The 60,948-nt window shown below is 37.1% G+C and overlaps 3 protein-coding genes and 2 long non-coding RNA genes across 5 annotated transcripts; 1 reads left to right on the top strand and 4 right to left on the bottom strand.

Moving 5' to 3' along the window:
- Positions 1-2,282: 2,282 nt before the first annotated feature.
- Positions 2,283-3,141, bottom strand: LOC126630529 (uncharacterized). The gene is made up of 2 exons (XR_007626026.1): positions 2,967-3,141; positions 2,283-2,761 (listed from the first exon to the last, which is right to left on the bottom strand). It is a non-coding gene; the product is annotated as an uncharacterized LOC126630529 (long non-coding RNA).
- Positions 3,142-10,237: 7,096 nt separating this feature from the next.
- LOC126630255 (uncharacterized) lies at positions 10,238-10,950 on the bottom strand. The gene is made up of 3 exons (XM_050300355.1): positions 10,633-10,950; positions 10,412-10,489; positions 10,238-10,351 (listed from the first exon to the last, which is right to left on the bottom strand). Exons 1-3 carry the CDS (start codon positions 10,948-10,950, stop codon positions 10,238-10,240), a joined length of 510 nt encoding a protein of 169 aa, XP_050156312.1.
- Positions 10,951-12,357: 1,407 nt separating this feature from the next.
- LOC126630335 (uncharacterized) lies at positions 12,358-14,075 on the bottom strand. The gene is made up of 2 exons (XR_007625954.1): positions 13,899-14,075; positions 12,358-12,493 (listed from the first exon to the last, which is right to left on the bottom strand). It is a non-coding gene; the product is annotated as an uncharacterized LOC126630335 (long non-coding RNA).
- A 17,116-nt stretch (positions 14,076-31,191) lies between these two features.
- LOC126629756 (glycine-rich protein A3-like) lies at positions 31,192-33,105 on the top strand. Its single transcript, XM_050299869.1, has 2 exons — positions 31,192-31,615; positions 32,605-33,105. Exons 1-2 carry the CDS (start codon positions 31,366-31,368, stop codon positions 32,886-32,888), a joined length of 534 nt encoding a protein of 177 aa, XP_050155826.1. The 5' UTR covers positions 31,192-31,365; the 3' UTR covers positions 32,889-33,105.
- A 5,674-nt stretch (positions 33,106-38,779) lies between these two features.
- On the bottom strand, positions 38,780-41,082 carry LOC126630004 (uncharacterized). The gene is made up of 5 exons (XM_050300182.1): positions 40,551-41,082; positions 40,147-40,440; positions 39,662-40,052; positions 39,442-39,555; positions 38,780-39,329 (listed from the first exon to the last, which is right to left on the bottom strand). The coding sequence occupies exons 1-5, from the start codon at positions 40,908-40,910 to the stop codon at positions 39,214-39,216; spliced, it is 1,275 nt and encodes a 424-aa protein (XP_050156139.1). The 5' UTR covers positions 40,911-41,082; the 3' UTR covers positions 38,780-39,213.
- Between the last annotated feature and the right edge of the window lie 19,866 nt (positions 41,083-60,948).

Raw genomic sequence — 60,948 nt, 5'->3', positions numbered from 1 at the left:
GCCACAAGCTCCATCTTAGCCGTTATCGGTTTCGATATGTCGGCTTGGTCTTCTACAACCATATCTATTTTCATAGATTTTTCATTAGGTGGGGCCATTGTTTGGCCTTCATCAACGTGTATGATTTGTTCTTCCTTGGTTGTAGTAGGGTGAGTGTGCTTTGTAGAGGGGATTTGACACATTTGATCTATCAACTTTCTCAAAGTTTCTCCAAAAGTTGTATAGCTTTCCTCCACTTTTCTAAAACACTTAGTCACCTCTTCACCATATTCGATGCTTGCCACATGGAGTTTGGACACCTTCTCTAATTTGCCCACATCCTCTTTGTAGAGCTTTTCATCCGGATGATCATGAGTTGGCATCTCATATATTGGCTCTATGTACTCATTGGAAGCCTTTTGATACTCAAACCCATTTGTTGGCCTATCATAATATTCATGAATATGATTGTCTTCAAAACAATAATAACCTTCATCATAGCCATAAGTTGGCCAATCTTCAAGATTATTATTTATTTGATGGCCATGAGTTGGCCGACAATCATGTTCCATGGGACTTAAGTACTCTTCAGCCATGTACCCATAAGTTGGCAACTCATAGGTTGGCTCTATATGATAGCCATAGCTTGGGCGCTCTTCAACACCATCATCCTCCTCATACTCCGAAAAAGCATATTGAGAAAAATCATGAACATAAGGATTGTTCATAATCTAACTCTATATAAGGAATCCCACCAAGCGTGCCAAAATATGTTTGCTCCCTAAATCCGCCATGGTGCCTTGCGGGCAAGCCGGGGATTTACTTCACATACGAGATTGGTGGGTGCGGGCGTGCCACTACTAGATGCCGCTAGTAGACGGGATTTGAATGATTGAGGTTGCGCCTTTTGACTTCAAATTAAGAGATTGTATCATTTGAGTGGGAGTTGCTCAAATCAAGGTTCTTTCTTTGCCTTAAAAATAAGGACTTTACTTATATGGAGAGATAGAACAATATGTAAATGACAAAGGAAAGTGAATGACTAATATTGTAGATTACTTGTAAATTAAATGACTGAAGATGAGTTGTACATGAAAACTACAAAGGAAATCGATACTGCAAGTGAGCAGCAGAGCTAATAAACTAGACAAAAGATGGCTTTTGTAAGGGCTGATCCCAAAAGGGATGAAGGCTTGGGCTGACTACAGCTTCGTTTGAAGGCAAATCTGGCTTTGAGCAGAGTTTGGGCTTGTATTTGTTTGTTTGATTGAGTGTCCATAATCCTTGTGCTTATACTCCTTTATATAGAGATCTGGAGGAAACCCCCCTGCTGAAGACACTGCATCTGCCCGAAAGAAACTTGGGCAGTTTGTATTTCACTTGCCAACTTGCATGGAGAAATAATATTAAAAGGGGAACTTGCATTTCTACCACATGCTTTTATCACATGTCTTCCCACTTGTAATAAACTAACATTTAAAAGAAGCAAGTTGGCTTCTTTCACATGTTCTCTACATCCACATCCGTATGTTGCCTTCCAACCCATTTACAAGCATGCAATTTGTTGATTAAACAAAGGCTTGACAAACCTCCACCACCCAAACAAATGGGAGAAACAATATTATAGTGTCAAACCCCTTCACTTGATAGCTAAATATCTTCAAAGTTAGTCTTCTTGCTCATTAATCCTCCAAATGCCACATTTTACCCAAATAGCCCAAATAAGTAAAAATTGGTATATTTTGAGTGCAAACATGGGGGGTTTGAAAACTGAACGGAAACTGCTACGCAGAAAACTAAACGTCCGAACGTGGTGGTTTTTCAATACATATTTATGTGTGGTTATTGTTTTTTTACCAGTTTATCCTCATTTTTTGAAATTTTTTGGGTTTGGTTGTGAAGAAAACAAAGGGACTTTCTTGGCATTTTGAAATGCTTCACCTATTTGACCTTCTCCCTTTATATATATAGATTCATTTCAACAACAACTTACACGTTTTTCGGCTGTTTCGAAGGCACAGTAACCGCTAAAGTCTGCAATTTTCTCATCAATTGCTTTATTCTTATTTCCTGATCTTGTTTATTTGTATATTGTTTGAATTTTAAAAATTCGTACTCGAAATTTGTTAGGTATATTTTATCATATACAATTGTGTTATTATTGTTCTATTTGTTAGGTCCAACCAGTGGCGAAGCCAGGAATTATCGGAGGGAGGGGCGAAATGTAAAAGGATAAAAGGCGATCACTTGAAGAAATAATTGAATTTCAATGAGACATCCTTAAACTAGTTACCTCCTTGAAGTTGTTTAATTGAGTTCGTAGATTCAGATTTAATTATGATCCACTAATTCAGTGGTTTTGTTTAACCAACAAGAGCACCAAAAAAGCAAGTAGATGATGACAAACTACAAGATGTATAATGACAAACTACAAGATGCATAATGACATTGAAAAAAGGGAATTAACCCAAAAAGCTTGAGTTATTTCTTCAAACCAACTCAAATTATTCAACAAAAACAGTACTAATCTTGTGAAACCAAAACTCTCTTTTGCTCATCTTTTGGACATTATCCTCCTGCCACTCACGATACATCGAAAAGTGTTCCAATGGCACCTTCAGATCCACAATACCTTCATTGTCAAACCTAACAAAATACAAGCAACAATCTTGCAAGAAAAATACACACCATTTCCATTATACTAATTGCTGCGAAATTCCAAATTCAGCTAATCCAATTCCTAAGGACTTCATATTGGTGTTTTCAACATTAATATTTGTCCCTTTCAAAAAAGAGTCCTTATGTTATTTTTCATTCAGCAAACAAAATACAATCTTTCCTATTCATATTCAATTATCAATTAAATAAAACTATGGTTTTGAGAAACAGAATCCAAACACAATTAAAACAACCCAGAATTCAATTTTTCTTTACACCCATTAGAAAAAACATAAATCTTCAAAACCCATAAAAAGTTAAAGAATTACCTGTTTGAGTAAAGAGATGGATCAAACATGTTTGTGGGATGTGTGGTCAAAACAGTTGATTAGAGCAGACACGGCTGGGATTTAGGGGGGTTGAATAGTGTGCCTGGGATTTGGGGGCACACACAACTCTGGGCTCACTGGTTTTCAAAAGGGAAAGGGACTGAACGGGGGAGTGAGGGTGGAGGTAAGTGGGGACAAGTCGTTCCCCCTTTAATTAATTTTTTTTTTCAATCACTAAACGAAACAGCGTCATTTTAGTTAAAGAATATTTTAATTTTTTTAATCACTACAGTAAACGGTGTCATTTTGTTTAAGGGTTTTCAGAAAAAAAAAAATTTAGAACATTGCTGCACAGCGCAACTGTTCGCAGCAACAGCAACCCAGAAAACCATAAGTTGCCATAACTTCCGACAGGACCAGAAGGGCGGAACCACCGCTTTTGGGCTTGATTTTCTGCGAGAGGAGGGGCGGCTGCCCTTCATTGCTCCTCTGTAGCTTCGCCACTGGGTCCAACTGTTTGTCTAATTAAAAGATTTAGAACTATCAATTAATTTTTTAGAAAAAGAGATAATGATGATAAATTAGAGAGCGATACACCTTCTGCATCTATTGAAGAGGTTCTAAAGGTATTATTTGATTGATAGGTCAATTTGACTTGTATTGACTCTACCCATTTCTACAACAAGTACTAAACGAGCTTTTTCAGCAATAAATCTTATTAAAACAAGACTTCGCAACAAGATAGAGAGTGGGTTTCTAGCAGACTCGATGGTTGTCTACATTAAAAAAAAAAAAAGCTTGCTAAAAATGTTGATTCAGATGAAATAACAAAGGATTTCAATTATATTAAGGATTGAAGGGCACAACTTCAATAGGTTCTTTTTCTTCTTTTTATTTGCTAAGTTGAATATGATTGAAGATTGATGATATATGTTTTCTTTTTATTGCAAATTTAAATGATTTCTTTGTTAAATCTAGTTGAAACTTGAGTTATGCAGAGTTATAATTTCTTAAACTCGACAATTTCTGACACGAAAATAACATGTTTCGAGTCAACACGATAACTAATCGGGTCATTATAAGGTTATCCATTAATAATGGGTTCTTAACGGGTATACACGCGGGTAGCACTGATAGGATTAAAAGCACACCACAAAGTAGCACACAAATATCCTATTGATTTTCCTTATTAGCACTAAGATTTTTCAATTGTAGCATATGAAAATAAGGGTCTTTCTCTCAGAAGATTATTTTATCTAATTACTTAAAATGTCACAAAAACTGGTTGATGTCCCTACTGACCATCCACCAAAACAATAATTATTAGACCAACTTACACTAATCTAAAGTCTACGAAATTTTATATGTAGATACTAGACACATAGTCCTACACTTCTACAAATTTTTGGGATTTTTGGAGTTGATTTGATATTTAAATTAAATCGAACAAAAACAGGATAGAAACAAATTTTAAGTAGTTCACAAATTAAGAAAAACGAGTTAGGGGAATTGCTATCCACCACCAAATAATCATGCAAACATGTTATGTTTCATTCAAACTCCTTTTATTTCTGGATGAAGATGCTCAAGTTGGCTCAATGTTAGAACTCAACCTCTTACTCTTTCTTATGTAGTTACCTCCAACCACACCCCTAAATTAAAAACTTTTTATTTGCTTTGCATACAATTTTTCTTTTCTTTTCTTTTTTTTTTTTTTTTTGAACCAATTTTGCACATAACTAAATACAAACATGAAATACCCCCACACTTATTCTTTTACCAAACTCCTTCAAAGTACTTCACAAACATTTCTCACAATCTCACATTGCTTACTAGCTAGCTTGGAAAGGGTAAGGAAAAATGTTTAAGGTATAAGGGTAGACATATCTGGTGATAAGAAATAAAAGGCTCAAAATATACGCCTCAAATTGGCAATCTAATGATATCATTTTTCTTTAGGAAACATGCTTATTTGGGCCATGGTGATAAACCTAATGCCTCTATCCTTTTCAAGTTCATGTAATCAAATCACAAACATTTCGAAAGATCATTACGCAAGTTCTAGAGATGTAAGTCACATAAGTTCATCACACATGAAAGAATATGAGTGTATGAAAAATGCACACACTTTCATAGGCTCAAAAACTCACATAGGTTGTATATGGTCACTATATTCACATGCGAGGCTTTAAGTCATACTTTAGTTTCACATCAACAAGGCTATGTGGATTTGGTTTTTCACAGATGATTAAACATGTACAAGCCTAACAAGAGAATAAGGAATTTCACACAACACATGCTTACTAAGTTCTTGATCACCATGGTTCAAATTCAATCCAATTATATCATTGGGTCAGGAAACTAACAAAAATCTAATTCAAAACAATAAAGAAAATAAGACTATTCTTAGATTTTCAAATTTTCTGAATGTTTTTTTTTTTTTGGGTTTTTTTTTAGAGTAAACAAAACTAATTAAGAAAACAAAAACAAGTCAAACAAGTTCTTAGTCGAAGGGACGAAAATTTTCAATTTGGTCATTTTTTAATCCTTACCCCCAAAATTAAACTGGACATTGTCCCCAATGTTAAAAAAAAAAAACACAATAATGCATAAAATAAAAATAAAATAAAATAATAAGAAACAAAATAAAGCATTTAGACTGAAAACTTCCCCAATTTGCAGAAAAATCAAGCGATGAACCCCAAACTCCAATTCTGCAATCAACTCTAATGGTGGACACGATCAAATTTTCCTACAAAGAAAAGGAATAATTCAGTTTAGCATGCAAGAAAATTCAGAAAACAAAAACAAATGGAAAATTGAAAATGACATAAAAAGACAATGAATAGAAATATTGGGTTGTCTCCCAATAAGCGCTTGCTTTTACGTCCGCAGCCGGACGGTACCAAGAGTAATCATCCAAAGGGAGATGGTTCTTGGAGGGGTACAACCTCCACATCATGCTCCGCAAAAGACTCGTAATATGGCTTGAGTCTATGTCCATTCACTTTGAACATGTTTCCGGTCTTTGCACTTTGGATTTCCACTGCACCAAGAGGAAAAATATTAATTATAACAAATGGACCAACCCATCAAGAACGAAGCTTACCTAGAAATAACCGAATGCGAGAATTAAATAGAAGAACTTTTTGTCCAATGACAAAGCTCTTCCTTAAGATCATCTTGTCATGAAATGCCTTTGATTTCTCCTTGTATATTCAACTCATATGCATCATTCCGGATTTCGTCTAACTCATTCAATTGGAGTTTTCTATGCTGTTCGGCAACACTTATGTCCATGGTGTAGGCTTTGATCGCCCAATAAGCTTTGTGTTCTAACTCTACTGGAAGACGGCATGGTTTCCCATAAACTAACCGAAATGAGGACATTCCAATATGAGTCTTATAGGTAGTCCTATACACCCACAATGCATCGTTTAAGCGCATGCTCCAATCCTTCCTACTAGGACTCACAGTTTTCTCCAAAATTTGCTTCACCTCACGGTTTGATACTTCTACTTGACCACTAGTTTGTGGATGATAAGGTGTAGACACCTTATGTGTGACATTGTACTTCCTAAGCAACTCTTCAAATGTTCTATTGCAAAAGTGACTCCCTCCATCACTGATGATTGCTCTAGGTATTCCAAATCTTGCAAAGATGTTAGTCTTAATAAAATCTGAAACAACTCTTGAATCATTAGTTTTGGTGGCTTTTGCTTCCACCCACTTAGAAACATAATCCACAACCAATAAAATGTAAAGAAAACCATTAGAAGATGGAAAAGGTCCCATGAAATTAATGCCCCACACATCAAAGATCTCAACAATCAAAATAGGGGTTTGTGGCATTTGATTTCTTGGGCCCAAGTTACCTGTTTGTTGACAACGATCACATGTTGTACAAAACTCGTACGCATCCTTAAACAAACTATTTCAATAAAAACCACTCTCTAACACCTTAAGAGCTGTCCTCTTTGCTCCAAAATGGCCGCCACATGCATAAGAATGACAACAAGTTAGAATAGATTTAAACTCAGATTCGGGGACACACCTTCTAATCAATTGATCAGGGCAATATTTCCACAAATAAGGATCACCTCACTCGTAGTATTTGGCGATTTTGACAAGGTTATCTTTCTAAGCACGTGTAAAATCATCCGGAATCTTTTTAGTGACCTTGTAATTGATAATATCTGCATACCAAAGGTCAGTAGCCTTTAATGAAAACAATTGCTCATCTGGAAAACTCTCACGTAAAGGGATGAGATCTTCCTCTATGTTTGAATGCACAAGTCTGCTAAGATGATCTGCTACAACATTCTCACTCCCTTTCTTATCCTTGATCTCCAAGTCAAAATCTTGAAGTAGAAGTATCCATCGAATAAGTCGCGGTTTTGCATATTTTTTTGTGAGTAGATACTTCAAAGTTGCATGGTCAGAAAATACAGTAACTTTAGTTCCAATCAGATAAGATCTAAATTTTTCTAAAGCAAATACAACAGCTAAAAGCTCATTCTCTGTTGCTGAATAATTCAACTGTGCATCATTGAGTGTTTGAGATGCATAATAGATGACATGTGGCACTTTGTTAACATGCTGCCCTAGAACTACACCGACGGCATAGTCTGAAGCATCGCATATCAACTCAAAAGGTAAACTCTAATCTGGTGGCATGATCACATGAGCCGTGGATAACAACTCATTAAGCTTGTTGAATGCTATCACACAATATTCATTCAAATCAAATGTTACATCTTTTTGAAGCAAACAGCACAAGGGTATAGAAATCATTGAGAAGTCCTTCATAAATATACGGTAGAAACCTGCATGTCCAAGAAAAAAACGAACCTCCCTGACAGTAGTAGGGAGGGGTAAAGAACTAACAAGTTCAGATTTATCAAATTCAATTCCATTTTCAGATATGATATGCCTAAGAACTAATCCATGTGAAACCATGAAATGACATTTTTCCCAATTTAAGACCAGATTAGTTTCTTGGCAACTTTTTAAAACTAGAGACAAATTATGTAGACATGTATCAAAAGAATCACCATAAACTGAAAAATCATCCATGAACATTTCAATTATTTTCTCAATCATATCAGAAAAGATACTTACCATACACCTTTGAAGTGTGGCGGGGGCGTTGCAAAGTCCAAACGGCATCCTTCAGTATGCAAATATGCCCAACGGACATGTGGAAGTCATCTTTTCTTAATCCTTCAGAGCAACTGCAATCTGATTATATCCAAAATAGCCATCAAGAAAGCAATAATGAGAATGACTAACTAACATTTCTAACATTTGATCAATGAATAGGACTGGAAAGTGATCCTTGCGTGTGGTGCTGTTTATCTTCCGATAGTCTGTACAGACTCTCCAACTATTTTGCACACGTGTAGGCACTAGCTCATTAGCTTCATTCTTAACAACTGTGACTCCAGATCGATTCAGAACTACTTGAACGGGGCTCACCCACTTACTGTTTGAGATAGGATATATGATGCCAACATCAAGAAGTTTGATAACCTCTTTCTTAACGACCTCTATCATGAGTGGGTTCAAACGACGTTAAGCTTCCCTTGTTGGTTTTGCACTTTCCTCCAACAGAATCCTATGCATACATGTAGCTGGATTTGTACCTTTGATATCTGCAATACTCCAAGCTATGACAGTTTGTGATCCTTCAGTACCCGGATCAGTTTCTCCCTCTTTTCTGCTGTGAGTTGTGATGATATGATGGCTAGTAATGTTTCATCATTTCCCAAAAATGCGTACTTCAAATGTTCAGGAATCGGTTTAAGCTCCAATTTGGGTGCCTGAATCACAGAAGGAAGAGTTTTTTCATTAGAAGTAGGAAGAGAAATAAAATAGGAAGAAAACTTACCACGAATTGGTGAAAGAGACTCAAGAGCGGCCACTGTTTGGATTAATTCTTCTTCAATGTGCTCGTAATAATTAAGATTTCCATGTGTAATGCTATGCACTAATGCCTTCTCTAAATTATCTTATCCCACACCTTGATTAAAACAATCATGCACAAAATAGTCAAACACATCAATAGACAAACAAGATTCAAAATCACTAGGGTACCTCATAGCATTGAAGATTCTGAACTTGACGTTTTCTCCATCACTTTCCATGGTTAAGGTACCATCGTAGACATCAATCTTCGTACGTGCCGTTCTAAGGAATGGTCTTCCCAATATAAGAGAAAGTGCAGTAGGCATAGGGTCATGTTCCATCTCAAGAACTAAAAAGTCAGTGGGAAAAATGAGTTCATTCACTTGCACAAGTACATCCTCCAATAGGCATTTGGGATATCTATTTGAACGATCTGCCAACTGGATTACTACCTTTGTTTCCTTCAAGTCTCCAAGGTTCAATGATTCATACACTGAATATGGCATCAAATTGATGGATGCACCCAAATCACACAATGTTCTCCCAAACACTTTCCCTCTGATTAATGCCACAGTTTCCTGATCATTGAATCTTCTCTTGTTCGTACAAAGCTCTTTAAGGAACCTTGCTTACTTAGGCACTTGTTTTATGGCATCTAAAAGAGGTAAGTTCACTTGGACTTTCCGGAAAGTATCCAAGATTTCCTTATCAGATTGCTATTTCTTAGACTTCATAAACCTATGAGGAAAAGAAACAGGTACACATGAGTTAAATGAATTTTGAACTTCTTTACTTACCTTATTAGAATCTTTTGTGTTCAATTCTGTAGCTTTAGGAGACTTTGTAGTTTCTATTGAAGCCTCATCTTGCTCAAGATTTTTGGTTTGTAGCTCTCTTTGCTCATTTGTATCTTTTCTAGTCCTCTTTTGCATCCTTGGCTACTTAAAAACTTCTTTTCCACTCCTTAAAGTCACAACATTCATCTGCTCCGCATTTGGATTCACCACGGTCTGGCTAGGCAACCTTCATAGTTGGTGTTGTTGCCCCATCAAACTTGCTAACTAACTCATTTGGCGCTCAAGGTTTTCAATTGCTTTGTCTGTTTTCTGTTGATGAGATTGAGTAGAGTTAGCTAAAGAAGCAATTAAATCCTCAAGAGACTTACTTGGAGCTTGGTGTTGTTAAGGCTGAAATGGTGTCTGTGGTCTTGCTTGAAAGAAGCCAGGTGGACGGTTATAGTTGTTGGGAACAGATTGTTGTCTGTTGTCTTGATTGTTCCACGTTAAGTGTGGATGATCGCGTCACCCCGCATTATAGTTGTTGGAGTATGGATCATACTTTTACCTTTGTTGCCCCTAAAACCCTCATAACGCATTAGCTTGCTCAAGACCACATTGATCCATCAATGAAGGGCACATGTCTGTGGCATGTCCCATCATTGAACATACACCGTACACCTGTTTTAGAGCCCCCATAACCTGTTGCACAAGATTAGTCAAGTTAGCTAATTGTAATTCAATACTAGAATTAGCACTTACCTCATTAACTTTCTTAAGAGGTAGCTCATTTCTCCCTCCAAATTGTCGTGTGTTGCCAGCAATGTTCTTTAATAATGCCTTAGCATTTGCAACCAAATGTGTGAATCGCTCATAGTAATCTTCAAAGGGTTCTCCATGTTGTTGTCGGATTGCACATATATCTTTCCTTATGCTTGCAGCTTTTGTGGCCGAAAATATTGCTCCAAGAATGCTTGCTTCACCTGGTTCCATGTGTTCATTGATCCCGGAGGTAAATTGTAAAGCCACTCATTTGCCTTAGCTTCTAATGTAAATGGGAATGCCCTCAACTTGACTTGCTCCTCATCAACATTTGTTGGTCTCATTCTCGAGCATACCACGTGAAACTCCATGAGATGCTTGTTGGCATCCTCTGTTGAAAAGCCATGGAACTTAGGCAAGTAGTGAATCATGCCGGACTTTAGCTCAAATCCTCCTTCTGCATTTGGATATGTGATGCACAATAGTTGTTGATCTGTATTTGGCATTGCAAACTCCCTCAAAGTACGGTTATCAGCCATGCCTTCTTGTGGTTCTTCCTCCTCTTCCAAACTCAAATGTGGTGGAGAAGATGGTGGTAAAGACACTGATGCACGTTTCTGCTTGATTTTTCTCTGAAGCTTTCGCAAGTGGTCGTTCAAGCTCAGGATCGTAGGAAGCTAGATCAATGCTCTTGGACCTTCGAGTATGCATATACTACGAAGAGTACCTGGAATAAAAAGAAAAACAAAAACACTAATTAGGCAAGAAAATAAAACAATAGAAAAATAAGTAATTAGAAATAACAATCCCCGGCGACACGGCGCCAAAAATTTGATAGGATTAAAAGCACACCACAAAGTAGCACACAAATGTCCTATTGATTTTCCTTATTAACACTAAGATTTTTCAATTGTAGCATATGAAAATATGGGTCTTTCCCGCAAAAGATTGTTTTATCTAACTACTTAAAATGTCACAAAAACTGGTTGATGTCCCTACTGACAAGCCACCAAAAAATAATTATTAGACTGACTTACACTAATCTAAAGTCTATGAAATTTTACATCCAGACACTAGACACATAGAGCTACACTTCTACAAATTTTTGGGATTTTTGGAGTTGATTTGCTATTTAAATTAAATCAAACAAAAACAGGACAGAAACAAATTTTAAGTAGTTCACAAATTAAGAAAAACAAGTTAGGGGAATTGCTATCCACCACCAAATAATCATGCAAACATGTTATGTTTCATTCAAACTCCTTTTATTTCTGGATGAAGATGTTCAAGTTGGCTCAATGTTAGAACTCAACATATTACTCTTTCTTATGTAGTATGTTAAGAGAATGGCATTTTCAACTTAACTTAGTCCCTAGCATGCAATCTAGAATGGCATGTTCATAGATTTAACAAATATAAATCATTAAGAACAAAAAGAGTTTGAGTCATCACAAGGCATCGTAAGTACTGACGTTGTCTTACTTATCCTACAAATTAGTTCACATGTTAATCGCAATTAACAAGTACTACTCTAGAACATATGTAGGTCATCATTCGACAAGGGCAGGCACACACATATTCATAGCATTAGAATCCTAGATATGCTTACTAAGTATGCATCCGTAGAAAACACATAAAGAATTCATCAATGAGACTAGTAGTGAATTAATTTTCATCAATTCATAAAAATAATTCAAACAAAATGTCATAACAAACTTGCAATCATATTCGGGGCTTCAAAACAGCCCCTAACTACTAAAAATTTAGTTACACATTATTATCAAATAAAACCAAAAGAAAGACATGAGTTTTAGAAGATAAAACCGAGAGAAGAGAATGCCAAGATTTCTGTCACGCCCCAGACCCGGGGTTGGTAGTAAAAACTTGAACCCGAATCCGAAACGTGAACTAAAAACTAAAAATAAAGAAAAGGAAATTGACACAGGTTGGAAAATAAACTCTTCTTATTTAAAATAACTCAATAATTCTTTACAAGGCTAAAATAAATAAATACAAAATTCTATCCTCACACTTAATCTGATCTCATCCCGTCTACCCTCTTAGATTGTTTAGTTCATGAACCTGCATAACAATAGAGGGGTGAGCTTTAATAGCTCAGTAGGGACATAACCTTATTACAGTAAATTGACAATATTAAATTAAGTGTCATAAAATCATGTAATCAAGTGCCAAATCATTATCATCAACAATGCATGAGTGTGATACAATACTCTTCATCTCTACCCGTTAATTCATATAATAAAACACGCGGACCTGCACGTCCCATACCGTGCATTTTACCTCTGCAGTGGTGGTTCAAATGTTTTATTATACAAATTAACCCCCTGTAACTCAATCATCCCAATTTCCCCTTTTGTTAGTCATCTTGCCTAAACTCTTCGTCGCCAGTCCCGAATTACCCTTAAAGAATATGTGCACTGTGAGCTCACCTGAGACCTGGTACCTGCTAAGAGTTTGGCTCAACTACACAAAAGATCATTTCCAACTACCCTCATTTCCAATTCCTTCTCACCTACAAAGTTCCAACCACTTCTGACACATGAGTGATGCACAAGCAACGTTATTACATCTTTCACATGTCACAATATATCTCCATGTCACAATATATATCTCAACGAATAACATTCCAGTAGTACTAACAAGTAAACAACCAACTGAAGCAATAATCCAAACAATGTCCAACCACATTAATCAACCAACACAAATATAGTACTTCACGAGATTTAATAGAATCAACATCTATAAAGGTCTGCCGTATTTCCCCTACCTGGACTCCAAAGCATTGCACAACTCTCTATTACAAGAGTGCACCACTATTGTGATCAATTCCTATTTCACAAGTACAAGCAAATCACTAAAATGCATAACAAATGTAACCCTAGTTGGACTACTTGGTATTACTAATCTAACACCACTTGATTCAAAAGTCATTTTGGTCGATATGAAATAATGCAACTGCAATAGAAGGCGTTTGAATGTAAAAGGATTTAGGAAATAAGCAATATATATATATATAGCTCACTGTATAATACAAGTTCCTCAAAACACTTTGGCTTATATAATTGCATAAAAGCTTTGTCATATTATACATATATACATATATATTTTCCTGGTATGTATCAGTATGAACTATTTTACAAAATAATACTCCAACCGAGTTGGAATTGTAAAAGTCGTTTTATAAGGGTATTACAAATAGACCAACACTTTCAATCAAAACAGGCTTTGCATTATCCAGTACTATATAGTGAACAAACTGATCATACCATACTTGAAATCAAAAGGCTGTAGTTGTAAAAATAGGTATACGTTATATAGAATAGTTTTGCATCAAATAGGTAGCATTATATAAAACCCTTGCATATAAAACTTGTTTTGCAGTTTCTGCCTAAAAGCAACCATGAAAGACAACGATTTACTACATAAAATAGCTAAGCAAAGAACAAAGAGAGCTGCGAATCATTACCCTGCTGCAGGCTGACATCCCAAGCAGGAAGATAAATACGAATAATTCAGCACCCTTCTCTCTGATTCTATTTGATTTCTTAATCCCTTCCTCCTATTTGTCTTCTCTTCTCTCCTCTCTCTCTCTCTCAACATATATATATACAAACACAACCACATGAGCTGCAAAGCATGCATTGCATGCTAGCTTGTGTTCGAAAACAATGGAGTTGATCTCCTATTTATAGGCTACTAAACGGAAACTACAAAGCCCCTTATTGGTTGAAGTTGGCGGCTAACCACAGCTGTTAAGCTAGCTGTAGGCACTGAGGAGAAAGAAGATAGCAACTAATTCAGGTGAGAACACGTGGTCTTAAGTCATAGACCGCAAGAAGAGATGGCAATCTCATTCAAAATATTTGTGTTGGCTTCTAAGTGGCCAGGTGGGTCAGTCAAAACAAACTAATTATATATACATACATATAAATGCATACGTACATGTACATATAAATACATACATATAAATACATACGTATATGTACATATGTATACACATTAAATACGGGATCTTACAATTTCCTTCTTCCTTTCCTTCCTTTCCGCAAAGCTGCCTTGTCCTCTTTCTTTTCTATTTTTTTATTTTTCCTTTCTCTTCTTTTTCCAACGCTACAACCTACAGCCTTTCCCCTTTTTAACTTGCTGCCCCATTTTCTTCTCCTTAACTCACCCACTAACAGCCATTTAGTGATGGCAATAAGTGAGAGGAAATGGTAAAATAATTGTAACTCTTTGGGTAGCCTTTATGCTAATTACTCCCACTTAATCCTCATCTTTATTTTCATTTCCTCTGATATTTGAATAGGTGTCAGTTGGCTTGTTCTTGGCTGCATCAGTTTTGGCTGCTAGATTTATTAGGTTTATTGCTTTCATTGCAGTTACAAACTGCTCAGTCTCTTGTGAACCTTTCAGTGTTAAAACGGCCATAACTTCTTCTACAAAAATGATATTAACAATCCGCGAAATGCTCCAGAAAATAGACATCCGTAGCTTTCCAAGCATATAAGGTCATTCTCTAATTCATTTTGATCTGTTAACAACTTTCTTCCAAAGTCAGCTGACCTGCACAGCCAGTTTTGACGAATTTGTTACTTAAAATCCCACTTGTGCTATTTTTCTTTTCTTTGCTTGACAAATCCTAGAAAACACAAAAACAAAGTAATTAGCTCAAAATATAAGGAACTAACTAAGAAAAGACAAGTGAATTTGATGTAAAATATATATAAATATGAGCTTATCAAGCACGTGGGTAACCCGTTTCAACCCGTTAAGAAAAAACTTATTTTGATAATTTTAAAGTTTAATTACCAAAAGATTTATTATAAAATACAATAGTCATATTAATATATACAATATATTCTATATTAAATATATAGTTTTGTATTATTATTCTATATAAGTTAAAAAAAACGTTTTAGTCATTATTTATTTTTATTATGAGAGTTCCTTATTATCATTACTAGGATAAATTTTACTTAACATGTTGTTGTCCAAAATTAAAATAAACTAGTATAGTATTTGTATAGCAAGAACTAAGAAGACATACATACAAGTATGAAAAATGTGAAAGAATATATAAACACTTGTGATTCATCATTATTCATCCACGAGTAGATAATGGTTACACTTACATTATTGTTTAGATTTTTAAAATCCTCCAAACCCTCATGAATAATGTTTTTTATTTGAGGGAAAAATTAATAATAATTATTGCAGAAGTGTAAAAAATGTAAAAAAAAAATTACAATCACTCATAGTGACAAGCTTTACAACTTTTATGAAGGGGTTAGCTTTGAAATCCAACACTATAATCCATAAACCTTGATTTTTATTTAACCATCGATTGTCATTTACGTTTTATTCCTCTGACTGAATTTCATTTTAAAATTTTTCTTTTTGGAAAACATGATCATCTGGCAGATGTAAGAAGATGAACAGTTCAGATCTTTGATACCACTTTTCAATATTTACAGTTAACTGAAATATGAGTCGATGTCATATAGTTTGTAGAAACATTATAAACATCGAGTAATATTTTCACTAACCGTAAAACTTTGAATATAATATCAACGATCCAAACCATTCATCTTCCTACATTCTCTGATAGATCATGTTTTCAAAAAAGAAAATATGAAGAAGAAAAAAAACAAAATTTGATGAGAACAATGAAGCGTAAATGTAAACAACAATCAATGTTTAAATTTTGATTTATGATTTATATGATTATAATGGCGAATTTCGAAGTTAAGCTCTTCATGAAAGTTGTAAAGTTTGTCATTACAAGCGTTTATATATATTTTTCTATATTTTTTACACTTCTACATTAATTAAAAAACTATTAAAGACTTTACTTAAATAACAGTCGTAAGATAAATGAGAGTAAATTTGTATCGTTGGATTCTATTTCACTTATATTATTAGAGCTTGTTTGGACGAAAAAATCCCTTCTCTATTCCAATATTTTCCAATTTTACCATTTGATCAATTTAGGTAAGCGAAAATATACTTTTAAAAAATGCATTTTTATGTTTTGGATGTGACAATATGGTATTATATACTTATTTAGTATTATATTTTTCATTTGATTATTTATTGGTTTAAAATATATTTTCCTTAACGGGTAGGGTTACATTACCTGTTAATATTATGGGGCCAATTTCGGGTCAGGTCATTTTACCCGTTTATTTTAACGGGTGTTACACGACACGCCCCCCGTTAAGATATCGGGTATGACACAAACACGGAAAACACGACACAAACACATAGTTCAAAATTTACTTTTAGGTTTATTAGTATACAGCTTTATGTAGGTAACAAAAAAAAAATTAAGCATTTGATTTCATAATAATGATTTTATCTTACCCACTCACCAAATAATTCTTAAATCCGCTATTGCACACAGCCACTGCCGGCGCCGATGAGCTGAGCAATAAACTCATCTTTATGAAGGCGACAACGAAGACTACGCGTCGGTGAGGAGCTTTGATGCGTTGCGGGCCTGCTGCGTATGTTCTTGATCAATTAGTCAAATTCACGTCTAATTAACACAAATGTTATAAGAAAATTAAACCGCCTCCAATTCAGCATCATTCATCTTCTTCTTCCGAATCAGTGCTGCCGCGTGCAATGTTTTGTGTTTATGGAAACTGCCGCGTCACAGATGTTATATATTGATTGGAGAATCATCGGCGGTAAGGCCGCCACCGTGTCCTTAAACTAAGGTGGGTTATCCACCTCCACCTCAGCAGGCCTCAACCCTCCTCCTCAAGCCTACCGTCCCCAAGCGTACCCACCAGCTGGATACCCTCCTGCTGCCCATCATACGCCATCTGGTAATTGTTCCTTACATGTAATAAGTCATTTTTTATCGTGAATAACTCATAAATGTGTGAAGAAACTTTTCTTTTCGTAAATTTTAACGGGTTACGTATTAAACTGATTTGCAAATCAATGAGTTAGATTTGCATATTGTAAGATTGGATATTCTCACAAAAATCATGGCTGAATTAAATTCCTTACTGTCCATTTTGTGTATGATTACGATTAATGTTATAATTACCATATATGTGTATAACATCCATTGAAATGTATCTTTAATTGAGATGAAGTTCATGCACTACTAGTCGTATCATGTATTACAAAATATCATATATTGTTGGAATTCTTCCAACATATATAAATGTTGCATGACTAACAGAATTGTTGATTATTGAAACAAATTATATATGTAAGGTTTTATAGCCAAAATGGTCCCTGAGATTTGCATAACACATCATTTTGGTCCTTGAGATTGAAAATCAATAGAAATGGTCTCTGAGATTGTCCACCATCCATTATTTTAGTCATTCCGTTAAAAACTCGGTTAAGTGTTCCAGAGCTCTTGGCCGGAAGTTTGGGCAATTTTCAAAGCTTCGTAACTCAATTGTTTCTTAACCAAATTCAACCCATATTATATCAAAATGAAGATAGGAAAGTGTAGAACAAGATTATACCTATTTGTAAGCCCAATAGTTGTCATAGATGGCCGGAAAATAGCCTGAAATGTGACTGGTCAGCAGGAAAACCGGAAAACTCGCTGGAAACTGGGTAAATTTTAAACGTTCATAACTTCTTCAATACTCAATGAAATAGAGTGATTCAAAAATGAAAATCATACTTCTCAATGAGAAAAAAGAGAACGGTACCTTTCTTGATGGCTAATTCACTATTATTTGGCCAAAAAATGGCTCGAAAGTGGCTAACTTAAGACCAAGACAGCCACTTTCAAGCCGGTTTTCGGCCAAACCACGGAGAATTAGCCATCAAGAAATGTACCATTCTATTCGTCTCATCGAGAAGTATGATTCGTTGAGTATTGAAGAAGTTGTGAACGTTTAAAGTTTACCCAGTTTCCAGAAAGTTTTCCAGTTTTTCCGCGGAGCAGTCACTTTCAGGCTATTTTCTGGCCATCTCTGGCAACCATTGGGCTTCCAAATAGGTATAATCTTGTTCTACACTTTCATATCTTCAGTTTGATATATTATGGGTTGAATTTGGTTAAGAAACAATTGAGTTACGAAGCTTTGAAAATTGTCCAAACTTTCAGCCAAAAACTCTGGGATACTTAAAGGAGTTTTTAACAGAATGGTCAAAATAATGGATGGTTGACAATCTCAGAGACTAAAGTGATGTGTTATGCAAATCTCAAGGACTATTTTGGCTAAAATAATTCATAGTGAATGGTCAACCACTACATCCTACTATCCCCACTACAACTTTGTTTTTTGGTGCTCTTGTGTGCCTATAAAATGAAGGACATTAGAATGAGTAAAGGCACACCAAATGGGAAGGGAAACTCACGGCAGAAATTGTAGAGGAAGGAAGAGAGGAAAGAAAGAAAGAAAGAAAGAGAGTGGAAGGAAGAGGAAAGAAAAGAGATGAGAGAACAGAGAGATTTATCATTGTACTCTTATTATTTCATATAATAAATGAAAGGCATGTTGCTGCCTCAAGGACGTACTTCAGTCACACTGGTTGTGGAGGAACTTCGTAAATTTTGTGTCTTGTTTTATTTATTCCACTGCACACACATCATCGATTTTACAACACGTTATCAGCACGAGAAGCTCTCATGTCAATGAAAAACACAACGTTGTCAGCTGGAATCTCACAAATAAAAAAATCTTTACATTTCATATTCAAATCTTTGTATTAATGATTTTCTTGAAGCAACTATATATATATATATATATATATATATATATATATATATATATGTACACCTCTTCAAGTTCTTGTTGTATGACTATATATCATCCTTTGCAGAAGCTTCACCGATCATCGCCATCACATTGATATGAAGCTGCTGCGAAGTAGGTGGAGAACATAGTTGAGTTTGTGTGGATGGAAAATTAGTGGCTGAGTAAGGGAAGTCTTGGACTGGATTCCAGTCCTGTTGTGCTTCCTTTGAGAAGAAGACCAGAACTTGAAGAGGTGTACATATATATATATATATATATATATATATATCTTGACTAGGAATGCAGGAATCCTACTGCCACCATGATGCATCACCACGGATCGACCAACAAGCTCGGCTTCGACAGAATGGACCACGAGCAGCTCGTGTCCATGTCCTCCGACGACATGTCCGTGACAGGTGATGTGGTGTGAGTAACCCCCCCCCCCCCATAACTCAATTTCTACTTGACTTGAGTTTATATATATATATCCATCAGTACTTGGTAGCACAGTAGTACTAGCTAGCATCCATCAATGGCGGCTTTAAGGAGTTTTCTGAAGAAATGATCCTCTGTGCTCTGCAATGGAACCATACTAGGGGTAGGCAAACGAGTAGAGGAACCGTGGGTCGGAGCGGGTAATCTAGGTTCGAGATGGGTACGGGCCGGGTCCAAATATTTTAGAGAACAAACGGGGCGGGCCGGGCCGGGCCTCTGTCATTTACGGGGCGGGCCGATTCCATATACTTAGAAAAACGGGGCCCCGGACTGGCCCATTTCTAATTTTAATGAACGGCCGAGATTAAATGATAACCTATCATTCAATCTCAACCGTTACTTTGAACCCTAGTCATCCTCTGTGTTCTAGAATCAGTCCACTCCTTCTCCCTAGACTCCAAGTTCCAACTCTCAAACTCCATCGTCTTTTAGATGACATCATTCGATGACCCATCTAGCCTCACCACCGTCGCTACCAACAACGGCACCACTCATCCAGCCATCATCATCGACGACATCCCAGAGAACCCAAGTCCTAGAACCACAGTTCGATTCTCTCCTCTTCGACAACACCACTGTCGTCGCGACCACCATCACCCCATCACCGCCGTCGAGGACGCTGCTACCAGCCATCATCCCTCTAAAATTTAGGTAATTTTGATTAGGGTTTTGTTATTAATTTAAATTTCAGGTGAGGGATTTTAGGGTTTTTAAATTAGAATTTGTAGTTAATTTTGCAGTAGATTGATGATTGAGTTGTTTGCTTCTGAGAACCCAGAGGGCCGAGAATGTCTCTATCCGTTTGATTCCTACACTTAGTTTGCATGCGGTCTAATTCTTTCTTGCACTATTAGTCTCTTCTCATGCATGTTAGGCGAGCCCCGGAAATAACTATACATGTCGTTTATGTTTCCCAATGAACATTGCATAAGAGTATATGTGCCATCTCGTGCAGTTCTTTTTCTCTAGAGTTTGATTTAAGATCAACTTTTGTAATAGCTAATCACTCAGAATAGAATGATGAACACTTGCTAAGCAGAATGATACTGGGCTACATGAAGGTAAAAAAACTTGGTTGATTAAATTGGAGTGTTTAACCCAAACCTGGTAGCGGCTTGAAACCTGAAGATCATATGTTATCAAATTAATTGCCTTTGGCTGATAAAATAGAAGAAATAATGTAGTATGGCAGGGTGGCATTTCACAAATGTTAGAATTTCAGTTTTGTACACGGCTTATATGTACTGGTATAATTTGTTGCATCCCTCTTATGATGAAATGTAAAAATGACCAAAAGAAATAACCTACTGTAAAAATATTTGTCTACTATTTACTGATACTGAAGTTATTTTTATGTGTGAATTTCTGTGTTGGGTGTGTGTGTGGCTCTATGTGTCTGTGTGTGCGCGCGCGTGTGGCCGTGTATGTATGTGTATGTGCGTGTGTGTGCACGCGCGTGTGGCAGTGTATGTATGTATATGTGTATGTGTGCTAGTAGCCTAGTAGTGATGTGTTTGTGGATATGTATCTTATGTTTGTATGTTGTGGTCTTCTGCGTGCAAATTTTGGTGTAATGACAGAACTGATCAACAAATAAAAACATAACTTGCTGGAACAAAATTTGTCTGTATTGTCTGATTTGGAACTAGTTAGTTTAATTTTGTGTTTGGTGTGCGCATGTGTGTTGTATATGACTAACATGTTCTCTTGGAAATGTATATTTATATGTTTATTTTTGTTTCAAGTTCGAGCTACTCCTGGGCATACATTAGGTTGTTGAGTTTGGTTTCTCTATGGTCTCCCATCCAGCTGTGGAGCTAACGTCCCTTACAAGTTCAGCAAATTTTAGTTCTTTTTTTCTTATTAATAAAACAAAACAAAAAAAGACCCGTGGACCCGGCCCGAACCGACCTGTTTCAACCGGGCCGGGTTAGGTCCGATTCCTATCTTAGAATATGTTATCCCTGCACCAGCCCGGCTCGTCTCCTTTAAACCCGGGTCCGGTCCGGTCCCTTCAAAATTAGGCCCGACCAGGCTCGTGCCCACCCCTAAACCATACCGTGCCAACAGAAGATAAGAAAAAAAAATATAATAAAAGGTTTTTGGTGCATCGGCACCATGTGAAGGTAAGTATAAAAAATAAAAATAAAAAAAGGAAATGGGGACAAAGGTTTCAGGAGGTGCATGGACACCACCTGGTAAGGATTTTCGATGCTTTCACCCTATGTGAAGAACATAAGGACTATTAGTGCAAAATTGGCAATTCTTGACAAAATGCCTGAGTTTGTACTAGCTTAGATTTGTTACATATTTTCAATTGTAATTGTTTAAGTCTAAGGATGTCTCTCATACTTTCGATACAAAAATGTTACGTAAACGAGATACTTATTCAGGTACGTTTGCACGCATTCATCCAAGACAGTCTTCCTGTTGTTAGGGGGAGATATGAACGTCAATGTTCCTGAAGAACAACACGAATTATCATGGACGACTCCCACTTTGTCATATTTTGATCCCACATCGCTCAGTCTAAAACTGAAGTGCAGTTCATATTAGGTCTTCGGAGCGTAGCTCAGAGCATGTCAGATGATTTCATAGATCTAGCAAGAGTGACAAGATCACATATTCCAACTACGAATGTGCCTGCAAAGATGGATGTACTAAATGTACGACAAACTTCCCTCCTGGAGGCCTGGGACTCCACCTAGGCCGATCCACTTACATTAGCAACTAGCCAATCATATGCCCCTACATAAAAGTGTGGCAGACCACTTGGTTCAAAGGATTCACCATCTCCCCCGGAAGAAGAAACCCATGGCACATGCTCCTGCTGAGCTTACCGTGAATCTGACTGTCACCTACTCATTTTATCCAACTCATGAGGAAATTATAGATTACATAAGCGTCCTTGAAGAGAAGAATCCACCTCCTAAGAATTGTGAGATTTTGGTCCATTATGCTAGCTTGGATGATGCTTGGTGTAGAAATAAGATGATCATCGATGATGCATTCGCATATGCAGTAGCTACTGAGATCAGGTTAAGTGATGACATTGAACCCCGTTCCATTGATGAATGTCGACGTAGAACTGATTGGTCAAACTGGAAACAATCAATCTAATTCGAACTTAATTTGCTTGCGAAATGTAAGGTGTTTAGACCTATAGCTTTTACTCCTCCATTTTGTGAAACCCGTTGGCTACAAGTGGATTTTCGTTCGGAAGCATAATGAGAAAAACGAAATTGTGCATTACAAAGCTCGTCTTGTTGTGCAAAGCTTCTCACAACACCCCAAGATTGACTATGACGAAACTTATTCACCCATTATGGATGTGATTACTTTTTGTTACCTTATTAGTTTGGTAGGTTTCAAAAAACTAAGTATGCAGCTGATGGACGTAGTAACTGCGTATCTCTATAGGGATCTTAATACGAAAATTTATATGAAAGTTCCCGAAGAACTTACATTGACTGGATCAAATATTTTCAAACCCCGGAACACGCTCTCAATTCGGCTGAGGCATTCACTCTATGATTTAAAGCAATCCAAAATAATGTGGTATAACCGTCTGAGTGAGTATTTGACTAGTCAGGGTTATGTGAACAACAAACTATGCCCTTGCGTGTTCATTAAGGAGTCACATTCCAATTTTGCGATTGTTGTAGTTTATGTCGACGACATGAACCTCATCGGAACTCCTAAAGAGCTCGAGAAAACTGTCACGCACATAAAGGTAGAATTTGAGATGAAAGATCTAGGAATGACTCGATATTGTCTCGATCTCAAGATAGAACACTATTCAGATGGAATCCTAGTACATCAATCAAACTACACCCAAAAGGTGTTGCGCCGCTTTAACGAGGATAAAGTGAAGCCTTCGAGTACTCTTATGGTCGTTCGATCGCTAGATGCAAAACGAGATCCCTTCCATCTGAATGAGGATGATGAAAAGATTTTAAAGCCTGAAGTTTCTTATCTAAGTGCGATAGGCGTTTTATTATACTTAGCTCAATGCACTAGACTTGATATCTCTTTCGTTGTAAATCTTTTGACAAGATACAGTAATGCACCGACACGCAGACACTGGACTGGTGTTAAAAACATCTTCCGTTGCCTTGAGGGTACCATGGACCTGGGCTTGTTTTATACCTACGGATCCTTGAGTGATGCTGCACCCCCATATCTTGAGTTAATTCTCGCCTTATTGGTTATGCCGATGCATGATACTTATCTGATCTGCACAAGGCGTGCTCTCAAACGGGTTATGGCTTTATAGTTGGAGGCACTACAAGCTCTTGGAGGTCAACTAAACAGACCTTAGTTGTCACTTCGTCTAACCATGCTGAAATTCTCGCCTTACACGAAGCAACTCGGGAATGCTTTTAGCTGAGAGCAGTTGTGGGCCATATTCGAAGCTCCTGGGATCTTTACCTCGTCGTTGACTTCTCGACGACAATCTATAAAGACAACGCAGCATGCATTGAACAGCTTAATAAGGGTTACATCAAATAAGACAACACCAAGCACATTCCGAAGTTCTCATTCTCACATAAACAGCAAGAGCATCAGAAGATTGAATTCACGCAAATTCGTTCACAAGACAATATGGCTGACCTCTTCACCAAATCACTACCAAAATGCAACGTTTCAGAAGCTTGTTCAAGGAATTGGTATGTGTAAACTTTCTAAGTTTTAACATTGTTAGTTCTCTTTGAAATTCTGTCAAACTCATAAGGAGTATCCTGAAGTATACTTACTTGATCTTCATGTACTCTCTTTCCCTATGATTATAAGCATTTTTCCCATTGTGTAAATCCTAGATTAGGTTTTATACTAGTTATTCTTCCCTATTAGGACTTGTATTCCTTGGAGGAGAATGATTATTCGCTCCCTTATTACTATAAATAAAGGTATTGTGTAGGGAGAATAACACATCTTCTACACAACCTTACAAACACATCTCTCTCTATTCTCTCTTTGTGTCGTCAGCACTCTCTCCCCTGTCAGATTAAAATAAGCCACAATAGAAGAAAAATAATATAAATACATCTTTATTGCATTCCATTACCAGAGAGGGCGTTGGGGGGAGCGAAAGATGCAGTCGCACAGACACCAAATTTGAAGGGCCCCAAAAATTTTGCCATGTAATATTATGTAATAATGTTCTATATTTAAAAAATTATTTTTGTTAGCACTTTAAAATCTCATTGTGCACTCTTTATAAGAGTAATTTTTTTTTCATTCTAAATATAATAATTTTGAGTACCATGAGATATTTTCAGTGTTAATAATAACACCCTAAAATGATATTTTTTTTTTCAATTTTATTACATAATAATAAAATGTTAGATTCAAGTTAAACTTTGAAGTTTTTTTTTTATAAACGATAGATTTTGTTATATTAGATGTTAGATTAACCACCGACAAGTTTGAACCGACGCTATCATGCAAATACTAAACACTTTTCCACCACTACGGTAAAAGGCCACTTGCAAAGGGTTATTTATTTGCAAATCAATAAGTAATTTTTTAATATACAAAATAATACATATGACTGATGGTATGGTACTTAAAGAAAAAATTAGTGAAAATCAAATTCAGTATGATTTTTGTAACTAGGTGTTTGGACAATATTATTGGGTGTCCGGATACAAATAAAAAATAGTAATATCTATACACTCATTTTTGTTTCTCACACACCTTTTTTTTTAATTTTTTACAGTCGAATCGATGAAATTGAAAGAAATTAATAATAAAAAATTTAACAAGAATGCTGGCAAGATGGAATTAAAAGAAAGGGAAATTTTATTTGAACCCATCGAACCTCTTTCTACACTCAACTTACTCTATTCACCCATATTGTTTTTTATTAAAGAATTAATATCTCTTTAAACCCAAATTTATTACCTAAACTACTCATTCAAACCCAATTCAAAATGTAAAATTATCTTTACACTCATTCCTTTTATAAAATAACATCTCTAATTAAATGTTTTTTTTTTCAAAGTGACTTCCTTTGCCCGTCTATAATTGTATATGTTGTATAGGACTAACACTTCCATGGCTGCTTTTTTTCTTTCTGCTACCACAACTCATCCATGGACTTGGGATCCAATAGATCATTCCATAGACTTGAATTTGCCAAGAGAATATTATGCAAGCTCCAGTTCAGTCCTTTTTAAATCGAGCATTTTCATGTACTTTTTAAGAAACTTTGAAGTGACATAGGGCTGGGTGTTTAGATGCTATGTTAATAAATAAATAAACAAATTGGAGCTATTTCGAATAAAAAAAGGTGAAAGACATGCCACCCGCTAATTCGTGGTTAAGGTTGAGCAATCTTTATTTACACCAAGAATCAAGTTTTGAGTCTTTGCAATACTAATCAAAAGTCATTGCACTAGTGTTTTGGAGTGCATACATATTGTATTGTCTGATTTGGAACTAGTTAGTTTAATTTTGTGTTTGGTGTGCACATGTGTGTTGTATATGACTAACATGTTCTCTTGGAAATGTATATTTATATGTTTATTTTTGTTTTAGGTTCGAGCTACTCCTAGGCATACATTAGGTTGTTGAGTTTGGTTTCTCTATGGCCTCCCCTCCAGCTGTGGAGCTAACCTCCCTTACAAGTTCAGCAAATTTTAGTTCTTTTTTCTTATTAACAAAACAAAAAACAAAAAAGAGGACCCGTGGACCCGGCCCGAACCGGCCTGTTTCAACCCGGCCGAGTTAGGTCCGGTTCCTATCTTAGAATATGTTATCCCCGCCCCAGCCAAGCCCGTGCCCACCCCTAAACCATACCGTGCCGACAGAAGATAAGAAAAAAAAATATAACAAAATGTTTTTGGTGCATCGGCACCATGTGAAGGTAAGTATAAAAAATAAAAATAAAAAAAGGAAATGGGGACAAAGGTTTCCGGAGGTGCATGGCCACCACCTGGTAAGGATTTTTGGTGTTTCCGCCCTATATGAAGAACGTAAGGACTGTTAGTGCAAAATTAGCAATTCTTAACAAAATGCCTGAGTCTGTACTAGCTTAGATTTGTTACATATTTTCAATTGTAATTGTTTAAGTCTAAGGATGTCTCTCACACTTTCGATACAAAGATGTTACGTAAACGAGATACTTATTCAGGTACGTTTGCACGCATGCATCCAAGATAGTCTTCCTGTTATTAGGGGGAGATATAAACATCAATGTTCCTGAAGAACAACATGAATTATCATGGACGACTCCCACTTTGTCTTATTTTGATTCCCACATTACTCAGTCTGAAACTGAAGTGCAGTTCATATTAGGTTTTCGGAGCGTAGCTCAGAGCATGTCAGATGATTTCACAGATCTAACACGAGTGACAAGATCACATATTCCAGCTACGAATGTGCCTGCAAAGATGGATGTACTAAATGTACGACAAACTTCCCTCCTGAAGGCCTGGGACGCCACCTAGGCCGATACACTTACATTAGTGACTAGTCAATCATCTGCCCCTATGTGGCAGACCACTTGGTTTAAAGGATTCACCATCTCCCCCGAAAAAAGAAACCCATGGCACATGCTCCTGCTGAGCCTACCGTGAATCCGACTGTCACCCACTCATTTTATCCAACTTATGAGGAAATTATAAATTACATAAGCGTCCTTGATGAGACGAATCCACCTCCTAAGAATTGTGAGATTTCGGTCCATTATGCTAGCTTGGATGATGCTTGGTGTAGAAATGAGATGATCATCGATGATGCATTAGCATATGCAGTAGCTACTGAGATCAGGTTAAGTGATGACATTGAACCCCGTTCCATTGATAAATATCGACGTAGAACTGATTGGTCAAACAGGAAACAAGCAATCCAATTCGAACTCAATTCGCTTGCGAAATGTAAGGTGTTTAGACCTGTAGCTCTTACTCCTCCATTTGTGAAACCCGTTGGCTACAAGTGGATTTTCATTCGAAAGCGTAATGAGAAAAACAAGATTGTGCGTTACAAAGCTCGTCTTGTTGTGCAAAGCTTCTCACAACACCCCGAGATTGACTATGACGAAACTTATTCACCCATTATGGATGTGATTACTTTTCGCTACCTTATTAGTTTGGTAGGTTTCAAAAAACTAAGTATGCAGCTGATGGATGTAGTAACTGCGTATCTCTATAGGGATCTTGATACGAAAATTTATATGAAAGTTCCCGAAGAACTTACATTGACTGGATCAAATATTTCCAAACCCCGGAACACGCTCTCAATTTGGCTGAGGCATTCACTCTATGATTTAAAGCAATCCAAAATAATGTGGTATAACCGTCTGAGTGAGTATTTGACTAGTCAGGGTTATGTGAACAACAAACTATGTCCTTGCGTGTTCATTAAGGAGTCACATTCCAATTTTGTGATTGTTGTAGTTTATGTCAACGACATGAACCTCATCGGAACTCCTAAAGAGCTCGAGAGAACTGTCACGCACATGAAGGTAGAATTTGAGATGAAAGATCTAGGAAAGACTCAATATTGTCTCGATCTCGAGATAGAGCACCGTTCAGATGGAATCCTAGTACATCAATCAAACTACACCCAAAAGGTGTTGTGCCGCTTTAACGAGGATAAAGTGAAGCCTTCGAGTACTCTTATGGTCGTTCGATCGCTAGATGCAAAACGAGATCCCTTCCGTCCGAATGAGGATGATGAAGAGATTTTAGAGCCTGAAGTTTCTTATCTAAGTGCGATAGGCGTTTTATTGTACTTAGCTCAATGCACTAGACCTGATATCTCTTTTATTGTAAATCTTTTGGCAAGATACAGTAATGCACCGACACGCAGACACTGGACTGGTGTTAAAAACATCTTCTGTTACCTTGAGGGTACCACGGACCTAGGCTTGTTTTATCCCTACGGATCCTTGATTGATGTTGCACCCCCATGTCTTGAGTTGATTCTCACCTTATTGGTTATGCCGATGCATGATACTTATCTGATCTGCATAAGGCGTGCTCTCAAACGGGTTATGTCTTTATAGTTGGAGGCTCTTGGAGGTCAACTAAATAGACCTTAGTTGTCACTTCGTCTAACCATGCTGAAATTCTCGCCTTACACGAAGCAACTCGGGAATGTTTTTAGCTGAGATCAGTTATGGGCCATATTCGAAGCGTCTGGGATCTTTACCTCGTCGTTGACTTCCCGACAACAATCTATGAAGACAACGCAGCATGCATTGAACAGCTCAAGAAGGGTTACATCAAATAAGACAACACCAAGCACATTCCGAAGTTCTCCTTCTCACATAAACAGCAAGAGCATCAGAAGATTGAATTCACGCAAATGCGTTCACAAGACAATATGGTTGACCTCTTCACCAAACCACTACCAAATGCAACGTTTCAGAAGCTTGTTCAAGGAATTGGTATGTGTAAACTTTCTAAGTTTTAACATTGTTAGTTCTCTTTGAAATTCTGTCAAACTCATGAGGAGTATCCTGAAGTATACTTACTTGACATTAATGTACTCTTTTTCCCTATGATTATAAGCATTTTTCCCATTGTGTAAATCCTAGGTTAGGTTTGATACTAGTTATTCTTCCCTATTAGGACTTGTATTCCTTGGAAGAGAATGATTCTTCCCTCCCTTATTACTATAAATAAAGGTATTGCGTAGGCAGAATAACACATCCTCTACACAACCTTATAAACACATCTCTCTCTATTCTCTCTTTGTGTCGTCAGCCCTCTCTCCCCTGTCAGATTAAAATAAGCCACAATAGAAGAAAAATAATATAAATACATCTTTATTGCATTCCGTTACTAGAGAGGGCGTTGGGGGGAGCGAAAGATGTAGTATTATGTAATATTATGTAATAATGTTCTATATTTAAAAAATTATTTTTGTTAGCACTTTAAAATCTCATTGTGCACTCTTTATAAGAGTAATTTTTTTTTCGTTCTAAATATAATAATTTTGAGTACCATGAGATATTTTCAATGTTAATAATAACACCCTAAAAATGATATTTTTTTTCAATTTTATTATATAATAATAAAATGTTAGATTCAAGTTAAACTTTGAAGTTTTTTTTTTTTTTTGTTAAACGATAGATTTTGTTATATTAGATGTTAGATTAACTATCGACAAGTTTGAACCGACGCTATCATGCAAATACTAAACACTTTTCCACCACTACGGTAAAAGGCCACTTGCAAAGGGTTATTTATTTGCAAATCAATAAGTAATTTTTTAATATACAAAATAATACATATGACTGATGGTATGGTACTTAAAGAAAAAATTAGTGAAAATCAAATTCAGTATGATTTTTGTAACTAGGTGTTTGGACAATATTATTGGGTGTCCGGATACAAATAAAAAATAGTAATATCTATACACTTATTTTTGTTTCTCACACACTTTTTTTTTTAATTTTTTACAGTCGAATCGATGAAATTGAAAGAAATTAATAATAATAAAATTAACAAGAATGCTGGCAAGATGGAATTAAAAGAAAGAGAAATTTTATTTGAACTCATCTAACCTCTTTCCACACTCAACTTACTCTATTCACCCATATTGTTTTTTATTAAAGAATTAATATCTCTTTAAACCCAAATTTATTAACTAAACAAACCATTCAAACCCAATTCAAAATGTAAAATTATCTTTACACTCATTCCCTTTATAAAATAATATCTCTAATTGAATGTTTTTTTTTTTTCAAAGAGACTTCCTTTGCCTATTTATAATTGCATATGTCGTATAGGACTAACACTTCCATGGTTGCTTTTTTTCTTTCTGCTACCACAACTCATCCATGGACTTGGGATCCAATAGATCATTCCATAGACTTGAATTTGCCAAGAGAATATTGTGCAAGCTCCAGTTCAGTCCTTTTTAAATCGAGCATTTTCATGTACTTTTTAAGACACTTTGAAGTGACATATGGCTGAGTGTTTAGATGCTATGTTAATAAACAAATAAACAAATTAGAGCTATTTCGAATAACAAAAGGTGAAAGACATGCCACCCGCTAATTCGTGGTTAAGGTTGAGCAATCTTTATTTGCACCAAGAATCAAGTTTTGTGTCTTTGCAGTACTAATCAAAAGTCCTTGCACTAGTGTTTTGGAGCGCTTACATACGGCAAATAAAAACAAATACAATATAATATAAAAAGTATGAAATTTAATCCAAAGAAGAAGCAAACAAACAAAATATCTATAAATCGAGTCATACCTTAGTTGAAGGATTAAAAACTTCAAAATCATCATCCATCAATAGAAAAACTTGTTTTTCTCTATCAGAGCTATAAGGGTTTTAGTCAGAATAAACGTAAGATAAACAAATAGTGATGCTAGGATTTAATTATAGTATGTGGGTCTATTGATAAATTTTATTTTTATTATTAATTTCATTTTGTACTTAATAGTAATTATGTAATATGGTAAAATAGATAATTAACATTTAAAATTTAAGTTAGGTGTAAAAAAAGAGGTTAGATGGGATTAAATAAAATTTCCTGGACATGTGGAGTAGCTTTTTGCCGCGTTCGATCAGGAAGTTGATTCTTAGTAGGCACTAAGGAAGGCGCGTACAGACCGCGTCCCATTAATGTAGCAAAAACGTAATCTGTATAAAACTGGAGAACCCAATCCATCTCCTCCATATCTCAGATCTTTTATTTCTTCATCTTCATATCCTCTCTGATCTTTTGGGTTTCAACTGAACATAAAAAATGGGTGGTGGGAAAGACAAGCATCACGACGACGAAGCAGACAAGGGGCTTTTTAGCCACCTTGCACACGGAGGAGGTTCGTACCCGCCTCAGCACGGGTACCCGCCGCAGCAGGGCGGCTATCCTCCGCAAGGGTACCCGCCCCAGCAGGGTGGCTATCCTCCTCAAGGGTATCCTCCCCAAGGTTACCCGCCTCAACAGGGGTACCCACCGGCTGGGTATCCTCAGCCTGGCCATCACGGCTCATCTGGTAATTATCAATTTCGTGTCCAATCTCTATTTGTATTGGTTGGCGTTGACCAATTAATGTAGGGTTTGTTGTTGTTGGGGATGCATTTTTATGTGCATTGATGGATTAATCGGTGAATTTCTGGCGGAATTTAATTACCCCAATTTTGGGTCTGATTTACTTTCCTCGCTGAATACATATTTTGTTGATTTTGTTACCTTAAAATGATGATTATGCATGTTCTGTTCATTTGTAATTTAATATGTTATGATCTGCAAAAAAATAAATAAATAAATAAAGGTTCAAATTACCCCATTTTTGTTTTCATTGTTATTATTGAGGAGATGGGAAGAGTTCGAAACTCTGGCATTGACTTACGAGCTGGAGAGTTTTGAACCTGTAACGCATGGGTGGAAACCCAGACCTTATTTTTGTTTTGATTATATTGCTGCATATGATCATAGATATTTATTTTCAAAGAATTTTTCTTCTTTATGGTGCGTTTGGACGAAGGACTTCAAATTTCTATGGAATTCAGGCTAAATTTGTTGAATGCCCTACAAAAATATGCAATACATTGGAGAGACCTTTAAATGACACCTTGAAATGTGTCATTTGAAAGTCATTTGTTTAGCATCTTTGAATGCATTAGTAGCTTTGTAGTGCTTAAATAGTTCATTGGCAGCGCTCTTATAGTGCATTTTTTACAATCGAGTCTTAAGTTCCTGGAACTTCAAGGTCGGAATGATCTTAGTGCGTAAATGTCCATCTGATCATATGAAATGCTCATAGTCTTGTGCCTTGTCTCCTCTCATGATTACTTAGGCCTTGTGATTATCAACTGATTAGGGCTCGGATTTAAAGTTTGCTTAGGTTGTGCTTTTCTCTCTACTCTCATAGTTTTGTAGTTCAATTAGTGCTTCTGATAGTATTTAAAACGGATAATAAAGCTTCTTTAAATATCTTAATCTGTAAGTTTGATTCTGACTTGTGCTATTCTATCTCTTCAGGACACCATGGTGCAGGGGCGTTGCTGGCTGGTGGTGCGGTCGCTGCTGCAGCTGCTGTCGGTGCTCACCATCTCACTCAAGGTGGTCACCATGGCCAAGGTTCTCACGGTTCTCACGGTATTCTCCCTGGCGGTTACGGTGCTCACAATGTTGGTCACGGCTTTGCATCACATGGCGGGAAGCATGGGAAGCATGGGAAGCATGGCAAGCAGGGGAAATTTGGGAAGCATAAGAAAGGCAAGTTCGGCAAGCACGGTGGAGGCAAGTTCAAGAAATGGAAGTGATCCCTAACATACTGCAAAAAACTCAACCGAAATGCTGATCCTATAGACTAAGTAAATAAGCTGTCAATTACGCGATGTAGTTCGATGGAAGTCTGTTATGTGTTAATTCTGCAGAATTAGAACCATCTGTTTTTTCTTGTGACTGATTCCATATGTGTTGCCTCCTTGGCCATTTGACCCTCATTGGTAATATTTCTGCTTGTAGAAATGTGTTTAATTCTGGTGTTTGTTTCTATCATATTAGGGTTGACTTGAAATGAAGGCATGCATGTTTGGAATTGCTTCTGATATGGTTAGAAGCGTTTTCGGATAACCAAAAGCAGTTTTTGGTGCTTTCTACAGAAGCATTTATATATTTTAGGTTCTCATTCAAAGATTCATCGTTGCAAAAATAATTATCCAAAATTCTAAAAAGTTTTATCATATAATGGTTATTTGCGCTTATGAATTGAACGCACCGGGTCCAAGAAACCACTGCTATTTCTTTTCTTTTTATGTCGACATTGCTGTTTCTTTGGGGGGGCCCTACAAGCAACATAACGAACCCAAAAATCCTAGACCATTGGGCCTATACACACCCAAAAGCATCCCAGGAAAATACAACAGACCTGCTTTGGTGCTACTAGGTTACAAGCTAGTTTACAAAGCACTTGTCCCGACCTCTGCAAAGTCGGTATTGACGCCCATCCATCCGACCAAAAGCCCATCCTCAACCAGATGCCCCAGTCCTCCGACCTCAAAGTCCTGGATGCCATGCAACGCGTCGTCTCCAACGTCTCCTAGACCCTTTCCGTCCTCAAAATCGGGTCCGGATCTCTTCCATCAAAGGCCCAGGATCAAGTGATCCAGGCCGTTGAAATTTAATCTAACGACTACAATTATTATAACTTTTATAGGGGCTCCTGTTTGTAGCCTTTTGATCAAATTTCAACGACCAGGATCACTTGATCCTGGACTTTTGATGGGAGAGATCTGGACCAATGACCCAGATCACTTGATCCTAAGCTTTTGATGGGAGAGATCTGGACCATATCTCTTCCCCTTAAAATCCTCGAGCTAGTCGACATCTCCTAGACCCTTTATGACCATGAGTTGGTCGACACAACCCTCTCGAACAACCCTAATCCCCAATTTATAGAAGAAAAAAAATCCTACCTCCATTTTTTTTTTAATATAAAAATTTGAATGTTGGTTTGATCTGGATTCCTACTATCAACTAGATATTTACTCATCGGGCAATGCTAGAAAGATTAAATTTTGTAAACCATATAACATGGTTATTAATGATTGAATTATTACTTAAGTATTGATTAACGTATTTATTTCTTATTGGTGATATATCATATCATTTGCAAATTTGGTTGAAAATTTATTCTATCTATCATTACTCTTACTCCTCTAATTTGATGAACAAGATATGATTCTATTTAATTTCAACAACTTGAAGTGGTTTCGTGGCGGCTCTTTCCGGTGAATTTGGATTTGATTTTATTTTGATTTCAGGGTGTGGGATTACGGGTGGATGCTTGAGTTTATAATGTAACTCAAAGTTGAGGTGGTAAAATATAATTTATTTAAATATAAAATAAAAACTAAAATGATTATTAAGGCACCCCTTAGCATTTGAGCTTGAATTTGAAAATTTTATTTGAAGCCAACTTTTTCCCCTTTTCCTTTGCATAATTAAATATAAAGCAAATAACCAGAAACATGATTAGCAAGTAGCACGCCACTTATAATGGTGAAGAACATAATAAGACGGCCTCAACGTGAATGAATATCAAGTATAAGCATCAACTTCCATTATCTCCATCCCTATGTCTATATATTATTGCAAATCAAAGCAACTGCTAGTGGTGAATTTAGGATTTGAATCTTGAATTGTCCTAGTGTTAAAGGTTCAAGTATTTAAAATAGAAATAAAGCGCGAAGCGCACAAAAATAATTTTAGTTTATTCACTAAGACATTTCGTCGAACACTTGATGAGTGACATCGAGAGAATTTGTCAAGTGTTGTCCATGCAACTTGTCGAGATAGGCTTAGCAGGTATTACATCAAACACTTGATAAGTACAAAAGAACCCACACAAAATATTCGGAGTGTCCTCAAGATACTCGCATATATATTTTCTGAACTCCGGTAATTCTAGGGTCACCTAAGTCCCAGTGTGGATCTACCTCTCACAACTGCCATCCTTATCGGTTGCTCATCACTCGAATCATTATTCAATATCAATATAAACATTGTTTCATGATTTTTAGTCTGATTTGAGATTGTCACTAAAGATCATTGAATTAGAGAAGCGTATGTATTAAAAAGTTCTAAAGATTGTCATAAAGCAAGGGTGTGTGTGTGTTTGAAGCAACCGAATGAATGTCATTGGATGTCGTTAAATCAAAAGTGCCATCAACGGATATTAAAGTATAAGCAAATCCAGGCGCTGATCAGGCCCAAAGTTGGACCCATCACAACGTGATTGACGGCTGGATATGGCCCAGATCACATGTTGCTCGATCGGGTTGGTTGGTTGCTGGACAAAAACAGGAAATTAATTTCTTTTCTTTTTTTCTTTGAGAGCAAATCAAGGCTTTCTCATCATAAGGCTTTCTTTGAGAGCACACCAAGGTCTTCCCTCTACGAAGTACCCTCTGATTTATGACCTTCTAGGAAGTACTCTCTGATTTATGACATCTTACTACTTATGTTTAGCTTTATTTATGCATGAATAATTTGTCAATAGGGTAAATATGTGTCGGTGTTTCAGTTACATTCTGAAAATTTTGCAAGTTTCACAATTTCTTTCGATTGTGTAGGAACACCAAGGTCAATTATGCAAATACATAACGTCTCACTCTTGATAAGATATTCCGCGGAGTTATCTGACTAGAGAGTCTTTAACACTCAGTAAGATGCTCATAAAAATCGGATAAGACTGTAATACAAATGAATCTGATGTGAAATAAAGATCGTCGTTTTGTCGACCTGGGACATGTAAAAGAGTTGGTTACCTAAATTATAGCCTTTTGTTTTCGTTTAATGATACGTTAGGTCAAAGCTAAAGTAAGAATAAGTAATCCCTTTCACTGTTTTAATCAACAAAAAATTACGTTAAAAAGGAAAAGGGGGTGCATTGGATCTTGTAAAACAAGGTATGGGCATGACAATAGTTTGTTTATAATTTGAGGGGCAGGCTTTGTCTAACTCAAACTGTGCAAACACGAGGGTGATTATTATGAACTAGTGCAAAATATTATATTGTCGTACAACTCATTATGTTTGGTTGTGATCTATATATCGTTATACGACCATTGACATATCCTCATTCCTTTTGGGACCCGGCTTCTCTGCCTTTTCAATTCTCATGCACTCTCATCATCTTCTATTTGTACGGTTACGGTTAAGCAACGTCAATATTTTATATCACTGTTACTTTTTGTCTTATTATCTCTATAAATAAATAAATATATATATATATATATAAAATGTTGACGTGGCTTAACTGTGACCGCACAAAATAGGAGAGGATGAGAGTGTATGGGAACTGGGAGGGCAAAGAAGCCGGGTCCTTCCTTCTGACTGGACAAATTCTTCTCCTCTATAGCAGTATAAGATATTTATGATGTTAGTTTAAGAATTATAATCATTAATCATGTTTTATTGTTTGTTGAATATGACAGTGTATGACATAGGGGTGGGCAAATGGGTATAGGAACCGCGGGTAGAGGCGAGTAACCAAGGTTCGAGGCGGGTACGAGCTGGTTCCAATTTTTTAATAAAAGAAATGGGGCGGGTGGGGCAGGCCACTTCCAGATGTATAGAAAAAAGGGTATTCGGATCGGCCCGTTTGTAATTGTAATGGATGGACGAGATTGACGAGTACAATATCATCCAATCTTAATCGTTGGTTTTTACCCCAGGTCTCAATCAAACCCGACTCTCTCTTGCATCTCCTCCCTTCCACCCACACTTTCTGTCTTCGTCAATCATCTTCTCCACCACCCAAAACATCACTGCCGTCGTGAATTTGGCGACCACCACGATGACCTATCCTCTTGATTGTCCTCCTCCCAGTCTCCCTCCCTCTCGAGGCCCACAATACCGACACTCATCTCATCTTTCCTACTCATCTCTATCTCCCTCGATGATATCACCGAAAACCCAGGGTCCTAGACCACTGATCCATCGTCATCCCATCACCGCTGTAGCGACGACCACCACCCTATCACCCACATCGAGATCTCTGGTTCATGCGTTATCTCCTCGTCGACGGCACTACCTGGAACTCGTTCTCTTCTCCCTCCAACTCTTCAATCAAAATCGAAATTCATCACCATCTCATCTTCTTCCAAATTGAAATCGAGATTGTAAACTCTAAAGTCCCAAGCAAAGGGGACGAAGACCATGCCCTCGAGATTGTCAAACACCACCTCGAGATGGGGGTTTTTTTTCTGAATCTGTTGTGGAGTTTATACTTTAAAGCATCTAATGGTGTTTGACAATCTCGTGCCATCGTGTCATCATGCCATCATCGATTAGAGTCAAGAGACAGAGACCTTGATTTGGGATTGGGAAAGATGAACAAGAGAGACGGGGACCCGTGGACCCGGCCCGTAACAGCCCATTTTAAATGAGCCTGATACCGTCCGATTCCTAACTTAGAAATTCCATTACCCGGCTCAACACGCCTCGTTACTATTTACAACAGGTACGGTCCAGTTCCTGTAAATTTGGGCCCGACCCATACCCACCCTTAGTATGACACTAATTTACAGTCTGATAACATAAATATAACCAAAAAAATAATATCTACTCCATTTAAATCGTCATAACAAAAGAATATGCATGCAACCCGAACACCAAAATGATTTCTGAACAAATCGTATAATAATATGTAAACTAATTAAAGCACAAAATAATACGTTATCGACTTGAAATACCGTATAACTTTCCAACTACATGTAAGTTTTGTGTTAATTTACCAACAAACATGGAGTGGAAAATGTTAAAGAGGAAGGAGGAGGAGAGTGAGAAAAGCAGAGAAATAGTGTGGGTCCAAGAAAATCAAAACTGAGGATAGGAACGTACGCAAAAAATTCAAACCTTCACGATGAAGCAAAAAACACAACTCCGTGGATATTTGACTTGGAATATTTATGGCAGAATGGCAGGCACATATCATGTGTTTAACTAATCAGATTTCAAAAATTAAATTTACTTAACGTTGATATACAACGGTCAACATCACCATCATTTAAAAATAGTTTGAATCTAAAGTTATAAATAAAGCTTTGTACAAAAAAAAGTAAGCTAGTAAATGGATCGTGTTTGTCGTATTCATGTCCTTTTTTGTATCATATCCATTATCTTAAAGAGTCGTGTCACATCAAATTCGTTATCTTGATAGGTTTTTATCAGTTGATCCAATAGATTTGTTAAGAGGTCGTGTTATCATGTTTGATTAATAGGTTATCTAAGAAATTATCATGCATAATGATTTGAAAAATATGTCTTATAAGGTTCGTTACAAGTGAACCACCCAACTCGATAACGAAATCAATAACAAAGGACCGAACAACGACCTGAATTGTCAATAGGGTGAAAAATCTCTTCCTGTCGCAAACTGTACTTTTACTGCACTAGGGTTGTAAAGAAATATTAATTTAATTTGCTACAACTGTAACCAACCACAGTACAGCTTTACGCGGGGCCCAATCATGTTCTGCTTAGTGTTGCTTTTAAGAAAACAACTGTAAATCCCGTAATTTGTCTAAGTGGTTAAGAACCAAGTCTTTTAGCTTTGACTGACTGATTTAACCTAATAGAGCCACTAAACAAATCCCTTAATCACAATTAAACAAACCACCACGGAATCCAAAAGAATAAACAGAAGTCGACGGCAAACTAAGAGCTTTCCTTCTTATTACTTCTTAGAATCTTACACCCCAAGAGGAGAGATGATATTACAAGCCAGAGATTAAATTACCCTAATCCAGATTTAAACCTTGGATTTGGAACAAATTAATTAACCCAAAATTATTACAACACAAAAGAACACATTCTTCCTAGTAATTTATCTTCTTCCTTGACCTAAAAGCTAACTCCCCAAAGAAGCAGCAGCAGCAGCAGCAGCTGCCTTCCCAAAAAAAAACCTGGATATCTTTCTTATTGCTCCAAAATCTAATCTCACATTCTTGAATCTCCTTAATTAAATATAAAAAAAACACATAATATCTTCTTCTTCATAAAACCCTAATCAGAAAACCCTAATTTGTATATAATCTTCTTGCTTTTTTGCCTGTTTTGCCCTTTGGATGTGAAACTAAATCAGTAGGTCCACTCCTGAGGGAGGCGCACTTCGTGATTTACTGGCCCCTCTGCCGCTGTCCTTAGTCCAAGCCTTTGCTGAGTCAACAGCGCGTTTCTTCTTGCCGCCAGTGCCTCTGCAGAATCCAGTTGCAGAAAGAAATTATTAGGAACCAACATAAACAGAGTAACAGATCTGAAACACAAGGTTTCCACAAGTAGAAAGTTTGAACTATGAACTTTAATTACCATGGTCTGGAGCCAAACCGGTGGTGAAACGCGGCGGAGCGTGGCGGCTCATGTCTTCGAAGCTCAGGTTCAGAGCCTGAACAACCTTGGCCGGCATTAGAACAGTTGAACAACCTAAATGGTAACAAAATCAAACAGAACATGTTGAATAAAAATGACACAAAGTGTTGAGATTCAGAAAACGGGCCCAAGTGCTCGAAATTCGAAAATACAAATGCACCTGCTTTCTTGCGAGGTTCAGGAGGGGAAGGGTTGGTGTATCTGCGAGGCAAGAAAACGCCGGTGCCAGCACATTCCCTCTTGATATTAGAACCGTTGGGCAAAACGGGACGCACGGCGGGGTTAGTGTGGCGCTGAGGTTGCTGACTTTGTTGGTGGTGGGGGTGTTGGTGATGGTGGTGGTGGTGGTGGTTGTGTTGGACTTGAAGCGGCGGCCATGTCGATTGGGGAAAATTAACACCATGCTCGCATCTCTCGTACCCAACAATGTTTCTTCCTCTGTTTTGGATCTGATGCTGGTGGTTGTGCTGGGGGTGGAGCTGAGCTGGTTGATGTGGCTGAGCTGACCATGGAAGATGATTTACTTGCTTGTCCTGCCTCACATGGTGAAACTGCAAAACACCGAAAACACCCTTTGTCAGATCACAACACTAGCACATCAAAAAGCAGGTTTGCTCGAAATGAAATGGGTTTTAGGACTTTCACCTGAGTGAAGCTTTGGTTCGAGCAGAGCCCGGGGCCTGAGTGTCGGGGAGGACTGGGGATCCGAGGTGGGCCCAGAAGTCCACCGCGGCCGTGGTTGCCGCCGAGGCTGTTGGTCATTTTTAACCGCGCAACCTGCCCGGCTGCCGCGTATATCAGCTCCCAGATGTCGTTCTGAGCTCCAAACGGCGTCGTCGGTGGCGAAGGCACCTGGGAAGACGGGCCCGTCGGGCTTCCGTTGCTGGACCAGCTCCCGATTCCGCTCAGAGTCGACTGGGGAGACCCGGACATGACCCACTGAGTCAACACAGTAAAACTCGGTCAGTATTTCAGAAACCCAAAATTTTAAACAGGAAGAGGAACAGTTAAACTGTAAAAATCTGATTATGTGAAGCTGAAATCTTTACCTCGGGGTTCTCTTTGGGGAAGGCGGCGGGGACGGATAGCTTCTGGGTCTGGTGAGCAGGCTGCAGCGAGGACTGTGCGAGGCGGCGGGTAAGCCCGGCGAGGAAGTCCTCCTCGTCGCTGCTGCTGCTGCCTCCCTCGGTCTCGGTGGAGCTCACCACGGACTCGACAGGGGAGTTCAGGGCCGAGTACGAGTCGAACTCGTAGGGGAACTCGGTGGGGAAGCTGACGCGAGATTCGACGCAGTTCCGGCGGAAGCTGTGGTCTTTGTTGCTGTCGCCCATGTTGCAGTGCAGCACGACGTCGTCCGTGAGGAAGTGGGAGGGGAGATGGAACTCGGGATCGTCCTGGGAGTGAATCATAGGGACTGGAAAGCCAAAACGGTGCGTATAAATGGACGAGGGTAGAGAGAGAAAGAGGTAGAGAGAGAGGAGATGGGTTGAGACTTGAGATGAGAGTGAGGGAGTGTTGCTGGTTGGGGAAGATTTAATAATGAGAGGCCAAGTCTTTTGGGGTTTGCTTTGCAGGCTGGGAGGGACCGGGACCCACCAGAAACAAAAGGTGTAGAGAGAGAAACTGGAGGGAACGGGAACGGGAACGGGATTGGCACTTGAGGACGATGTGGAAGACAAGCGGCCTTTATTAAGGTTTCAGGGTCTATTTGAGACAATTCAAAAAATTATTTACTAAAAAATAGAATTTCAAAAAATAAAAAAAGAATATAATTTGAAACTATGAACATTGAGAGAGGGAGGAGAGTGGGGCAGGCTGGGATTCTGCAAACAACTTGTGAACTGGCCTGGAGACATTTTTCCTTCTATTCAAACATTTGTTCTAAAAATCCTCGCCTAGCTTCTGTCTAGACGTTAGGAGGCTGATTATCGTCCCGATTAATACCTAGGTGCTTGAAAATTAAGAAAGAGCACCTAGATCTGTTGAGGTGCCCGCCCAGGCACCCGTCTAGCATGCCCGGACCCGCCCAAACAACCACCTAGGTTGCGACTCACTTAAGCAAAAAATAAATAACTTTTATTTTGCATTTTATTTTTTTAATAAATTGTAAGAGACTTGTTGAATACTTAAATGAATATACCTTAAATGCTTGTTTTCTATAGTTTCATTATGTTTCAATACTTCATAACATATATGTTATTTTATTTTGTAGTTTATGATGAAATTATATATATTTTAAGTATAAATTGACACTTATTTACACGAATCCGCCTAAGCGTTAAGCCCCAGCCTGTCGTCCGACTAGCGTCTAGCGTTTTTTAAAACCTTGATTCAAACTCCCCGCATGTAAATAGTGATCTTCACGTTTTCCTTTTTCTTTTTTTGCACCATTGTTTTTTTGTTTAAATTCATTACTTTTTCGTAATGTAATTGATCCAGTTAATAGAGAAACAACAAAAAGAAAAAAGGAGCGCAAATATTATTTTTCCTTAGAGTGATGTTATTTACGCCACATTTACTAAAGAGGTAGTTGTTGATTTTCTCTCTAAACTTGTAAGGAGCTGCCCATTTTATTCATGAAGTTGAATTTTAGCCAATTACTCTCATGTACCTTCATAATTAGTCAATTTCTCCCTAACGTACCATCTTGGTCGTGTGCACGTTACATGACAATTGTTTGAGGTCAAAAAGATAATTTTATCTGTAATATGATGACCTACATATGTTTTTTTTCTTCTGCTAGTTCACTCCGTACATTTTGTTTGAGTGTTACTTCTAATATGGACAACTATGAATTTTCTCGATGATCTTGTTTTCAGCAGCATGCTAAAATTTTGCATTAGCTTTCCTTGTGACTTGATTCACATGACGGTCTCAGTGTGATTTTCTCTGAGAGAAATCACTAACTTATATTAACGGCTGGAATGAAGGAGAGCCAGCAGAGTTTTGTGGGTGTCCTTTACCTACTTATGTTTCCATGCATTCCCACCGTATCTAGATTCTTATTCTTTGCAAGTAAGCGAATGGGTTTTCAAAACTGGGTACAATTGGCATTGTCTTGTTCCTTCCCGTCACTTTTTGTCGCTTGGCCGACTTCCAGTCGCCACCATTCTTTTGATTGTTAATTTGTTTGCCCACTTGACTCAAGTATATTATTGGTTTTTTAATTAATTGGGTCGAACTTAGCTTTGGATTTACACTTTGTTTTAAGGTCAAATCAAGACATGCGAATGACAGAAAGAAAAACAAAATAGAACAACAAAGGTGGTAAGTTTGCATATGCAACAATTCATTGGATCATCTTTCTACTTAATTCTATCGATTCAATCAGTACTAATTATTGCACGTTATCTTTTTACTATTTTTATGATGATTGCTATTAGCTATACCCATTATGAGTGTGACCTCTCTACAATTGGATAAGTTAAAATTAGCTTCTTTGTGTAGGTTAACAAAGCTTTTTTTCTTTAAGGGTTTACTTGTTCCTTGGTATATTTAATATAATATCATGTATCTAACACTAGAAATTGTGTTTATAGGACAGTGTAAATGATGGGGTTTGTTTGGTTTGAAGAATGAAACTCTGGTGCTCATTGGTTATATTAGGAACACAATTCTCGTACTTATGTCTAGAAAATAAAACTATCATGCTTATACTAGGAATGAAATTCTCGTACTCATGTCTGGAAAATAAAAATCATATGATTATATTAGGAATGAAACTCTCGTACTTATATATATATTACATTTTTGCTTATATTAAGAACGAAACTCACGTGCTCATGTTAGGATTGAAACTCTCGTGTCAATATTAGGAATGAAACTCGTGTGCTCATGTTAGGAACGAAACTCTCGTACTCATGTTAGAAATGAAACTCTCGTGTCCATATTAGAAACGAAACTCGCGTGCTCATATTAGGAACGAAACTCTCGTGTTTATATTAGGAATGAAACTCTCGTGTTTATATTAGGAACGAAATTCTCGTATTTATATTAGGAACGAAACTCTCGTGCTCATATTAGGAACACAACTCTCGTCCTTATATTAGGAACGAAACTCTCGTGCTCATGTTAGCAATGAAACTCCCTTGCTTATATTTAAAACGCAACTCTCGTATTCCTGTCAAGAGCGAAACTCTTGTGCTTATATCAAAAAAAAAATTCTCGTTCTCATACTAGAAAGGCAACTCTCGTATTCTATTTAAAATAAAGCTCTTGCGCTTATATTAGAAATGAAACTCATGTACTTATATTAAAAACAAAATTCTCCTGCTCACGCCTAAGAAATAAAAATAGAAGTCTCGCACCACTATTTGAAAAGCCGAGAAATAGTGACCAGGACAAAGCTATTTAATCATACTTATGTGTTTGGGTCACCAACTAGCAGAAATCAAATTTGTTAAATTTTCAAATAAAACTCTTTGCACTAAATGCATTAAATTGGCACTTGATGTATGTTGGGAAAAAGAACTTGAGGAGAGTCTTCAATGATCTGAATCCTCCGTGCATACTATTCCACATGCTTTTAGTATTTGATCTAGATTCTCTCCCGTCTTATTTTTCACTCCTCTCTCTCTTGTTCTATTTGAACGCTTGAGATCAAGCAACATTATCACCTTTTCTGTTAAGAAAAAAATAAAAAATTGAAATTGAGAGAGAAAGGAGGAAAGAAAATCTAACTTCGTTAATATTTGGTTGCGATTGAAAAACAATGCAAATTGCACTCAAAATATACATGTTGAATTAAATCCATGAACGAGGATCGTTAATGTCGATTTCAGAGCAAGACACTTGCCACCTTTGCATGACGGCCTGGAGAGATGGCAAGCCGCAAAACCATATATAAATTTCATAGGTCATGGAAATGTCTTCTCATATTTTCAACAGCCGCAGTTGCCAATTCTTCGGGAAATGACACCGGTGATTGGCGATCACCTACTCAAACTAGCTACTCCTAAGCAAGGTATTAAATATCGATGATATCGGAAATATCGGTAGTTCAAAAACACGGAAATTTCGATGGAAATATCGGGATATTATCGATATCGATAAAAATTGAATAAAAACCACAAAAATTATAAGAAAAACTTGGAAATTTTTATTGAAACTTTGCATGATGTTTATTTAGTCAATTATCTATTAGTTTATCACAAAAAATTAGAAGGAAATGCATTGCATGATAGATATAACTGATTTAAGTTGATTATATAGCGAGCTGGCAAACATTGTGAGTGTAAAAAATATGTAGTAATTAATAAAACACACCATAATAATTTATATATAATGAATTAGTACAATATTTTACACTTTATACATTGCATAGTAAGATACATGAGTGACTTAGCAAAGTCTAAAATATCGATGATATTGGAAATATCGGTAGTTCAAAAACACAGAAATTTTAATGGAAATATCGGGATATTATGAATATTTTAGACCATGCTCCCAAGCTTAAATTCAAAAACGACGGCCATAAAGAATTCAATGATCGATCCCATATTCTATTGTGACAGCGAGTTTAGGAAAGATTCAATGGGCTGTTTGGTTATGATAATTCTCATACTAAGTGAAAACGTATGAAATTTGGTGATATATAGGCAATGACGGATTCAGGAATCTAATATAGGATGATCTTAATATAAAAGTTTCAAATAAATTACATGAAAATACCATTGAAAAATTAACCAATAAACTACCAATTTTCCATTCATAGTCTTTGTACAAACAACGTTACAAATTACAAAGACTAAATTTGTCTTTGATATCAACTATCAATTTAAAACATAACAAATCAACAAAAACTATAATCTCTTATGAATTTAAACTTTTCATCCAATACCCATAATATTTTAACATTTTATATGATTAATTTAGAATAAATTAAAAAAAATTAAATTAAAAAATTAGGGGATTAAGTGGTGGCGTAGACTGGAGAGAACTGAACCGATTGGTGGTTATAGAGAGGAGACAGGTGGAGGAGTGGAGCATTTGGTGGTAGCCTGGGATCGGTTGGGTGGGTTAAAGGAAAAAGGATTTGAAATTAGGGTTATCCAATTGGAGAAAGTTGCAAAATGGGAATGGGTGGAGATCTCGGGCAGGAGGAAAGATGATAGACTCTCTTTATTTATTTTTTAATTAAAAATGGACCGCCTCACGTTGCTTAATAAGAAGATTTGTTTTAAATGGCTTAACTCAAAACGAAGTCGTTAATTATTCTGCAGCAATCGGTCCGCCGCTGCACTCTTCTCCTTCACCACATGCCCAAACTTTAATGGTCTTCAGAGTTCCTTACAGCCATTTATCCGGATTTCCGATGGTCATGGGACCCTTAGGACCGTAAATGCATCCATACATGGATCTCATGCTTTTGTAAGTGAAGTCAGATCCCCTTGTTGAGTGGAAACGTGTGGATTCAATTGCATAATTAATGATCCGATATTATATTATGACCACAAAATTTAAAGATATTCATTATAATTGTCTAATTGAGACAATTCTCATATAAAATGAAGATGCGGGGAATTTGTTGAATCACAACGTAAGTAATCACAATAAAATAAATCTCATACTTTTATAAAAGGTTTCAGGCAGACACACTATGCAAGTTTTTCTTATGAGTTTACAACCCGACAAATATACCCTTCAATGTTTATCCACACTAATTATGCAATGAGGTGTGATATTCACACACCCCATTTTACTTTTCATACACTCTTATAAATTTTTGTCATCCAGTCGGATAAATTAAAGAAAATCAAATCAAATTATAGAAATTAACAACAAGTGCTTGAAAAGTAAAAAAAAATGTATAAATAACACATTCCTTATGCAATTTACCATTCTGTCCAAGTATCTGTTGACAGCAGTACATTCTAATTATCCTTCGGTTAGTACCTGCTGATTTAATTTGTCCCACTTTGTTGTCGTCAATCGTTAATTAAAGTAGCAGACATAATCATTAATTAGTCGTCCAATCTGCATGATTTGTTATTATTATTTTGTTTCTTTCCCTTGCCTAAATTCTGTTCAAGCGCAGTATGTTTTTGCTGGCATGCCCAGATTCAAGGTTTAATACTTTGTGTAAAGTGCGGCTGATCTCACATTTTTGCTTTTTGCACGTCCAACACTAGTCAATCATATGGGAACTTCCATTTAACGATTTCGAATCCATCATGAACAAATTCGATGCATTAGGGTTTACTAATATGTTTTGGGAATTGTTATTAATATTTCAAAAATTGCATTTTACATTTTAAATTTTTTATATTTGGAAAGAAAAATATATTTGTGAAAAGTGTAAAATGTGATTTTTGGAGTGTCAATAACTTTTGTCATATGTTTTTTGGTTTTCTATTTTTGACACACGATAGCGTTAGTCAATGGTTGAACCAGTATAGAGTTATTGGTTCCCCTTAACTCCAACAACTTATAAAACCTCATGTATACTTGTTTATGTTCTGTATTTGACCCCTATAAACAGTTTATAGTTACAACATTCTCCTCTACTTATTCTATTTTCTTCTAACACTAGAAATTGTTCCATAGTATATTTAATATAATATAATAATATCACGTATCTAACACTAGAAATTGTGTTTATAGGATAATGTAAATGATGGGGTTTGTTTGGTTCGAAGAATGAAACTCTCATGCTCATATTAGGAATAAAACTCTTGTGCTTATATTAGGAACACAACTTTGATACTCATGTTCAAGAAATAAACATGCCGTGATTATATTAAGAATGAAATTCTCGTACTCAGGTCTGGAAAATAAATCTTTCCTACTTATATTAGAAATGAAACTCTTGAACCTATATATATATATATATATATATATATATTACATTCTCGCTTATATTAAGAACAAAACTCGAGTGTTCATGTTAGGAACAAGGTTATAAAAGACGCTAGGCGTTAGTCGGGCAATGAGCACGGCCTAGTGCCTAGGAGGCTAAGCGGGGTCCAGGCGGGCGCTTAGGAGGACTAGGAGGATTTAATTAAGAGAACTTTAACGAAAATCCTCCGGTATTGTTCACTTTAACAAAAAACCACATTTTTATACTAAAAAATCAATCCTGGTACTATTCACTTTACCCTTTATTTTGTCCTTATCGTTTAAACTCAAAGTTTTCAAGCCCTTTTCATTAGTTTTCCTTTTAATTAAATCTATCATACTTTGTGTAAATAAGTGTATGTTTATGCTTAAAATATATATGATTTCATCATAAACTACAAAATAGAATGACATAACTATTATGAGCTATTAGAATATAATGCAAACGTGGGAACAAGCATATAATATGTGTTCATTTAAGTATTCAACAAGTCTCTTACAATTTATTGAAAAAATAAAATGCAACATGAAAGTTATCTATTTTATGTCTAAGTGAGTCGCAACCTAGGCGGTGGGCGCCTCAGTAGGTCTATGCGCCATTTCTTAATTTTCAAACGCTTAGGTATTAATCAGGACGGTGGTCAGCCACCTAACTCTTAGGCAGTGCTAGGCAGAGATTTTTATAACATTGGTTAGGAATGAAACTCTCGTGTCTATATTAGGAACAAAACTCGCGTGCTCATGTTAGGAAAGAAACTCTCGTGTTTGTATAGGAAAGAAACTCTCGTGCTCATGTTAGAAATGAAACTCTAGTGTCTATATTAGGAATGAAACTCGCGTGCTCATGTTAGGAATGAAACTCTCGTATTTGTATAGGAAAGAAACTCTCGTACTCATGATAGAAATGAAACTCTCGTATCTATATTAGGAACGAAACTCTCGTGCTCATATTAGAAATGAAACTCTTGTGCTCATGTTAGGAATGAAACTCTCATCATTATATTAGGAATGAAACTTTTGTGCTCATGTTAGCAATGAAACTCTCGTGCTTATATTAGGAACACAACTCTCGCGTTCCAGTCAAGAATGAAACTCTCGTTCTTATATTAGGAACGTAACTCTCGTGTTCCTGTTGGGCGCGAAACTCTCGTGCTTATATCAAGAATGAAACTCTCGTTCTTATATTAGAAATGCAACTCTCGTGTTCCTTTTAAAAGTAAAACTATCACGCTTATATTAGAAACAAAACTCTCGTACTTATATTAAAAACAAAACTCTCCTGCTCACGCCTAATAAATAAAAATAGAAGAGTCTCACACCACTATTTGAAAAGCCGAGAAATAGTGATCAGGACAATGCTATTTTATCATACTTCCGTGTTTCGGTCACCAACTAGCATAAATCAAATTTATTGAATTTTCAAATAAAACCCTTTGCACTAAATGCATTAAATTGGCACTTGATATATGTTCGGAAAAAGAACTTGAGAAGAGTCGTCAATGATCTTAATCTTCCGTGCATACTATTCCATGTGCTTTTAGTATTCGATCTAGATTCTCTCCCTATTATTTATTACTCTCTTTTCTTTTATTCTATTTGAACGTTCGAGATCAAGCAACATTATCATTTTTTCTGTTAAAAAAAAATGAAATTGAGAGAGAAAGGAGGAAAATCTAACTCTGTTAATATTTGGCGGCGACTGGAAAGCAATGCGAATTGTACTCAAAATATACATGTTGAATTAGATCCATGAACGAGGACACGTCAATTTCAGAGCAAGACACTTGCCACCTTTGCATGACTGCCTGGAAAGATGGCAAGCCGCAAAACCATATATAAATTATTCTGCAATAATTAAGAACTTAAAACGAAGTTGTTATGGCCAAGTCTTTTTAAAATATAATAGTCTTCTTCTAATACGTTAATTATTCTGTAGCAACCGGTTTGCCGTTGCACTCTTCTGCTTCACCACATGACCAAACTTTAATGGTCTTCGAAGTTCTTCACAGCCATTTATCCACACTAATTATGCAATGGGGTGTGATATTCATATAAGGATCTCATGCTTTTGTAATTGAGGTCGGATCCCATGTTGAGTGGAAGCGTGTGGAGTCGATTGCATAATTAATGATCCGATATTATATTACGATCACAAATTTTAAAGATATTCAATATAGTTGTCTGATTGAGACAATTCTCATATAAAATGAAAATGCGTGAAATTTGGTGAATCACAACATGAGTAATCACAATAAAATAAATCTCATACTTTTATAAAAGGTTTCAAGCAGACACCCTATGCAAGTTTTTCTTATGAGTTTACAGCCTGACAAAAATACCCTTCAATGTTTATCCACACTAATTATGCAATGGGGTGTGATATTCACAGACCCAATTTTACGTTTCATACATTCTAAATTAAAGAAGATCAAATGACAGAAATTAACAAGGAGTGCTGAAAAAGTAAAAATGAGTGTGTAAATAACACATCTCTTATTCAATTTACCATTCTGTCCAAGCATCTGTTGACAGCAATACATTCTAATTGTCCTTTGGGTAGTATTGCTGATTTAATTAGTCCCACTTTGTTGTCGTCAATCGTTAATTAAAGTAGCAGACATAATCATTAACTAGTCTTCCATCTTCATGATTTGTTATTATTCTTTTGTTTCATTCCCTTGCCTGAATCCTGATCAAGATCTACGCATTGCCCGGTATGTTTTTGCTGGCATGCCGAGATTCAAGGTTTAATCCATTGTGTAGAGTGCGGCTGATCTCACCTTTGCTTTTTGCACGTCCAACACCAATCAATCATATGGGATACATTTTCAAACTAAAGTTCTACTTCCATTTAACGATTTCGAATCCATCATGAACGAATTCGATGCATTAGGGTTTATCATTATGTTTTTTGGTTTTCTATTTTTAACACACGATAGCGTTAGTTAGTAGTTGAGTCGTCATGGAGTCGTTGGTTACCCTTGACCTCAACAACTTATAAAACCCCATATATATCTGTTTGTGTTTTGTATTTGACCCCTATAAACAGTTAAGACTTACAACCTCCTCCTTCTACTTATTATATTTTCTTCTATCATATTTGTCTTATTTTTCTTATACCCTAGACATGTCAAGAATGAAAAAGACAAAAAAAAGAAATTAGACAAACCTGTTTTGTGTAAGTTTTTCTCCGTTTGAACGATACCCTAAATGAATGACACCAGTATTTACCTCAAAGAACAGAGATCCCGTGAGTCGTCCGGTAACAAAATCGCAACCCACATCGGCAGGGAGGGACCCAGGTAAATATGATATATAAAAACACAATCTGAATCTGAATCTCGTGACATGGCACAAATAATAACAAACGACGTCTCCGTCTATTCCCAAGGTTTTACCCCACACACAGTCGCCGTTACGGCGGCGTTTCGCAATCGAACAGGCAACGCGGTTATCACGACGTCTGTTTTCTCGATGGACAAAGAATAAATAAAGGACAGTTTCCGAAAAAAGAACAAAGAAAAAGAATAAATAAATCATCGCCGGACCCCAATCCCAACTCTCAACTGGATTTGATAAATTTCCCGCCATATTTTTCCCAAAAGGGTAAAATTGGGAAAACAGGTGTTTTTCTAATTTCTGAAAAATAAAAATAAAAAAGGACGAGGAGTGGTGGGCAGTGGGGATAGTTATTACCTGCCAAAAGGGACACCACAGATTGCTGATCCGTTGGTCAAAAGCGCGGGAACGCTTTTTGGAAAATTAAACTCCTTTTTTCTAACGGAAAAAAAAGGGAGATTATTTGATTCGACGTCTGATATTTTTGGACATTAGCCAAAAAATAGAGGATAATTCGTCTAAATATCGAAATTTATTGGGCAGTATTGTCTTTTCGCAAGAGATCTACGTCAATGAACTGCCGTAGGCGTTGAGTTGGAACCTAGGTGGTGATTTTCGGACGTGGGGATAAGATGAGGCCCACCCTCGCAAATTCATCGTGAAAGTCACGAAATAGCATAGTACTCGTTTATAAGTGTTTATAAAATAATTGAAAGCATTTTAAAACAAAATGTTTCTGGTTTTAAAAGAACCTGAAGTGCTTCATGCAACATTTTCATAAAAAATGTTTTCAACTATTTTAAGGGCAACTTTAAACAAACTCATGTCCAAACAAAAAATAATTTTTGTACTCTTAATTTTACGGTGCTCCGTTTGTTCATATTTCTTAATTTTGTTTTAATTTATCTAACAGAGTGTCTGCCCAAATAGATATCGTAACATTGCTATAAAGAATTTAAATTAGAGAAATGATTTCAGTATATTCATCCAAAAAATATATTTAGGAAAAATAAGATTATTCCATCCAAAAAAAAAAAAACCACTATGAAAATCAAACTATGCATGGGGGTCTACATAATATAATTCTTGAGAATGATTCATTTCAGATCGTTACAGCGCTTTAGAGGAACACCACAGATAGGTTTGTCATTGGGCACATCGTGGAAGATTCTAAGGCTATGATGTTTGGGATCACTGGAGCTACTGCTAACCATGCGCATCGCCAAGCAAGTGACGCGGCTCACTATCTTACTCGTTATGCCTTATTCTTCCCGTATGCCTGTGTTAGGTTCGAGACCTATATGTATTAATAGATTCTATTTCTATTATAAATGTAATACAAATATAGTATAAAAAATGTATTAAGCGTAACATTACTTTACCCGTAATAAGGGAAAAAAAGAATGCTTGTGCCAGCTCAGCAAGGTGTTCCCGCCAATATTTTCGAGTAACCCGCCTGGAGATTCAACTGAAGCGTCCCTATCAAACGTGGAAGAATGAGACATGGAAATTTAATATTCGAATGGTTTTATTGTACCTACAAATATTTTATTTGTCATCGTCGTTTGGTGTTCGGTGGTGCCTTGTACTGTGTGTCCGTGTTTTTCTCGTCCTTCGAAGTTCGAACCCAACGGCCAGATTTCTCTTCCAAATTCCATTTTCCCGCTAAATCCAAAACCCTAGTTCTGCATTTTTTTTTTCGGAATTTGGATTTGGATGGACAGATTCTTTAGTGGTCAACTTCAGTTTGGCAAAGTTGGCAACCAACTCCACACAAACGATGACTAATTAGTCAGCCTAAGTTCCTTGTTTGGTAATGTCATTAGCATCATGATAGATTGTTCGTTTCAATTAATCATTTCGATTTGTTTGACTTCATTGCTACATCACACCCCACAATTGAATCAAATAGGCCTATATCACACTAATGCGATTGCATGCATGTTTTGAAGATATTGTATGAGGTTCCAAATTCTCTCTTGTCATCAATTCAACCTGTAATCTACAAGTGTTTATTGGACAAGCGGTTCACTTTTTACAATTGGAAAATGTGTATTGGATGCCCGTGATTAAGGATGTAGTAGTTGCAAGAAACTTTCTCTCTTGAATATGAGCATTGTGGATGCAAATTTTCTCTTTCTCATTCTTTGACAAAATTGCATCTACAAAACAATTAACACATTTTGTCAAGGTTAAGAGCCTCACGCGCCCACAATGAATGGGGGGCTTTGGCCGAAGAACCTCCGATGCCAAAGTTAGAAATTAGAGAGAAAAAATGTTTATAGAATTGTTGGGAGTTTTGCAAGAGTATGAACTTGGGTTTTTAGAGAGAATAGGAACATATATATAGCACAAGGAGGTGGCCGGCCCTTGAGCTTTTTTGTGTGAAAAATGAGTGATTTAATTTGGTGATTTAATGAATTAATTGGGAATTAATCCATTAATTTGCCTAATTAATTTAAATGGGAGGTTATGGAATAATTTCTTTGTAGAGGATATAGAGTAAAGATGGATGAGATAAATTTGAACTTGTTACCTATTTTTTGGTTGATTCTCCACTGCTTGTGTGTAGGAAATCCGGTGTGTCTCAGGGGTAACTTTGTCCTTTTTACCCAAAAATCCACGTGTCGCCTCTTGATTATTTTTGGCTCCACAAATGCCCCCACACCTGCTGGGCTGCTCGTAGGAAATGGCAGTAAGTGTAGAGATCTTCTTGCTCTAGGAAACTTAGGATTGCTTCCTATTTTGATGTAGATTTCCTCTTTAATATGAAATTAGATCCTTCTAGGAAAGGGAAATAAATTTCTTTCAAAGCCTATTTAAATCCACCTTAAGTGGGTTATTAAATCAACTTTGGAGAGTGATTTATTCTACCCTACAAGAGAGAGAGCTTAGAGGATATTTGTTCCCCCTTCTCTAGCAATCTTTTACATCTTGCCCATGCAAATGATCGTCTTTCATTGCTTTCTTCGTCTTTTCAGGGCCGCATTGATGGAACTGTGAACTTGGAGAATGTTTCAAGCACTAAGTCTTCTCTGGTCGAGGAACGTTCCATGTGCTTCTTTTCCAACTCATTTTTGTTAGACTGGTTGGCCTTGTCCCATAATGCATGCTTTTCTGCCAAAGCATACGAAGCTGCTAGGGTTAATTCTTCTCCCATGATCAATTTTCCGAATAAAGGATGTTCGGTGGGAAGCCTATTTCTGAATGCTGCCATTGCTATGTCTTCGTTGCAGCCAACAATCTTGGCCTTCTCCACCTTGAACCTCTTGACATAGTCACGAATTGTCTCCTGAGGCTCTTTTACGATGCTGAAGAGATGGTCGGATGTCCTTTTGATTGAGCGGTTAGACGAATACTCCTTAGTGAAAACAAAGGAAAGTTCGTTAAAACTCTGGTTCGACTGCGGCGGTAGAGTGTGAAACCAGTCTTGCGCCTCGCCTTGTAGAGTTGTGGTAAAATTTTTGCACATAAACGCATTGTTGTTCTTGTAGAGGATCATGGTACTGCGATAATATTTGAGATGTCGATCCGGATCTTCGTCTCCCTTGTACGGAATGAAGTGAGGCATAGTGAACCTGCGAGGTGGATTTATCCACTCGATCTTATTCGTAAATGGTGACATGCTTATGTTGGTCATGTCTTGTATAAGCGTATCGTCGCAGCCTCGTTTCGTTGGAAATTGCGCAGTCGTTCAGTTAGGAGCCTATCAACTTCTTCTTGAATTTACCTCTGCTGAGGCAATAGAAATTTCGACTGCCCCCAGTCGTGACCTATAGGTTTGGGTCTCTTCCCTCTGCTCGACTCGTCTATGTCGTGACTGCGGTGCATGTGGCATGTTCCTGGTAAGCGAACGGGCTGCTCGCAGACTACCGGTTGAACTTGAGTCGGATTGAGTGATTGCTTCTTTCCGTTTGCCATGCTGCCTCCTCCAATATGAGGTGGAGAATACTCCTTGCGAACCTGGTTGTGAATGATCATTTTGCTTGGAAGGTTGTCCATGTTGATAATCGAAATGTGACCTCAACTGTGAACGTATTCTCATCCATGGGCTTGATCGAGAATGCACATTCCTCCGCGCGCTAAGATCAGAGTATTCGCTATCCCAAGGACTTAAGCGGGAACGTAAACTATCAGAACGCTCGGATCGTGGCTGGTTGATAGGCTGCTTGCCGAGACGCTAGTGGAGTGATTCATCTACCCTTGTCCTACTTAGGGACACATCGTCTAGGGCACGTTGGTTCTCGGTGCGTTGCAAAAGTTGATTCACCAAGGTTGTCTGTTGTGCAAGGGCGCTTATCAACTCTATGACTTGTCGAGACAAATGTTGTTCGCCATTTAGATTGAAAGAGCTTAGAATGAATGTGCTTCCTTGAGCAATGGAAGTGCATTAGGCTCTGGGTGCGAGATTTGAATTGGGAAATGTCAAATCTGCGGTGAAGTGTGGTGAAAATGCCCATGGCTCAATGGTTAGTCCGGATGGTTAAAATAGTCTTGGGCCGATTTGGGCTGCTTGGAGTGCTACAGAAGCAGGCTAGGCCGCGGGAGCTGACTGGGCCACGAAAGTGGGCTACTCGGCAAAAGCAGGCTGGGCTACAAAGTAAGCTGGGCTGCGAGAATGGGCTGCTCGACGGGAGCATGCTGGGCCGCGGGAACAAACTGGGCCACGAGAGTGGGCTATTCAGCGCATGATGCTCGCGAATGCGAGGCTTGGGCTCGAATTGGCCATGCATTGGGCTCGCGTTGGGCATTGAGTGACATGGCTCGGGCGGTGGCTTTGGTGGCGTGGGCCTTGGATAACACGACTTGGGTCGTAATGGTGGAGCCATGGACCTCGCCGCGGGTGATTGCTGTGGTGGCCACCGCGGTGGTGGCCATGGTGGAGCCTTGTGGTGGTGGTGCCACTCCCCTTAAGATCACGTTTAGTCTCGTGGAACGCCGCGGTCCCATTTCTTAAATATTGGAATTTTCACTTGTGGAATTTTCTAAATTTTTAGCCACTGTAGTTCTCTTTTACGTTTTATCAAAGAATCTTGGCAAATAAAAAATTCTAATAATAAGAACGTACGAAAAATACAAGTGGACTAGAAAATAGAGAAAAAACCTTTTTGCGCGAGAGTCTGCTACGAGTGTGAATCTCAACTCTCAATGAAAGCACCAATTTGTGGATGCAAATTTTCTCCTTCTCATTCTTTGACAAAATTACACCTACAAAACAATTAACACATTTGGTAAGGCCAAGAGCCTCACGCGCCCACGATGAATGGGAGGGCTTTGGCCGAAGAACCTCTGATGCCAAAGTTAGAAATTAGAGAGAAAAAATGTTTAGAGAATTTTTTGGAGTTTTGCAAAAGTATGAACTTGGGTTTTTAGAGAGAATAGGGACATATATATAGCACAAGGAGGTGGCCGGCCCTTGAGCTTTTTTGTGTGAAAAATGAGTGATTTAATTTGGTGATTTAATGAATTAATTGGGAATTAATCCATTAATTTGCCTAATTAATTTATATGGGAGGTTATGGAATAATTTCTTTGTAGAGGATATAGAGTAAAGGTGAAAGAGATAAATTTGAACTTGTTACCTATTTTTTGGTTGATTCTCCACTGCTTGCGTGTAGGAAACCCGGTGTGTCTCAGGCGTAACTTTGTCCTTTTTACCCAAAAATTCACGTGTCACCTCTTGATTATTTTTGGCTACACAAGCATCATCAGCTAGAGTTTTGAGGAAGGTTGAGATCAACAAGTGGTTGTGGTGAGATGTCAACGGCATCTCTGATAAAAAAAGGCTTTTCACATTCGAAATTTTTTGAGATTATTTCTTGTAAATTAGAATCAAAATTGCACGATAAGGAATAACATAGTCTAGTAAGAGTGAGTTCATTTGTTAAGTGTAATATACAAGCCGTATTGAAAAATGTGAAATATTTGACATAAAAAACTTGACAAAATTGATTATAACACTACAACAACAACATTATACTAATTAGAACAAGACATCCTTGTTCCTATAGATGATAACAAAACTCACATAAAATGTTGTTGAAACCTAATGATGCAGCATGAACCAAAAGGATTACCATTGTAAATTCTTGAAGAAACAATAATCTGGAATACACCAGTTTTTTTAGAGTAATCCCAAAAGAGTTTTGATTAATTGATAATTGATAATTTACAATGATAACATCGGGAAAATTTTCCAGGTGATCGGCACTCCAGCTGACCTAGGGTTCCTATCCAATACGTAATTGACACATGTAAATTTGGTTCTTTCAAATAAAAAAAAAAACCACATGTGTTATTTAAGTTAGGGTAAATTTTACCACTTCGAATTTGAGATCTATTGTAATCTCATGCAATATCTTTAAAACATTTTATTTTCATACCTCAAGTATTATCTTATTTCAATATAATACATCCGTTACATTTTTCATTCATTGATCCGTTAAAAGCTGACGTGGCTGCCAAATTTGTGCTACGTGGCACATTATTGTTATTTTTTTTATAAATTCAAAATTATTCCTATTTGATTTAATTATGATGTGTGTTTGATTCATCCCATTGTACCTTTATATATAGTAGTAGAAAGGGTAATCTAATTCTAATAGGAATACAAGATACATTCCCAGATTCCCTAGGATTTACATAACCGCATTCTTATTATAAATATGACTGCAACAAAAATATAATAATTTACTCTATTTAAAAAAAAAAACCCTTATACCCCTTCCCCGCAACCCCTCAATCCAAACCCTAAATCCCATGTCTTCTCCGATCCACTTCCCTCTTCACCTCCCCGACCCACTTTGTCTTCCCCACCCGAGCACCCCCTTCTCCCATCCCCCATCATCACCAACCCCTTGCCCACCCGAGCCACCCCTTCTCCTGTCACCAACCTCGTCCATTAGCCCCCGAATCTTCTCTGCCTTCACCTTCGACAACACACTGCAGCCACCACGAAGCCTTGAGCTTCAGTAATCCCTGAGTTCAACAACACATTAAAGCCCCACGAAGCCCTGAAATCAACGACTTTGCTGCATCCCCGTGTTTTCCTCTGGCAAGTTTAATTTCCACAATAACCCTTCTGAGATCCGGGGGAAGGTCGTTGATCGAGAACCAAGCCGAGGCGGCGAGGTTCACGAATTTGAAGATTCCGAGGAGCCACCATTTGATGATGGAGTCACAGACAAAGTGTCAATCCATGTCAGAGGTGAGGGTTTTGGGAATTTGGGTGCAAGGGTTTGAAGATGCAAGTCGACGACGATTGTGTTTTCTTTTTCGGCCATCGTATTCGGACATCAGACCGACATGATAAGTAAATGGATGAGATTAAAATGTTTTAAAAATGTTGTATGAGATTAATTTCCCCTTTTAAGTTAACTATGGCTTATCTTATTAATAAATGCATTTAACTTTCTGTCTTCTGATTGATTTAATGATTCATCGTTCATTTCTCCTTCATTTCTCCTCTCTCTCAGACAGATGAATTCGAAATGAAAAATACCCAGAACCCAAATCCAACTTATTTTGTCGGAAAGACGCAGATGGAAAGGTCTCAAAATTATGGATTGATCTCTTGCATGTTTTAGTTTTTCCAAAGACAAAAATAACAGACATAAAATTCACGCTCATAGAAAAATTGATTTGTATGTGGTTTTTGTTGGATTTTGAATGCTAATAAACAATAAGATGAACTCGTAAAAAAATTGATTTGACGAGGAAAAGAAACGTGGTAGTCCAATCAGCGCACCATGCTCACTACGACGACAAGACGCTGTCGTGGGCTAAAACAGATCTTCAGACATTGTGAATGATTTTCCGATAAGATCGATATATATTAGAATCAAACCCTCTGAATTATTAGATATATGTGAGCTCATATTATGCTGGGTGACTTTCCTTTCTCCAAATAAACTGAGGTTCTCCATGGCAGCCTAAGAAAAAGACGGTGAAGAGCCGACTAGATCAATAGGAGCCTCTGGATCAATCTTACGGTTAAAATTTAACAACTTAAATTTACTTCAGCATTTATTAATTTCAATTAACCATAGTTAAATCAAAAGCCATGTGAAGTCATTTAAAAAGGACAAAGGTCAGCTGTCGAAGTTTAATTCGTTTGGAACACCAGCTATCAATTTGTGCTGGAGTGACGGTCACCTGGAAAAATTTCTCGATAACATCAATGATTACAAGCCCGTTGGACAACTCAAAAGCTTAGGAAATTAAAACGACATTAATCATGCGAAAATCAAAAAGTCTGATTTTTATTTCAGAAATTAAAACTACATTTTGGATGCTGAAACGATCTCAGATGGCTAAATCGCACTTATGTCACAACTGTGAGTTTGAACTTCGACATCGTTCTCTTTTCAAAAAGGTATCATGGGCCTTAATCGAAGCTCAGACGCCAAATTTACAAATTCCCACATCATTCTTTTGTCTTCCGATAATGATCATTTCCTATTCAATTCATTCAGCCATTTATTTTACATCGTCTAAAAATAATCTCCTTTTATAAAGAGAGAGAGAGAGAGAGAGAGAGAGATGGAATAATAGAATAGAAATTGGTAGGTCTTATATGATGGGTACTAGAGGGAGATGGTGAAAGTTGGTGGTGTATATAATTAAGGGCACCTGCCTCACAATTTGAGTAAATACCAAGCTTTCCTTAAAGTTTCAATTATGTATCTCCCTTCTCATTCCCTCACCCCACGTGTCATCTCTACCTCTTCGCTGTCCATTTTCATAGGGTGGGGGTTACCTTATGTAAAATTAATTTATTTCATTTTATTATATTGGTTGGCTTATAAATTCCAAAGTTTCCTTTTTGGAAAGAGACCAAAGTTGGAGGGAAGATCTACCCTAGAGATTTGTTTACTCCTCCTCCCACAAATAATTCTGCTAGAAATTCCACATCCGATATTCGACAACACAAAATATGATTAATATACAAATAATTCTATTTCTAGTTACACCGAATAAAATCTCACACCTTATAATTAGGAGACACTGTCATACTTCAAAGTACCTAAGGTTATCTTTAGCCAAGAGCTATATGTCACATTTAACTTTAAAATTGACAAAATCAATATTCAACCAAAGGGCTAAAGAGAATCGTCACTTGTAACTAAAATACAATCAGAAATTACGTTTAGCCTTTTGTGACAGAAGATGGCAAAAAAATCCCCTCCTCCCACTAGTTTATGCCTTTCTTTTGTTCATATATGTTCATGGAAATGTATTTGGATCCTATTTGGATTCAAATTGTGAGATTCTAGAAATCCTTACATCTTAGCCATTCATCGTGTATCGTACGTACGGTAAGAAATCATTTGATTTTTTTATTTAAAATTAAATACAAATAGTACCTAATAAAAAATAACTGCACGATATATGATGAATGATTATGAAATAGTGATCCCTAAGATTTCTACAAAATATATCCGGAGAGGATCCTCTCCCCATGGAAATGGTTGCACGGCATCATGGTGCGTAAGTGATGGTGACAAGTGACACTGTGACACCCCATTTTAGGTAGCCCAAATAATGCTGTCCTCCTTTATAGATTTTGTTCCCTAATTTTTCAAAATTCGAACAATCGAACTTACCTGCCGCCCACTCACTCTCTCTCTCTCTCTCTCACAGTCACATGCATGCTACTGCTATGTTTTTCCCATTTGATTATATTCAAAGATTCAAAGATTGTTACAAATTGAAATTATGACGTAGAACTTGCTACCATTTCACTCAATCAAGACAGAGGAAGCATCACATGGGCAAACACACCTTGTTGCTCTTGGTCAAAGGTTCTTGGGAAGGGTGATGAAAATGTTTATTATATGTGGGATCATTCTAATCAAATCATTCGTAAAATAGTTTTATAAATATTAGAATTAAGTATCTAAAGTTTTTCAACGATTATGTATCATTCCAAACTAATTTTAACTTTAAACATTTCAAACAAGTGTCAAATCTATTGAAAATTTCACATCTATTAAGCCCAGTTAAATTTCCATTATATGAATTAGAGCTTATTTTATCTCCAAAATTAATATCAGGTTATGAAAGCATGGCCTCCTCTAACTAATGATCGCCACCACCACCCCATCAGGATGTCACCTTCAAACCCAACGCTCAATCACCAACTTCACCCTACAAATCGAGTCGCCAACATCGAGAAGAAGGTTATGGAGATTGCTGAAATGATATGGACTGCCATGATGTAGCCACAATCATATTCACCGCCCACAAAGAAAAATTGTCATGGAAGCTTTA

The sequence above is a fragment of the Malus sylvestris genome, chromosome 7, assembly GCF_916048215.2.
Source record: "Malus sylvestris chromosome 7, drMalSylv7.2, whole genome shotgun sequence".
In the NCBI taxonomy this organism is placed as follows: Eukaryota; Viridiplantae; Streptophyta; class Magnoliopsida; order Rosales; family Rosaceae; genus Malus; species Malus sylvestris.
The sequence above is the reverse complement of the archived record's forward strand: the minus strand, read 5'-3'. Positions and strand labels throughout refer to the sequence as shown.

Bases quoted from the DNA above. Each gene is read 5' to 3' on its own strand.
- LOC126630004 (XM_050300182.1), bottom strand. From the start codon at position 40,910: ATGATTCACTCCCAGGACGATCCCGAGTTCCATCTCCCCTCCCACTTC. The intron at 40,441-40,550 runs GTAAAGATTTCA...GTGTTGACTCAG, and splicing joins TCCCCAAAGAGAACCCCGAG to TGGGTCATGTCCGGGTCTCC. The intron at 39,330-39,441 runs GTAATTAAAGTT...TGGATTCTGCAG, and splicing joins CGGTTTGGCTCCAGACCATG to AGGCACTGGCGGCAAGAAGA.
- LOC126629756 (XM_050299869.1), top strand. From the start codon at position 31,366: ATGGGTGGTGGGAAAGACAAGCATCACGACGACGAAGCAGACAAGGGG. The intron at 31,616-32,604 runs GTAATTATCAAT...CTATCTCTTCAG, and splicing joins TGGCCATCACGGCTCATCTG to GACACCATGGTGCAGGGGCG.
- LOC126630255 (XM_050300355.1), bottom strand. From the start codon at position 10,950: ATGGCTGATAACCGTACTTTGAGGGAGTTTGCAATGCCAAATACAGAT. The intron at 10,490-10,632 runs GTGAAGCAAGCA...GCAAATGCTAAG, and splicing joins CAATGAACACATGGAACCAG to GCATTATTAAAGAACATTGC. The intron at 10,352-10,411 runs GTAAGTGCTAAT...CTTGTGCAACAG, and splicing joins CTCTTAAGAAAGTTAATGAG to GTTATGGGGGCTCTAAAACA.